General features: G+C 38.4%; 1 pseudogene; it reads left to right on the plus strand.

The window, feature by feature from the left end:
• The first annotated feature begins 31,216 nt into the window (after positions 1–31,216).
• LOC137235109 (beta-1,3-galactosyltransferase brn-like) lies at positions 31,217–32,195 on the plus strand (annotated as a pseudogene).
• Positions 32,196–72,089: the final 39,894 nt, after the last annotated feature.

A 72,089-nucleotide genomic window follows, 5' to 3' on the forward strand; every position in this document is an offset into this window, starting at 1 on the left:
ACATTTGTCGGAACCGGTCGGATCGGAACACTATAGCATATATCCTCCATACAACCGATTTTTCAGAAAAAGAGGATTTTTGTCATATCTTACTTAATTTAACAGATTGAAGCTTCAAACTTCACCATATAATTTCGTATATTGTACATATTGTAGCCTGAAAAAATTTATGAGATCAGTCATATATATAGTATATATCCCCCACTACCGATTGTTCAGATAAGAAACTTTTCGTAATTACTGCCCTATTTTAAGAGCTAAAGCTTCAAATTTCAACGAATGCTTACGCATATAGCATATATTATTTTCTGAAAAAATCATACAGATCGGTGGTATATATAGTATATATATGGTAGTATATATAGTATATATATATTGTATATATATATATGTTTTCGCAATTTTAGCCCCATTTTAACAGCTAGAAGCTTCAAATTTCACCGAATGCTTACGCATATAGCATATATTGTTGTATGAAAAAATCATAGCGATCGGTTGTATATATAGTACATATATCATACAACCGATTGTTCAGATAAGAAACTCTTCGCAACTTCTACCCCATTCTAACAGCTATAAGCTTCAAATTTCACCGATTGCTTACGTATATAGTATATATTGTTGTGGCAAAAAATCATAGAGATCGGTGATATATATAATATATATATGATGGTATATATAGTATATACATTTTTTTTGCGATTTCGGCCTCATTTTAACAGCTAGAAGCTTCAAATTTCACCAAATGCTTACGCATATAGCATGTATTGTTGTCTGAAAAAATCATAGAGATCGGTGGTATATATATTATATACTTCATATAAACTCTCATTTTTGCCCCTTTTTTACGGCTAGAAGCTTCAAAATTCATCAAATTTCATCAAATAGTTACGTTTACGTCATATATTTTTGAAATACGTGATTCGTAGTCATAGTTTTTACACGCAGACCACAAAAACCCTGAAACTTTGCATCCTAACACAAAGTATTTACATATTTATTATTTTATATTTATCATAAAAATCGTTTAGGTATGTACATCTGTTCACTATATATTTCTTATCTTATACATACGATTATTTGGATATTACGAACGGGATAAAACTATTGTTCAACCCCATTCATGAAAGGTATGAAGTCCCGTCCTTACTTGTTTAAAATTGAAATCAGTTTTTTCGTACGTTTGTCTTCTGTGTCTGTCTTGTTAATTGTATAAACATTATAATTTGAAAGTTTTTCTGTCCGAATACAGTTTCTTTTCACATACTTGACATCATCCGTGGTGTTTATGACTCTAATTATTGCGTTACTGGAATTAACAATGCACCTAGCTGTGAAAACAACTATTTCAATTTCCTGCGAGTCCACGAAAAGTGGCTCGGGTGAATCTCCTAAATCAAAAAGTCTGAATATTTCACATCTGGGAGGAATGATACAACTGTCGCGTTCTGTTCCGTGCAGGATTGGTATCGCGACTTTTTCATTACCTACCCAAAAGGAAATACTATTTCTTTCATAATTAATAATGTATTTGTTAATTTTAAGAAAATCTTTACCCAGTATGCCATCGGATGGAATATTAAAGTCATCATTTACTACATGTAAAGTATGTTTAATAGAAAAGTTTGAAAATTTTAAATTTGCGGTAATTTTACCTAAAGTGGAACTGAATTGGAAGTAAAACCGGTAATGTTGATAATGTCGTTTTTATTTTAGGAAATATTACTGTCTTAACATGATATCTTTATTAAAGAAATGTCTGCTTGAGTGTCTAGTAGGAAAGAACACAATTTTTGTGACTCGTTAAGTTGTAATTCTATGAAATCTGAATAATTTAAGTTTAAACAATAGATGCTTATTGGTGAGGGAAATTCGCTTACTCGGTTAGTTCGGCTTCCCTCAGTGTTCGCTCCTGAGGGGCACTGGCGCTTAAAGCGCGAACATTTGCGTTTCTGCCTCTACCGCTTGACGATCTAGAATTGTTACCTCTATTGTTACTATTTTTTGAATTAGAATTTGTATTTGAACGTGTATTACTATTGCTGCTATTCGGGTATCTATTTCCGTTATAATTTCGATATCTCTGATTATTGTTACCGTTACGGTTGCTGTTGTATGCAAATGAACTATTGTTTCTATATCCAGTATAGCCGCGATTTGGGTAAAAGCCACGGTAACTACCACGAGAATTTCTGAATGTATTTTTACCACGCGATCGAAAAGCTAAAACCTGACGCTCTGTTACTTCGTTGTTTTGTTCTACAATTAATTTCGCTACTACGTCTTTCGGATCAGTAAATGCCGTTGAGGCTAAAATGGTTTTGAATAATTGGATTTAGCGTTTAAAGGATACACGTTAACAGTTTGTTCGACTGCCATTTCATGAGCTTTCGCTTGAGTGATCCCTTCATTAATAAGAGACCGCTCAAGTGAGTCAGCTAAATCTTCAACTTTTTTGGCAAAATCTGTATAATTGTTATTGTTAACGTGCAATGCTGCAATTTTCCCTGCTGCAACTTTCGAGTTGTCTGGTTTGATCCTACTACGTAGAGCTACTTTAATTTCATTGACTGAAGTTACTTGCCTTGGTATTGCTTCACGGGCTTTACCCTGAAGTTTTGATTTTAAGAATGCTATAAAAATATTAGTTAAATTTTCAGTAGCGAACTCTTCAAGTAATTTAATTTTGTCTATAAAAGCCCCAAGTGCTAGAGGATCACCGCTGTAGTTTTCTCTAATAGAATTAGCACATGTGTTAATGAAAATTTTCTTTTCCTCAAGTATTGCCATGATTTGATCGTTAAGATCTGAAACTGAATTAGAAGAAGGCGGGGCAACGTGTGTACTAATTGGATCGTTAAGATCTGGGTTTACGTTAGAATAAGGGGTAACTAAGTTTGTACTATTTGAGTCGTTAAGATCTGATTTTAAAGTAGAAGAAGTTGAAGTTAATTTTGCACTATTTGAATCGTTAAGATTTGGGGCTAAATTAGAAGTTAAAATTTTACTGGAAGAATCTTCGAAGCCTGGAAAATCTGTTGACAAAGATAATCTATTTTCCTGGTTTGTGACTTCTTCGGTCGAAGATGAAGTTAAACTTTCGTAGCTTGAGGCTGAATTATCGGAATCGGATTCTGAGTCTGAAGATTTTTGCACTTGCTTACCACTTCTAAGGTACATATGTAGTTATCAGAATAGCAAAAAGAATTCAGTTCAAACTATGAAATTAACGAAGCACTTGTTTGAATGTCTGAATTTATATTTGAAGCTGAAATGTTTAGGAAAAAGAGAAAAAAAATTGTATAAAAGGGAACTAATTTACAGTCGCTAATGAAATATTTAACAATTTATTGGAAGAATTAATTGAAACTGCAGTATACTTGTATGAAAAATCTGTAAAAAGTAATTGAATTTAAAATGTCGCAAAAGTATATAGGTATGAATTGGTAAAAATCTCAAAAATGTGGTAATGACGGACGCACCTCTTTATTCAAAAAAATTTAATTGGTTTTTCACGGAACCACCGCCTATATCAAAAAAAAACCTTAGTTGGTTTTTCACGGAACCACCGCATGTATTAAAAAATGTTAATTGGATTTTAACGGAACCACCGCATATATCAAAAAAATTTAATTGGTTTTCCACAAACCACCGTTATATCAAAAATCCAAAATTTATATGTTACATGCTATTGAAACAATCCAAATATATTATATGAAAAGTGAACTCATTGCTTTTAATAGGAATATTAATGTTTTATTTACGTACATATATGTGTTTAAAGAAAAAGAAACCCGTAAGCAAAAAAAATTTTTAATACATACATATATATATATATATATACTTAATTGTCGCTGCTGCTAGTTTCCGTTACTGCTGCTGCTGCGCTGGCAGACCTAAATCGCTGCTGGTGTTGTTGCTGCTGCTGGTGGTGGTGACAAAATGGCGTTGTATTGGGTGGAGTGGTTTTTCACGTTCCGTTATGCGTGGCGTGGCGTGGTGTGATGTGAGTGCCGTTAAGTACAGGCCCACTGGTTTTACCAAAGTTACTAATTTAATTTGGTCGATTAGATTTAGAAATTGTAGTTTTGTTAAATTTGCTTTAGAAGTCAGTAGTTTTGTTAATTAGGTTTAGAAATTGTAGTTTTATTAAATTCTGTTTAGAAATTGTAGTTTTAATGAATTTGATTTATAAAATTGTTAAGTTTTGTTTTAGAAATTAAACTTTAATTAAATTTGGTTTAGAAATTGTAGTTTTATTAAATTTGATTTAGAAAATTGTAGTTTTAATGAATTTTATTTAGAAAATTGTTAAATTTGATTTAGAAATTGTAGTTCTATTAAATATGATTTAGAAAATTGTAGTTTTAATGAATTTGATTTAGAAAATTGTTAAATTTGGTTTAGAAATTGTATTTTAGTTTTATTTAATTTGATATTGAGAATTGTATTTTAGTTTTATTAAATTTGATGTTGAAAATTGTATTTTAGTTTTATTAAATTTGATATTATACACCATGCACTTTATCCTTGATTTCGCACACCACGCACTTTATCTTTACACCGCTAGCCAAAGACTGCGCTTTTCCGAAAAAAAAAATTTCCACTCACCACCAATCCTCCGTCAAAAAATTCGGTTGCCTGTCAAGGCTCCAGCCTCGCGGTCGCCATATCAGACAACTTCGGTTGTCTGCTGCTACTCACCTTCCAATATTCCTGGTTTGGTTGCCTACGCTGCTACGCCATGTGGCGTTAACTTCTTTGGTGATTAATTCCTCGAAGGGTGCCGCGTCCAGATGGTGGCCATTTATGTTTAATTAGCGAGAACTGCGAGGTGGTCTTTTATGCCAAACACCCATAAATAAAACTTGTTTTTAGTCAGGAAAATTTTATGTCTTTTTATTAACTTTTTAATAGTTTCGGGAAAAGACGGTTTGTTCGTCACACTGCCAAAATTATAATGATGGCAGTGAAACATGAAAATGCCGATGTCATTTTCATGTTTCACCCCACATATATCTTATTCTTTCTTGCATGCTACCTTATAATAGCTTATAACATATTATGGTGTCTTTTATTCTTTCTGCTTATGGTATTCACAATGACATCTTAGCTTTGGGAGCAACGGTGTTGCCAGATGTTACTGTGGCAAGGTGATATGGAGAATTTTACCCTTACACAATTCTACGGGTGGAATCTGCAGAATGGCATATAGTGCAGCCGCCGGGGTTGTTTTCAGGGCTCCCGTAATGCTAAGCATTGATAGTCTGCATACCCCTCTAATTTTTTGAGGTATGTTGTTTTTTGTGTGGCTTTCTACGAAACAAGAACTCCATAGTATTGAATAGGGCTTACAATCGCTGTAAAAACCCAACGAGAAAGAGAGGGTGATAAGCCCCACGTACACCCCAGCATTCTTTTACATGCATAAAGTGTCATTGAAGCCTTCTTCACCCTCTCCTCCACGTTGAGCTTCCATGACTGCTTACTGCCTAGGATGATTCCTAGTTATTTTGTGCAAGGTTTCTCCTGTAGGGTCACCCCCGTAACTTAGTCCTGGTCCAATTTGGGACCTTGTACCTCTTTGTAAACAATACCATTTCCTTCTTCTCCGCGTTGACTTTCAACCCGACATTTGATGCACAGGTATGAATATCCCAAAGCGCCCGATCCATCAAAGAGCTAATCGTTGGAAGGCACTTTCCACTTATGATAATTACAACGTCATCTGCGTAAGCCGCAAGTTTTATGGATCCCTCATCGAATCGCCTGAGCTGTTGGTTGATGACCAGCGTCCACAGCAGAGGTGATAGCACCCCTCTCTGCGACGTGCCCCTGTCCTCTGATTTCGTGGGCTTGTACAATCCCCATTGTGATGTAATCTTACTGCAATTTAACATGCAGCCTATCCATTTCGTCAATGCTGGATGTACTTTAATGTAATTAAGACCATCCATAATCGCCCATTTAGAAACAATGTCTAAGAAGACTCCTAGAGCATAACCCTCAAGGGTTAGGAGGAGTTCGCTGGACACCGCTTTACTGTGTTGGAGCTTTATCTGTAGGACTCGAAGCACCATTCGGCTGTTTGCCCCCCTCCAGTATCTTCGTCGTGACGTCGTCGCCCTCCCCTTGCCCTTTTGGTTTAGAGTATTCGAGGCCCCCTTCAGCCTCTCGTAACTGTTGTGCCACGTGTACCCCTGTGCGACTCGCAGCACCGTTTGGCTGTTGGTCCTCTTCTAACACCTTCGTGGTGACGTCGGCTACCTCCATCTGTTGTTTTTTTTTTTTTTCTTAGGCTTTTGAAGTCCATTTCGACTTCGCCTCCTTCTAGCGTGTTAGGATTTTTATCCTCGGGACTTCTTTTCCTGAGTCGCATATAAAATTTGCCTGCACCAAAGGACATTTTTCCAAGCTGCGTGTACAATATATCCTCCGCCTTCTTGTTTATATGGATGATGTAGAACTGACCTTCCTCCGTAGGCCGAGATACAGTAAATACCTTCCAATCCTGTGTTGGTATGTTCGGATTCTGATTCTGCAGAAGTCGCAGTGTATCCTCCGACTTCATCACGTATCGTGGGGATTTGCGCTTTATCCACCACCTCAAACCGTGCATTCGTGCCTTGTCTTTGGAGGTTTGGAACCACTTCCTCCAGCCACCGCAAGCTCGCGATGTTGTCGCGCGCTATCGTCTTCACACCATTATAACGCCGCCCTACTATGAGGCGAAATGGCGTAGATGGCAGTCTTAACAGCTCCGCCTCATAGTCGGGCGCTATGGAGTTCGGCTAAGCCCTCACACCAACGACAAGGTGCCTACCCTAGTGAGGGCCGTATCTACTATGATAAATATATAATCAATCCGCTATAAAAGTATGTTTAATCTTTATTTTGGGTAAACGTCAAAGCAAAGTCACAATTTGAAGTAAGTAAGGACCGCTAAGTGCGGGTGAAATCGAACATTATATACCCAGTTGTGTGTTCTCAAGGGCTTTTGATTTACGTCCTCCAAAGCTTTATAATTTTCTTCTACTAAATGTGGGCGGTGTCACACCCATTTTCCAAAATTTTTATTTTGCAGCATGAGGTCAACCATCCACAAAGTTTCACCACTTTATACGTCTTTGGTAATGAATTATCGAATTTTTTCCGCTTTACGAAATTTTCGATATCAAAAAAGTGGGCAAGGTTATTATCCGATTTATTTCATTTTAAATAGCGATCTGAGATGAGTGCCAAGGAATCTACATATGAGTATTTTAAAAGGAAGTGGGCCTTAATTCTATAGCTGGACGCCTTTTCAAGATATCGCCATAAAGTTGCACCAGGGGTGACCCTAGAATTTGTTTGTACGATATGGGTATCAAATTAAAGGTGTTAATGAGGGTTTTAAATGGGAGTGGCCCTTAGTTGTATATGTGAAGGCGTTTTCGAGATGTCGATCAAAATGTGGACCAGGGTGACGTAGAATATCATCTTCGCGTACCGCTAATTTATGTATATATGTAATACCACAAACAGTATTCCTGCCATGATTTCAAGGTCTTTTGATTTCGCCCTGCAGAACTTTTTCATTTTCTCCTACTTAATATGGTAGGTGTCAAACCCATTTTACAAAGTTTTTTCTAAAGTTATATTTTGCTTCTAAAAACCAATCTAATCACAATGCTTCATCCCTTTTTTCGTGTTTGGTATAGAATTATAGCATTTTTATCATTTTTCGAAATTTTCGATATTGAAAAAGTGGGCGTGGTCATAGTCGAATTTCTCCCATTTTTAATACCAAGATAAAGTGAGTTCAGGTAAGTACCTGAACTAAGTTAATAAAGATGTATCGATTTTTGCTCAGGTTATCGTGTTAAGGGCCGAGCGGAAGAACAGACGGTCGACTGTGTATAAAAACTGGGCGTGGCTTCAACCGATTTCACCCATTTTCACAGAAAACAGTTACCGTCACAGAAGCTATGCCCTTACCAAATTTTACAGGGATGTGTACATTTTTGTTTGACTTATGGCATTAAAAGTATTCGGGACAAATAAAATTAAAAATGGCGGAGCCACGCCCATTTTGAAATTTTCTTTTATTTTTGTATTTTGTTGCATCATATCATTACTGGAGATGAATGTTGACATAATTTATTTATATACTGTAAAGATAATAATTTTTTGTTAAAATTTGACTTTTTAAATTTTTTTTGATATCGTCATCGGATTTTGCAAATTTTTATTTGGCACACATATAGTGACAGGAGTAACGTTCCTACCAAATTTCATCATGATATCCTCAACGAATGCCAAATTACCGCTTGCAAAACTTTTAAATTACCTTCTTTTAAAAGGGGGCGGTGTCACGCCCATTGTCCAAAATTTTACATATTTTGTATTCTGCGTAATAAGGTCAACCCATCTACCATGCTTCATCGCTTTGCCAGTCTTTGGTAATGAATTATCCCACTTTTTCTGATACCGATACCGAAAAAGTGGGCGTGGTTATGGTCCGATTTCGTTCATTTTAAATAGCGATCTGAGATGAGTGCCCAGGAACTTACATACCAAATTTCATTAACATACCAGCTCTGCTCAGCTGAGTATAAAAAATTATTTCATCAATATCGTTTTCGGATCACGTTTTAACAACCTATTCCGCGTCATAAGGTCAACCCACCTACCAAGTTTCATCGCTTTATCAGTTTTTGGTAATGAATTATCGCACTTTTTCGTTTTTTCGAAATTTTCGATATCTAAAAAGTGGGCGTGGTTATTGTCCGATTTCGTTCATTTTAAATAGCGATTTGAGATGAGTGCCCAGGAACTTAGATACTAAATTTCATCAACATACCTCAAAATTTAATCAAGTTATCGTGTTAACGGACAGACGGACGGACATGGCTAAATGAATTTATTTTTTCGCCCAGATCATTTTGATATATAGAAGTTGTAACGATTGTGTCCACAGCAGAACAAATATAGCAACGATCGACACATAAAATTGCACATGTGTATACATAGATAACACTTTCAGCCTAAAAGTCGACTACGATTTATCTTGACGATGTTAGCCCATTAACGTTATTTGTTTTTATAATGTTAAATGTTCTTATTGTTGTTAAACTCAATTATCTATAAATGATGGTAGAGAGATCACTTTAAATTTAACTGATATATGTTAGTAATATGTAGACATTGTTAATATTACTAATTTTAGGGCTACGAAAATGTTCTCAATATCTCAATTTTACGATTGTACAAAACTGTAATCCTTTTCATTTCTATACATTTTGATATTTATAGACCTACTCAAATGTAATTTCGATCATTAGTATATCGACTATTAAAGAGTACACATCGCCCTAAAAATATTTGAAGCGTTTTACTTTTTTTTGGTTGCCGAGTTTGGTTTGACTTAGACACAAGTAGACAGTATTGACTCTTGGGGCTAGTTTTTCTAAGCACTGATGTACTAATGCAGGTAAGGAAGTCCCTCTTCACTGCAATTGGCGCCCAACTAAAATTTTAAAAACCAAATATTTTGTAACCAAACCTCGCGTATAATTAAAAAAAAATATATGTATGTATATAAAAAAATACAAATTTTAAAAATTACTGCGAGAAAGTCATTAAGACATTAGATATTTTTGACTCCTGCGGCTAATGATTATAACAAAAAAACATACGTTGGAAATCGGCAATAAACATACCAAAGCAGTTTATATGAGTTAACCGGGGATTGCGCGTATCGCTTTAAATGTGTGAAAACATTTATTTCAAGCAATTTTTAATTTCTCAATCCCGGGAGAAAAGGCTTTGAAGAGATTTACAAGGTATAATCGAAACAGCTGTCGCCTTGTCCGTCCTGATGTCACGTTGTTTAAATTTTTACCAAATTATTAAATAAATAATAAAATTAAAAATTGCTTGAAATAAATGTTTTCATACATTTAAAGTGATACGGGCAATCCCCGGTTAACTCATATAAGCAGACAACATTTGGTTAATTCGTTGTAGTTCTATAAATAGAACAAAAACAACAACAAATACTAAGTTTCTCTGAAAACCGCCTTACAAACATGCATAACTTCAACACATAGCTACATACGAATTATGTGATGTGTAAAGATAATATATGCGAAAGAAGGCAATTGGGAAAAACTTTACGACAACTAAGGCATGACTTAGCTGAATGCGTTTGTAACCATTTCAACTATCGTAGGAGTGCGGGTTCGACTCCCACTCCCGGGAGAAAAGGCTTTGAAGAGATTTACAAGGTATAATCGAAACAGCTGTCGCCTTGTCCGTCCTGATGTCACGTTTTTTAAATTTTTCCCAAATTATTAAATAAATTATAAAATTAAAAATTGCTTGAAAGAAATGTTTTCATACATTTAAAGCGATATGGGCAATCCCCGGTTAACTCATATAAGTAGACAACATTTGACTAATTCGTTGTAGTTCTATAAGTAGAACAAAAACAACAACAAATACCAAGTTTCTCTGAAAACCGCCTTACAAACATGCATAACTTCAACACATAACTACATACGAATTATGTGATGTGTAGAAGATAATATATGCGAAAGAAGGCAATTGGGAAAAACTTTACGACAACTAAGGCATAACGTAGCTGAATGCGTTTGTAACCATTTCAACTATCGTAGGAGTGTGGGTTCGACTCCTACTCCTGGGAGAAAAGGCTTTGAAGAGATTTACAAGGTATAATCGAAACAGCTGTCGCCTTGTCCGTCCTGATGTTAAATAAATAGAAAAATTAAAAATTGCTTGAAATAAATGTTTTCATACATTTAAAGCGATACGGGCAATCCCCGGTTACCTCATATAAGCAGACAACATTTGGTTAAATCGTTGTAGTTCTATAAATAGAACAAAAACAACAACAAATACCAAGTTTATCTGCAAACCGCCTTACAAACATGCATAACTTCAACACATAACTACATACGAATTATGTGATGTGTAGAAGATAATATATGCGAAAGAAGACAATTGGGAAAAACTTTACAACAACTAAGGCATGACGTAGCTGAATGCGTTTGTAACCATTTCAACTATCGTAGGAGCGCGGGTTCGACTCCCACTCCCGGGAGAAAAGGCTTTGAAGAGATTTACAAGGTATAATCGAAACAGCTGTCGCCTTGTCCGTCCTGACGTCACGTTTTTTAAATTTTTCCCAAATTATTAAATAAATTATAAAATTAAAAATTGCTTGAAATAAATGTTTTCATACATTTAAAGCGATACGGGCAATCCCCGGTTAACTCATATAAGTAGACAACATTTGACTAATTTGTTGTAGTTTTATAAGTAGACAAAAACAACAACAAATACCAAGTTTCTCTGAAAACCGCCTTACAAACATGCATAACTTCAACACATAACTACATACGAATTATGTGATGTATAGAAGATAATATATGCGAAAGAAGGCAATTGGGAAAAACTTTACGACAACTAAGGCATGACGTAGCTGAATGCGTTTGTAACCATTTCAACTATCGTAGGAGCGCGGGTTCGACTCCCACTCCCGGGAGAAAAGGCTTTGAAGAGATTTACAAGGTATAATCGAAACAGCTGTCGCCTTGTCCGTCCTGATGTCACGTTTTTTAAATTTTTCCCAAATTATTAAATAAATTATAAAATTAAAAATTGCTTGAAATAAATGTTTTCATACATTTAAAGCGATACGGGCAATCCCCGGTTAACTCATATAAGTAGACAACATTTGACTAATTTGTTGTAGTTTTATAAGTAGACAAAAACAACAAATACCAAGTTTCTCTGAAAACCGCCTTACAAACATGCATAACTTCAACACATAACTACATACGAATTATGTGATGTATAGAAGATAATATATGCGAAAGAAGGCAATTGGGAAAAACTTTACGACAACTAAGGCATGACGTAGCTGAATGCGTTTGTAACCATTTCAACTATCGTAGAAGTGCGGGTTCGACTCCCACTCCCGGGAGAAAAGGCTTTGAAGAGATTTACAAGGTATAATCGAAACAGCTGTCGCCTTGTCCGTCCTGATGTCACGTTGTATAAATTTTTAACAAATTATTTAATAAATACAAAAACAATATTCATCAGAAAGTTACTGTGGGTTTGGCATTGTATGCAGGCATCACCAAAGATTTTGGAATTGTTTTATAAGTGTTGTGAGACGTATTGTTAGTTTGGGTATTGAATTGGTTCAAAGGCTCTAAAACTGTGTTCGTTTGTTGGTTTTTTCACCGAATAAAAGATAAATAAACTTCGTTGCATACTTTTAGGCATAAGTGTTCCACTGCTAGATTTTTTTTTGATATTTTCGCCTGTATATTTTCCCAAATAGTTCGGCTAGAACTGACTTATCTGCCGTATATTGAATACAAAAAGGTGAATTCCACCTGGCATTAGACGTTCAATATATTTATGAATAGAAAAAGTTCGAGGCTAAACCCAGATTTGAAAGAAGGAGAAATGGAGACAGGAAGGAATGTGACCCCTAATGTTAACAGCAACACTAACGTGGAGACACAAAAACAATCTGTTGCGTCACTAAACAGAGCTCAAATCAAGCAAGCGCACTTGAAGTTCCCAGGGTAACTGATACCCACCGACAAGCGAGTATTAACGCAAATGTTAATACAAATGTTAACCGTGCAACACCACCCCCCCCCCTGCACCCTGTTAATTTAACAGACAATCAATTTAAGCAATTGCTAGGGAACTTTCACGCTAACCAGGATACTAGCCCTAGTAAGTGTAGCGTTCGTTTTAATGGCGGAAGGAACACCAGCGAGATCGAAGATTTCATAGCGACCATTTTAGTTTACAAAGATGCGGAGAATATTTCAGACCACCGAGCACTCGTTAGCTTACCACTTCTGTTAGAAGGCTACGCATCGTCATTGTGGCAGGGTGTAAAAGAGGAAGCGCAAACTTTTAATGATGCCATTGAATTGCTTCGGCAAAGCATTTTCTCCCCCGAAACCAGATTGGCGAATTTTTTCTGATATAAGCCAAGAAAAACAAAAGTTTTCCGAGCCCACTGGCTCATTTATATGCAGAAAACGCCAATTATTCGCACAGCTTTCAGAAAACTAAGCGAAAAAACTATGATAGACATGATATTTTCCCAATTACTTTTAAAAATACGTGAAAAAGTTGCCCGCGAAACTGTTCGAAATTTTAGCGAGTTGTTGGAAAAAGCTCGTGAGGTAGAGTTGCTTCTCGTGGAGAACAAAGATGCTTATAAAACCAACGAAGCAACCAGCAAAACTTCGCTCCGCTACTCGTATTGTAGAAAGAAAAATCACTCTTCTGAACATATGGAAAATGAGAAGAAGACGACAGGAAAAATGAAAGAAACGACTATTGTGGTTGTGGTGCACCAGGATACTACAGGTCGAATTGTCCAAAATGTAATCAGAAGGACCCGTTTCGTAGTCCTGAGAAACTGGACTTTAACGCCATACAAAGCACAGTTATAGGTCGAGACCTGCCAACAATCGACATAAATATTAAAGGTTTGAAAGGTGCAGCCTACTTGGACACAGCTGCTAGAACAAGCGTGGCAAGTCGTCAACTGTATGAAAAGCTGAAAAGTATAGGCGTTGAATTTCAGAAAGTCTTTGCCGAAATTAAATTAGCTGATGGCATTACTCGCCATGAAATGGTTTACTCCACGATCGTCCATATCGTAATTGGCAAACGATATAAACGTATACGCTTTATATGCTTGTCAAGCGCAGAAAACAATCGAACGCTTCTAGGCGTAGTTTTCTTGAGCAGGCAAATATAGTAATGGATTTATCACAGCGAACGTGGCATTTCAAGGATGACCCTAGTAGCATATTTGAATTTAAAATGCAAAAAGTACAGCCGACTGATTCTTTATCGTTAGCTAAAGCAGAGATTCGAACACATAAAGTTGAAACCAATAAAATTGATAGTTTTATGTCTTGGTTCGAAAACACAAATAATATTGCGGGGGTACCGAACATTAACTCCCAGTCGTCAAATGAATATTTGCCAAGAGGTATACTTGAAATTTTCGAGGGCAGTATTCCACCAGACTTTGATATACCGGAAGAAAAAAATGTATTTCCACCAATGAAAAAGCTGAAACCGAATAATAAAGCTGAAGGGAGAGTAAGCTGCTCGGTTGAAATAAATTCAATTAAAGTAAATCTGCGTCATAATTAAGGTGTACTTTTGAATGAAGATGAAAAAATGATTTTAAAAAAACGAATAAAAGATTATTCAAAAATTTTTGAAGAAACGGCAGTTCCAGTACCGCATTTTGCACATTATATAAAGACTACGGAACAAACGCCCATTTCTTCACAACCTTATCGTATGTCACCGGCAATGTAGCAAAAACTTAGATCGAACTAAACGACATGTTGAAGAAAGGTATAATTGAACAGAGTAAATCACCGTGTTCCTTTCCCGTTGTGTTAATTCCCAAAAAAGATGGAGGAGTCAGGTTTTGCGGTGATTATAGACGCTTGAATGCCATTACCACAACAGATACTTACCCTTTGCCTAGAATGGACGATTTATTACACGTCGGTAAGGCAACACCTTACATGTCTACTATCGATTTAAAAGCCGGATATTGGCAAATAAAAATGGCACCTGCAGATAAGCCGAAAACTGCATTTGCAACACCTTTTGGATTTTTTGTTTTCAACCGGATGCCGTTCGGTCTGAAAAGCGCATCGGCGACATTTCAGTGTTTGATCGACAAATTTAAGTCTGAATTGCTACATATCTTAATTTTAGCATATATCGACGATATTATCTTATGCTCCAATGATTTTGAGGCTCATATAAAAGACTTGCGACATACTTTTTCAAAACTTAATGAATATGGATTTCAGCTGAATAGAGAAGAATCACATGATAAAGTACCTTGGTCATATTTTGACTTCAGAAGGTCTTAAAGTTGATTGCGAAAAGCCAGATGCTATTCTCAGGCGCAATAACCCGAAAAATTTAAAGCAACTCGTATCGTTTCTTCAAACTTGTTCGTGGTATAGACGGTTCTTCCCACATTTCGCAGATGTAGCAAAACCATTATCCAAGCTAACGAAGAAAAACGCACAATGGAAATGGTTGTCAGAGAAACAAAGTGCGTTCGGTAATTTAAAAATACTGCTTTCATCTCCGCCAATAATACAAGTGGATAAAACCAAACCTTTCGTCTTAAAAACGGATGCCAGCGATTATGCGCTCGGAGCTGTTCTACTGCAGGGGGAGAATGAAGAAGAACACCCCATAGAATATGCGAGTCGCCTATTGCTTCCAGCAGAAAGGAACTATTATACGACAAGAAAGAGAAGCACTCGCGGTAGTTTGGGCTCTACAGAAATTTCGTGGCTATATAGAAGGAGCAGAAATTAAAGTTTTAACAGACCATCAGCCACTCAAATGGACATTGACATTAAAAACTCCTACAGGACGGCTTGCGAGATGGGCTCTACAACTCCATATGGATAATTTAAAACTAGAATATACGGCAGGAAAACAAAACGTTGTGGCGGATATGCTGCCACGTCCACCCTGTCCCCACGAAAACAGCACTACCTTTAAATCATTTGAAATCGATTTTCCTAGCAAAGGCGCTGAAGAGTTTAGAAAGGATCAGCTAAAAGATGATGATTTGAAAGAGATTATTCAATCATTTGAAAATGACGAGAACGTAACCCGACATACAAAAAGAGGATATATAATGATAAACGGTGTGCTTCATAGATTCTGCTCAGAAGAATACTCTGAAAACGGTCAACTTGTGGTACCAAAAAATCTACGGGGACAATTTTATTGAAGTATCATGCTGATCCAACGGCAGGACATTATGGTATTTATCGTATAAATAATCGGATAACTCCACACTATTTTTGGCCAGGTATGCGTACACAAATCGCACAGTATGTAAAGTCATGTACTGAATGCAAGAAATATAAACCTACAAATTTGAAACTACCTGGATTGCTCCAAACATTTTCGAGTAACCAGAGATTCGAAATCATTGCCTTGGATCTATTCGGCCCTTTACCTCCTACTGCGAAAGGTAACCGCTGGATCCTCGTCGTTGAAGACTTGTGTAGTCGTTGGGTGGAACTATTTGCATTGAAAGAAGCCACAGCAGAAGCTTGCGCTACAACTATGTTAAATGAAGTTATAACGAGGTTTGGTGTACCAAGGCGCATACATGCCGATAATGGAAATCAGTTCATATCAGCTGTATTGCAAAAATTAGCATATTGCCTAGGGATACAGCAAACATTTACTCCCCTGCACCATCCAGAAGCTAATCCTGTTGAACGAAAAAACAGGGACCTAAAAACTCAACTGTCAATATACGCCGGAAAAGATCATACTATTGGGACGGATGTTTACCATCAATACGGTTCGCCATGAGCACGGCTAAATGTGAAAGCACTGGTTTCTCAGCAGCATACCTTACGTTTGGAAGAGAGCTAAGAAGCCCACTCGAAGCACATTATGACTTGAAACTAGTAATTGATTCAGAAAACTTCGTGCCACAAATAACGCCACATTTAACGAAATTGGCTAACACACTAAAACTAGCAGTGGAAGCACAAGAAAAGCTTTAAGATAGAACTAACGATATGTTGATACTAACCGCCGATCACAACTATTATTTAATGTTGGAGATATGGTTCTCGCTAAAACCCACATAGACAGCAAAGCAAGTGAAAAAGTAACGTCGAAATTCGCCACACGTAGAGATGGGCCATATCGTATCATAGCCAAGAAAGGATCGAGCTGCTACGTTATTTCAACAAATGATAACCCAAATGACCCAATTGGAACGCATCATGCAACAGCACTGACTCCATATGAAAGTCCAAATGTAAACCCGAAATACATTCATAGAAAACGTGGTCATCCACAAACAACACATATACCTGAACACAATAACAACAAGCGTGGAAACACAACTGCCTATGCGATACAATAACAATGCATCCAATACCCACAGCAACAATGCAAATGTACCAACAAGAGTTCTGCGTCCACGTAAATGATACCGTTAATGCTGACTGCATCATCGAGACGATTTCTGCGTCAGAGGGGGATGATGTAACGATTGTGTCACCAGCAGAACACTTATAGCAACGATCGACACATAAAATTGTACATGTGTATACATAGATAACACTTTCAGCCTAAAAGTCGACTACAATTTATCTTGACGATGTTAACCCATTAACGTTATTTGTTTTTATAATGTTAAATGTTCTTAATGTTGTTAAACTCAATTATCTATAAATGATGGTAGAGAGATCACTTTAAATTTAACTGATATATGTTAGTAAGATGTAGATATTGTTAATAATACTAATTTTAGGGTTACGAAAATGTTCTCAATTTTACGATTGTACATAACTGTAATCCTTTTCATTTCTATACATTAAACTTATGATATTTATAGACCTCAAATATAATTTCGATCATTAGTATAGCGACTATTAAAGAGTACATATCGCCCTAAAAATATTTAAAGCGTTTTACTTTTTTTTTTTGTTGCCGAGTTTGGTTTGACTTAGACACAAGTAGACAGTGTTGACTCTTGTGACACGTCAGGAAGACCCTCTTCCCTACAAGGTCTATATCTATTTCGATTAGGTTATGCCGTTACGGGGTACCGTTATGCGAACAAAATTAATATACTCTGGAGCTCTGCTCAGCTGGGTATAAAAAATGATTGCATCAATATCGGTTTCGAAACTCGCTTTAACAGCCTTCTCAAGTCTTTTTTCTGTTTATTGAATTTGCCAAAAGATGAGACGGTATACCCTTTACCAATACGCAATACCATGCGGTCGTTTCTTAAACGATTCAAGATGCATAGCTTGGGTCTAGTAGTGGATCCAACTAACCAAAAAAGCTGGTAAGACAGGGGAAGCATGTCGAAGACAGTTCACGGACAAAGACATTTCTACGAGCAATCCTCAATTTGGAAACGTATTGTGAAGAAAGGTTCCACGAGGGGGAAGAGGCAGCAAATGGTTGAATCCGACTAGCTTGATTATAACAGGAAAAAGGGGAGGGTAAACACCCAAGACTACGAGGCAAGTTAGCCGAAATGACAAGAACCACATCTCTAGATCAAAAAGCAGAGATAAGAAGGAAGTCTGAGTACTGGAAAGACATGTACCTCAAAACTAGCAAAGCACAAAAAGGACGGAAATAATGGGAATGGAGCAAAAGATGAATTAGCTAAACGGAGTTAATGATCAGACTCCAGCTTACTCGATAATACTCACGTGTGCTTTGGACACAGAGTATATTAATTTTGATTGGATAACGGTTGGTTGTACAGGTATAAAGGAATCGAAATAGATATAGACTTCCATATATCAAAATCATCAGTGTCGAAAAAAAATTTGATTAGCCATGTTCGTCCGTCCGTCTGCCCGTTAACACGATAACTTGAACAAATATTGAGATATCTTCACCAAATTTGGTGCACAGGCTTATCTGGACTCAGAAAAGATTTGTATTGAAAACGAGCGAAATCGGATGATCACCACACCCACTTTTTATATATGTGACATTTTGGAAATCACAAAAACCTGATTATTTAGTAAATAATACACCTAGACTATTGAAATTCGACGTGCGAACTGATATTGGGACTCTTGATAAAAATTTGAAAAATTTTTTTAAATGGGCGTGGCACCGCCCACTTTTGATAAAATAAATTTTATAAATATTATTAATTAAATAAAAAATCGTTAAACCTATCGTAACAAAATTCGGCAGAGAGGTTGCCTTTACTATAAGGAATGCTTTGAAGAAAAATTAACGAAATCGGTTAAGGACCACGCCCACTTTTATATAAAAGATTTTTCAAAAGGTCGTGGACGAATAAAATAAGTTATATCTTTGCAAAAAAGAGTATTATATGAATGGTATTTCATTTCCCAAGTGGATTTATAACAATAAGAAGGAAAAAATTCAAATTTAAAAAAATGGGCGTGGCACCGCCCCTTTTATGACTAAGCAATTCTCTATGTTTCGGGAGCCATAACTCGAGGAAAAATTAACGTATAGTAAGGAAATTGTGTACATATATTTTCCTTATAGCAGAAAATATTTCTAGTAAAAATGGACGGGGTCGGTTAAAGACCACGGCAACTTAGATATAAAACAAGTTTAAAAGGGTCGTAGAATAGAACAATAAGTTATAACTTAGCAAAAAATAGTTTTGAATCGATGATATTTCACTATTAAGTTTAATTGTAAGAGGAAATGGGGAGACATTTGCCATGTGTTATGTAGAAAAGTAATTTATCTTTTTATTAATTAAAGTTCACGCTGAGTATATAATGTTCGGTTACACCCGAACTTATACACCTTTACTTGTTTTTTTTAATATGAATATTTGGTTAAATGTGAACGCATTTCTTTATCATTGATGAAAACCTTATTAAATCGATCACTATTGAAACCGCCCATAGCTACCATGATGGCATTTGAGCCGTTTATTTTGAAAGTGGCATAAGTCATTTCATGTCGTTTAGGTTCAGTGGTAATTTGTTTGTATCTCTCCTCGCCTCCAGTTTTTTAGAGTCCAATATCCAAAAGATGCAATTCTTATTATTATTTTATAATTGTAGAACCATCTATATATGCATTCATTAAAAAATTACAATGCATTTAAGACCATGAGTTGGAAATGACTTATGCCACTTTCAAAATAAACGGCTCATTTGTACTTCTGTTTTCAACTAATAACTCACTTTTCCTTTATAAATCACCTGAATATTGAGGAAATCAAATATTAAAAAATTATTGTTGTTAATATTATTAATTATTGAAGCCTTGAAATAAATAAGTATTAGATAAGAATTACTATTATATTTCACGTACCTATATATATTATATATATGTATTTCAGTGCACTTTTGAGGAAAAGCAAATGCTTCATTCAAGCACCTTAATATTGTATACCTATAGAACTAAGCCCACGCCTTTTAAAATTCTCATTAACATCTTTCAATTGATACCCATATCGTACAAACTAATTCTAGAGTCAGCCCTGGCACACCTTTATGGCGATATCCCTAAATGGTGTCCACCTATAGAACTATGGCCCACTCCCTGATAAAATACTCTTTAATACATTTCATTTGATACACATGTCATACAAACACATTCCAGGGTTATCCTCGGTTCATTTTCCTACATGGTTATTTTCCCTTATGTTGTCACCATAGCTCTCAACTGAGTATGTAATGTTCGGTTACGCCCGAACTTAACCTTCCTTACTTGTTTATTTTATATTTATCTTAAAAATCGATTAGATATGTTCAAATTTCACCAAATGCTTACGTGTATAGCATATATTGTTGTCTGAAAAAATCATAGAGACCGGCGGTATATATAGTATATATCTCATACAACCGACTGTTCAGATAAGAAACTTTGCGCAATTTCTGCCCCATTTTAACAGCTAGAAGCTTCAAATTTCACCAAATGCTTACGTATATAGCATACATTGTTGTCTGAAAAAATCATTGAGATCGGTGGTATATATAGTATATATCTCATACAACCGTTTGTTCAGATAAGAAACTTTGCCCAATTTTTGCCCCATTTTAACAGCTAGAAGCTTCAGATTTCACCGAATGCTTGCGTATATAGCATATATTGTTGTCTGAAAAAATCATAGAGATCGGTTGTATATATAGTATATATCTCATACAACCGATTTTTCAGATAAGAAACTTTTCGCAATTTCCACCCCATTTTAACAGCTATAAGCTTCAAATTTCACCGATTGCTTACGTATATAGTATATATTGTTGTGTAAAAAAATCATAGAGATCGGTGATATATATAATATATATATGATGATATTTATAGTACATATATATATAGTATATATGGGGTATTCCAACCCATTTCGACCAATTTTGAACCCGACCCCTTTAGAATTGGCTGAAAGTTTTTCTTATTTTTCTAGCTTACGAAAAACGTTTTTCAGAAGTTTTTCAAATTTTTCCATCCAACTCAAAAAAAGTTATGAATTTTTAAAAAAAACAGCGTTTTTGTTTTCAAAATGCTATAATTTTCAAAATTGACCGTTTGGGATCTTTTTTTTTTTTAAATATGTTTTTAAATGTACTTTTCGGAAAAAATTCAAAAAAATTTTTAAAGTTGTTTTTTTGTAATTTTTCAGTTTTTCGAGATTTTTCGAATTTCTCCCTTTTTTTTCTCATAAAAAACTTCAAACAATTCTGCAATCATCCCCACTAATCCCGGAGTGGGCCGAGAATTTTTTTTTTATTTAATTGAAAAAAAAAACTTTAAAATTTTTTTTGTAATTTTTCCGAAAAGTACATTTAAAAACATATTTAAAAAAAAATGATCCCAAACGGTCAATTTTTGAAAAACATAGCACTTTGAAAAAAACACCGTTTTCCAATTCAAAATAAGTTTTAAATATATTGAAAAAAACGGCGTTTTTTTCAAAATGCTATAACTTTTTCAAAAATTGACCGTTTGGGATCATTTTTTTTAAATATGTTTTTAAATGTACTTTTCGGAAAAAATACAAAAAAAATTTTAAAGTTTTTTTTTAATTAAATACAAAAAAAAAAAAATTCTCGGCCCACTCCGGGATTAGTGGGGATGATTGCAGAATTGATTGAAGTTTTTTATGAGAAAAAAAAAGGCGAAATTCGAAAAATCTCGAAAAACAGAAAAATTACAAAAAAAAAACTTAAAAAATTTTTTTGAATTTTTTCCGAAAAGTACATTTAAAAACATATTTAAAAAAAAAAAAGATCCCAAACGGTCAATTTTGAAAATTATAGCATTTTGAAAACAAAAACGCTGTTTTTTTAAAAATTCATAACTTTTTTTGAGTTGGATGGAAAAATTTGAAAAACTTCTGAAAAACGTTTTTCGTAAGCTAGAAAAATAAGAAAAACTTTCAGCCAATTCTAAAGGGGTCGGGTTCAAAATTGGTCGAAATGGTTTGGAATAGCCCATATATATTTATATATATATATACGTTTAAAAAAAGCATTTGCTTTTCGTCAGAACTGCACTAAAGTATTTTGTTTAGATGCTAAAATGGGCCTTTAAAATATGAGTCATTTTTATTGAGCCCATCGCATGTTCAGCCTAAGGGCTCATATTTGTAGGGCCCTGTTTCGGCATTTAAGCAAAACTTTTTTTCCTGGTACCGAGAAAACACAAAAAAAAAATATAAATAACAAGTAAGGAAATCTAAGTTCGGGTGAAACCGAACATTACATACCCAGCTGTACACTCTGAAATGCTGTTGTTTGTTTTTTGTGCTTAATAGTGTTACATGTCTGCGCAATAATATATATACATATATATGGTTCTATTCTGAACTAATTTTCGTTTAAAAGAAGTGTTCGGCCTGGGTGCGTCTGAAACCAGCAGTGGATAGGCGCACACGGGTCGATCTTGGATTGGATGGTTCGCTCAAAACAAATAAATAAGAACACAAAGAGGAATTTCCTCGTTATAATATAATATTTAATTTAGAGTGAAGGAAAATATACACTGTGGTTACAATATTACCTTGGTGTTTTAAGTGACGATGGTGATCCTTGCGATGTGTGCTGGTTGGCGGGCAATCGAGAAAGAGGCCGGTTGTCCCGTTGATGACAACCGCTAAGCCGCGAAAAAGTCCTGTGGTATTAAGGAGGGGAAAAAAGCCACACACACAACAACCTCCACATATACGTGCATGGGTGCTGACAACCTGCACACACACGTGCATGTGTATGAAACGCATGCATGTGCATGCATGCACACAAATGCGGCGTGAGTGTGGGTGCCTGGAAATATCATTAAAACGTTAGGGAGGGGCGCCGTCAATCAGGTAAAAGTTAGGCATTGGGCCTAAACATGCCGCCCCCCTTGCAGTACGCAACATCACAGTCCGCCAAGGATCACCGACCGTGAAGAAGAGAAGAAAAAAAAAATAAAAAAACTTATAACTAATTATATCTAACTAAACATAACGCCGGCCAGTCCGCCGGCTTGGCGGCACGCAAAATGGTTTGCGCAGTGTGCGAGCTTGGTTGCTGCTGCCTCGGTCATTCGCCTATTTTCCCGTTATGGTTTAAGGCCTGAGCCAGGTTTGCCTAGAGCTAGGGATTGCGAAAAGAAGTAAGAAGATATACGTGTTCATATTTCTTGCCTTTATTACAAATTAATTGGAAATGAACAAGCATAGAATTGTGTATGAAGAAAATTCAATAAAAAATAACTTATTGTAATGATACACGATTTTAAACGCACACCTCCATTGTGAATTCATACAAGTGGCGAATTTTTGATAAAACGTTCACGATAGTGAACAGCTTCGATCACCTGTTCAATCGCTGTTCGATTACTTAAATCATTAGCTAACAGTGGTTTTCAAACATTTTGTAGACGACTGGTATATTGCTTTATTTACATAATTTAAAATGCCTGCATGGCTGGTTACTCAAATTTAATCCATAAACTTGATTTCAGAAATGAGTATTAATATGTAGTCTGATTTTCTGTATACAAATTTAAAGGAAAAGCTGATTTGAAACAAATGTGCAATTCATGGCACTTCAATTTAATAACGGCTAATGAAACAAAACCTTTCTTCCATTCTCTGGCCATTCGCGACAACCGTTCTCCGTTTATTATTTGACAGGTAGGTACGGCAATGGAGGAAAAGAAAGATTTTTCGTTGGTATGAATTCACAATGCACATCCTTTGCAACAGTGTACAAAAAAAAATTCAATAAAAATAACAAAGTTTAAAAAATGCATGTGTTTCGGTCGTTACCGAACAGTTTGATGTTAGGCCTTGGTTGTGCCCGAGAGTACCCAACCGAAGATGGTATTCTGAGCTAGCACAGGGCCAAACGTGGTGGGCAGAATCCCTGGTAGCATTATTTCCGCATATACGTCTGTCCCTAGTACGAGGTGGATAGGGGCGGATGAATAAAATTGCGGATCCGCCAGACGGAGATGTGCATACGGGGATGCGATGGCGCTGTCGACGCTGGTCGTGGGGGCCATTCGCCGAAATTTGGACACGACCGCCGCATGGGTCACTGTGGTGGGGGAGCATCCATCGATTAATGCGCGAACGAGGTGTAGCCGCCCCCCTGCTTCTATTTTCACGACCGCGGTGGGGGTGATCGCTACCGTCGGTATCATGGTGGCGGTGGCAACGGAGTGCGGGGCTAGGAGCCCTTCCCCGAAGGTGGACGCTGTGGAGAGCTGCAACGAGCTGTATCGTTGGCTGCGATCTTGTGTCTGATGATGGGTGTGGTGTCGTTATTGCAGGCGAAGAGGCCTTGTCTCCGCTCTGCGGTCGCGCGGTTGTTGTCTTCGTTGAGGTTCCTTGGTTTGCCGGCGAAGAGACCGAGTCTCCGCTCGGCCGTCACGAATATGGCGCTGGACTGTCGATGTGTTGTGCTGGAGCCGCTTCCTTTCATGCTGCAAAAGCGGTCGAAACGATTTGGCTGCTGGTGTTATGTTCGGGCGAAGAGACCGAGTCTCCGCTCCGGTTAGGTGGATTTGAACTGGACGAAGAGGCCCAGTCTCCGTTCCAGCATCTGACGCATATAACGATATGGAGTCGTCAATCCGGGGTGATTCCAGCTCCTCCTCAACTTGTACACTCCATGGCTTGGAGCGGGCTTCGTGGAGTAGCTGTTCCTCTTCATCAATCGAGGAGATGTGAAGCATCGTGTGATGTTTTTCGCCGCATTTTTTACATCGGCCTTGGCTTGGGCACGCGTTAGAGCGGTGGTCTAGAGCCAAGCAATTTCCACAGCAGCTCCCGCGGATCGCTAAGTAAAGACGCTCCTCGGGTTTTTTGGCCCGAAAGATGGGGCACAGGCATATGGGATGTTGCTTAAAACAAGCGCGGCATTCCGACGTATAACGCATGACGTTCTTGGCAGCGTTTCGTTGCATATTGGCAAAGCGACCCATTTTCCTGAAAGAAATGCAATATGTTTGACTGGGTCGAGTCATTCTCGAAAATGCGGGGGCGAGTGGTCCCTAATTGTATTATTGAGATTTGGGAAACTTTATTAGCGCGCGCATAAGGGGAAACATCTGTCGCTGCATAAAAAAAATATTCATATGTGGCGCGCATTATGTTCATAGCCTCTTTCCCCGCACGTTATGTGCCTGGGTCTTTAGTGCCTTATTTTGTTTATTTTGTGTCACCCGGTAGCGTTTTAGTTAGACACGGGCACACTAATGCTGCAGGATAATTAGCATTTACGATTTTCGGTTGTTTTTGTTGTTGTTGTTGTAGCAATGCTCGCCCCACCTAATAGCCGCGACCGATCACAAAGTGTCATCAATATCCTCTAACGGGAGTCCAAGGAAACTTGCCGTTTCAACAGGGGTGGACCATAAGGAAAGGGGTGTTAGAGGCGTTAGTTCCACATTACAATTAAAGAGATGGTTGGTGTCATGTGGGGACACATTGCAAGCGGGGCATACATTTTGTATGTCGGGGTTGATTCTGGATAGGTAAGAGTTTAACCTGTTACAGTATCCAGAACGAAGTTGAGCAAGAGTGACCCGCGTTTCCCTGGGGAGTATGCGTTCCTCTTCTGCGAGTTCTGGATATTTTTCTTCAAGTACTGGATTCACCGGGCAATTCCCGACATAAAGGTCCGACGCCTGCCTATGGAGTTCGCCAAGGACCTGCTTGTGTTTTTTCGCTTCATACGGCTGGGTTCTCAGGTGCCGTATTTCCTCAAAATGCTTACGGAGATGACTCCTTAGGTCCCTAGGCGGTGCTGGTTCGTCAATCAGATGTCTGTTGGGATGCCCAGGTTTCTGGGTATTCAACAGAAACTGTCTGGTCAGCATCTCATTTCTCTCCCTGATGGGGAGTATTCTTGCCTCATTATGCAGGTGGTGTTCTGGGGACATAAGAAGACAGCCCGTGGCGATTCTGAGAGCAGTATTTTGGCAGGCCTGTAGTTTCTTCCAGTGGGTGGTTTTTAGGCTTGGCGACCATATGGGTGACGCGTAGCACGTAATCGACTGGCTAATTGCTTTGTATGTGGTCAAGAGCGTTTCTTTATCTTTTCCCCAGGTACTGCCAGCAAGGGATTTGAGGATTTTATTACGGCTCTGAATTCTTGGAACAATTGCGGTTGCGTGCGCACCAAAATGTAGATCCTGATCAAGCGTCACACCCAAGATTTTGGGGTGTAGGACAGTCGGTAGCGTAGTGCCATCGACGTGGATGTTCAATATGGTCGACATTTGGGACGTCCATGTTGTAAATAAGGTCGCGGAAGATTTAGTCGGTGACAATGCCAGGCTTCGCGAGGCGAAAAAACTGGAGAGATCAGGGAGATAGCGGTTTATTTTATTGCATAGCTCATCGATCTCTGAGCCTGGGCCTGTGGCCATTATTGTGCAGTCATCGGCGTAGGAAACGATTGTGACTCCTTCCGGTGGTGAAGGTAGCTTAGATATGTAGCAGTTAAACAAAAGCGGGGATAGGACACCACCCTGTGGCACCCCTTGTTTAATTCTCCTTTGTTTTGATGTTTCGTTTCTGAATTGCACCGATGCCTGCCGACCACCCAGATAATTTGCGGTCCACCTTTTAAGACATGGTGGAAGGGTAGACCCTTCCAGGTCTTGCAGTAACGAGCCATGGTTGACCGTATCAAAAGCTTTTGATAGGTCTAACGCTACGAGTACTCTTCTATGGTGGGGATATTGATTCAAACCGCAATTTATCTGGGTGCTAATGAGATTTAGCGCGGAGGTAGTGCTATGGAGTTTTCTGAAGCCATGCTGATGAGGGGCTAGCTGCAAATGTGCTTGGAAATAAGGGAGCAAAATGGCTTCAAGCGTCTTTGCCACTGGCGATAGGAGAGATATCGGACGATATGACTCACCTACGTTAGCTGGTTTCCCAGGCTTTAGTAGCGGGACCACCTTGGCCTTTTTTCATTTCTCGGGTATGACAAAGGTGGAAAGAGACAGGTTGAAGACATGCGCTAAATATTTGAAACCCTCTTTCCCTAGGTTTTTAAGCATCGGCATGGCTATGCCGTCTGGGCCCACTGCTTTGGATGGTTTAGCGCGACCAATGGCGCCCTCAACTTCTCTAGCGGTGATAGTAATTGGTGACGCGCTGAGTTTGTGTTTATGTGCGTGTCTATTGGCTCTCCGTCTATCTTTGTCGACCGTAGGATGCATTATATATTGTCGGCAGAAAGCGCTCGCGCATTTTTTCGCATCCGACAGCACCTTATCGCCAAAGGCGATGGAAACTTTGTCTTTGTACTTAGTCGGATTCGATAGGGACTTTACGGTGGACCAAACTTTACCTACACCGGCAGAGAGGTTACAACCTCTTAGGTGCTCTTCCCATTTCGCCCGCTTGTGTTCGTTCACAAGCAATCTGATGCGTTGGTTTATATCCTTTATTTGGGGGTCGCCTGGATCAAGCTGTCGTATAAGGTCGCGTTCCCTCGCTAAGCTCGCGGCCTCCGCCGGGAAGTGGGGCCGGATTTCGGGAATTCTCCCGGTGGGAATGAAATGTGCCAAGGCGGATTCAATGACCTTACGGAAGGTGCGCTCCCCTTGGCGGGCATCAGTCGGGATAGGGAGGGCAGCAAAGCTGCTGTCTGTTGCAGATTTATATTCTTCCCACTTTCCTTTTTTGAAGTTTATGAAAGTGCGTTTTTCGGTGATGATGAAGTCGGCGGTACGCTCGAACGAAATAAGTATGGGCAGGTGGTCGGATGCCAATGTTACCATCGGCTGCCAGTCGACACAGTTTACGAGTTCTGCGCTCACGATTGAGATATCTGGCGAGCTATGACAGCTTCCTACCATACGTGTGGGGACGTCTCCGTTTATTGTGCAGAACGTCGTTTCGTCTATTTGATCCGCCAACATCTCACCCCTACCGTCCGCCCGCAAGTTTGAATGCCATAGGTCGTGATGGGCATTGAAATCGCCTAAGATAATGCGATTGTTGCCAGTGAGTAAGGCCTCGATATTAGGGCGGTATCCACTGGGGCAACAGGTGACAGCAGGGATGTAGATGTTGATGATTTCTAGATTTGCATCGCCTGACCGGACAGATAGGCCTTGACGTTCTAAGCCATTGTCCCTGCGGTCGATGCCAGGATCAAATATATAATATTGCACAGAGTGGTGTATAATAAACGCGAGGCCGCCTCCATTTCCGCTCTCGCGGTCTTTCCTGTGGACATTATAACCAGGGCAGGTCTGCAATGCAGATCTTGCGGTGAGTTTAGTCTCTTGAATCGCAGCAATGCGGATGTTGTGCCGCTTCATGAAATCGACTATCTCCGTAATCTTCCCAGTTAGTCCATTACAGTTGAACTGCAGAATTCTGAAGCGCATGAGGGGTGACGCCGCCACTCTAGGGGTAAGTGACGGGTGACTACGCCTAGGTTGTGGAGGGCCAGGACGTAATTGCTGTTGTGGCATTGGGACTGGGCGCCCTTGGGCAACCATTGGGGTACCCGGATGATTTGGGTTTGCGACCTGGCAACATGGCGCGATGAAACCCGTCGAGTGGTTGCCGTCGCGGAGACCAGAACATCTAGGAAAGTGGCACCACCCAAGGCAGGAGCTGCATTGAGCGGATGTCGCAAACCTATATATTCTGTGCTGGCAGACGGTGCAAACGGAGGCAGGGACTAAGAGTCTGTTTCCCTGACCTGCACGATTGCTGCCAGAAAAGAGGGGGCAGGGGCTGATGCTCAGCATTGCTACCAGCTCTACTACGAAGGTAGTTCCGTTCACACATTCTGGTACAGAACCGGGTAGAAAGTGTATAGCGTGGGTTCTTTTGAGTCGTTGTTATTTGTGTTGTTGGTGCTAAAAACCAACAACTTCCCTGCCCGCCACAAAAAAAAAGTTTGGACAGCAAATTGTATGCTATGTAAAGAAAAAATAAAAAATCTTCGTTTTGGACGAAGAGAAAAATTTGTAGAATGAATCATTTTTTTTTTTTTTGTATTGCCCTTCACTTATTTCTTCAACTTTTCCCCAAGTACGCTTGTAGTCCTGTTTTATTGATGGCCTTTAGCAAAAGGCACGGTTCCAGAAGGGTAGTTGGCTCCGATACTGATTTGCCAGAAACGAGTTTTTGGGTACCCGTTTGCCTCTTTTTATGCATCCCTAATATAGTGTACATTTAAACTCGGCATGTATATGTACATACATTGGTATAAGTATATGGACAGTCAGTGCACGGACTTTACCGCATTGGTAGGTTTACTAACTTTTCTGGCCCATTTTCATTTTCTACTACTACTACCACCGAGGCCCAAAATCTACCAATATTTCAGTATCTTCGCACTGTAAACGTATACTGCGATAATTTTAAAGTATTGAATTGCCGAGCCCACCCAACTAACATTAGGAGGCGATACTGACCAAATCAGTCAATTTTGAAAAATTTCTGAAGAACTTAAACAGGAAATAAATTTTTGAATAGAGAAATATAGTAACTGAGTACGCGAATAATTTCTGCTCTATTTTTTCAGTTTTTTTTTTTTTGAATAATTTGAACGAAAATAAAAGGTTCTACGTAAACTATTACCTGCCGAGATCGGTTATTTTGTGGCAGTACTTTTGGTACTTTGGAATATTGTTGTTGTGATTAGACGTTTTGGTGCATGTTTGTTAGTATTTCACATTCACGATACAGGAGAAGAGTGTCGTATAGGCATAAGCTATGTACATAGGTATATACAAATGTGCATGTAATTTTGTCTTGTTTACGTTTTTAAAGATGTAATTTCCTTGAAAATGTGCGATATTTGTTTTACAATACATTATTAATTGTTTGTACACATCTGAACTGTAGCTGGTGTTTTCTTGGTAAAAACTACCAACTACTACTATTTTCATTTTTTCGTCTACTACCATTCTCTTTTTAGAATTCCGCTCACTGGTACCAGCATACCAACGGCAAAGACAAAAAAACGCACATTCATACATACCCGTGTATAGAATGTAAAATTCCTATGAATTGAAACAACGGGAAGTGTATCAAATGATTTTCCGTTCGTTCATTTCATTTTTTACTACGGCGTGGCGTACAACCTTTTCTTTAACTTTGGTGGCATCATAGTATCGTGCTCGGATGATTTCACTCTCTACCTGTGGAATCTTTCTTAAAAATGCACTATAATTTTAAGAAATGTATAACGAAATTATAGTACTATGCATAAAATAGACCAATAAAAAAAAGTGAACAGATATAAGTATAAATTTTATAAGGAATCATGAGCAGCCAAAAGTGGAAGAAAGTGTGAAAGACAAGATGACGTACAAAAGGGAGTGAGACACTGGCTAATATGTATATAGCCTTAAAACACAAAGTAGATTATAGACCCATTCTACAGCATACATTGGATTGTTACCACAATTGGAGATCGTTTACACTAGCCTGTGCATAAAACATTTCATTAGTTTATGAGGCATATTGAAAAGCAGCGTATTAGGCTAAATGTCTTACAAACAATTCACAAATTACACTAGTGGTATCAGAAAAGGCAAACAAATTTTGCTTTCCTACTGCCTAGCTGTTTACAAAACTGGATAGTGTTGGACTTTTAATAATTTTATTAGGCACAACAAACCTAAGATCTTGACAGCTCCTATATAGAACTGACCTTGGCCGCAAACTGCAACAGCCACAACAGTAAGGACAATTGTGTGGATTAGTGCAAAAATGTATCCTGCACCGGTGCGTTATCCCCCGGCGGGGGGGCCACCACCACAGGGTCCATTGAAATTTACTATCGTTGAAACACTTGAACGCATCAAGGAGGAATTAAATTTTCTACAAGCACAATATCATACATTGAAATTGGAGTGCGAAAAGCTTGCCAATGAAAAAAACCGAAATGCAGCGCCATTATGTCATGTACTACGAGATGTCATATGGCCTTAATGTTGAAATGCACAAAACAGTCGGAAAATCGTAGTCAGCATGCCGGTGTGGTTTTGGGTGATCAAGCGGATAATTTGCCACTGTACGTATGTATATGAATGTAGGTATGTATATTTGTAGATTCTTTAAACATTAATATATAACTATCGATATATATTATTTTTATATGGGTTCTCTCGTCCATATCTATTACCCTGTAAAATGGGATGTCATTCCGCAAGTTATTTGAAAAATATTGTTATTATTGGATTAGCTTTGTATGCCGTGGATTAAATTGGAATATGGCACGAGATAGATTAGGTTCGATATTCCTATTATCCCTCAGGAACGTCAGTTGATTGTAACTATTCATTTATAAATAATGCTGCAGACAAATGCTGTTCGGCGGCGCCCAAATTAACAATAATAGTAAAATCTGCTTTGGCAAATCTTGGTCATCGCAATGTCAGCCGTCGTACTTGGGGGTACGAACATCGGTTCTCTGATGTTCAAATCAGACGGATATTTTTGCTTGGGTCTAGCAATGATTTGTCAATACAACTTATCGTGGCTAACGAATCTTCAGATGAAAAGGACATAGTGCAGATAGACTTCTTGGACGTTTACTTTAACCTTACTATTAAAACCATTATGGGTATGCAGTGGGCCTTCAACTACTGCGCGAATAGTGAGTTTTTTTTTCTTTTTGTCGACGATGATTACTATGTATCGGCGAAAAATTTGCTAAAATTTCTAGTTAGTCCAAATTTGTATCCCAGATCCAACTCTAATACTTATGTTGCAGAAAGCGTAAAAGATGATCTATACGCTGGGTTTGTATTGCAGACAGCTCCTCATAGACACAAATTTAGTAAATGGTATGTACCACTCAGTGAATGCCCATTTAATTTATGGCCACCATATGACATAGCTGGGGCATTCCTTTTAAGTCGGAATGGTTGGTTGATGAAGCTTTACAAAACTGCGTTGCATTTAAAACAGTTTAGATTTGATGACGTTTTCTTGGGGATAGCTGCCTTGAAATCTGATATGAAATTAAAACACTGACTTCTTCTACTTTAACAGTCCCAAATATAAGGGGCCCCAAAGTTTTCAATTTGTTATTGCTTCGCACGGATTTCAAAATGACATGGAATTAGAAAAGATTTGTAATGAGTGCCGCTCAACTGGTTTCGCATAACGTAAATACTTGTAGTCGACATAACATTCCGTATTCCACGGAATATTCATTCTGTGTGTATTTTACAAAATTTGATAACGAAACCGTCAGATTTTAAAAAATTTTAAATAAAAAAACTAATTCCTTTATTACATTTGTTAACTCATTGAACACACGCCGAAATTATATGAAGGTATTAATAATAGATCTGATTGCTGTTTGTTTCGACAGGTACGGATCCCTTTTTCGTTCTTATTTGAAATTAAAATCCATAAATAGAGTTTTGGTCAAAGACACCGTCGATTGCACACGTTTGCGCTTTGTTCTTAAATTCGATTTACGAGTCCCTAATACACTACTTGATACAAGATGGTTAGGGAGAACAAAGCTGCTTGGAAAGCAACATTGCTGAACATGTTAAACATCTCGCCCTTCTCATATGGTTTCGTCATCTCTCAGGTCTACGATTCTGGTTCTATTTGCTCACTTGAAATCTTGGACATTAAACCAGAGGATTTGCGCGTCAAATTCCAAATGGGAGTTGCCAATTTAGCAGCTGTGAGTTTATAGATGGGTTATCCAACCATTGCGTCTGCACCGCACAGCATTGCCAATGGTTTCAAGAATCTTTTGGCAGCTGCTGCTTAAACCGAAGTGGAATTCAAAGAAGCTGCTACCATCAAAGAAGTTATCAGAGATCCCAGCAAATTTGCTGCTGCCGCAGCTGCATTTGTACCAGCGGCTGGCACGAGCGCTGCTGCCGAAAAGACGGAAGAAGAGTCGGAATCTAAAGAACACGACGACATGGGTTTTGGTCTATTCGACTAAGGGCTATGACAGGGCAGAAGCTTTAACATTTGGCAAAAAATTGTAATCCTCTAAAGAATGTGATTGTACCAATAGCGCAATTACTACTTTTCGTTTTAATTTTTTATGAGTTTACGTGCTATGGTCAACACACTGGTGGAGTCACTGCATTAAGATGCAGGGGATCGAAAGTTTGGACTCATTTTCAATTCAGCTTTCTAAACTTCTTTCTGGATATCTTTGTTGATTGAATAATGAGTTTTATGCCAATCTCACACAGACGCTTAATGAAATAATTATCAAAGTTTTCTACATTAAAGCCCTATCGAACTCAATCTTCGATACAAAATACAAATTCTCAACTGTCTCATTATTGATTTATTGAATGCCTAATCGAGTGAAACATCGGTTTTGCTTGGTGCTTTCGCCTTCAATGTAGCCAATTACAAGGAAAAAAATTATACGAACAATAGAACACCACGAACAAAAAAAACTTAGAATTTCATTTTTTCTGCAGTTGCTGGAAAAGAAGATACCTCCTTTTCGAAAAGAGGCACGTATTGGTTAGGTGCAACCTCTATGGGTAGCTGCGCATGGATTTTTATTTGATTGTATTTATAGTTAAGAAGGAAATGGTTGGTTTCCATTTTAACTATTTTTTAATAGCTATTTCAATACATACATTGATACATTTTTGTTGGCCTCGCGCCTTTGGCCGAGTGTGTAGGTGTTCTGTCATCCTCGCTCGGGGTGAGCGGGTGAAATTGGGTTGAATTGCTGTCCTCGCTCTGGGAGATCGGGTGAATTGTGGGTTGGTTTTTAAAAATTAAAATCTAGTGGGCCGAATGCCTTTCGGTTCTGTGGCAGATATCGAATCTGCGTTAGGTTATTGCTTGGCCTCGTTCCTTTGGCTGAGTGCATCTGCGTTCCGTGGCAGACCCTATGTCTGCGTTAGGGTTCTGGTGTCCTCGCTCGGGGTGAGTGAGTGAAGTGGGGTTTGGTTTTGAAAATTAAAAATAAGTGTTTTGTGGCAGATGGGGATCTGCATTAGGGTGGTTGATTGGCCTCGGTGGGCGAGCGCTAGGTTTTGAAATTTTAAAAATTTAAAAAAATTATGGGCCGAGTGCCTTGGTTTTCTGTGGCAGACCGAGGGTCTGCGTAAAGGCTTCTCTGGTATACTCATTATGGGATAACGAGTGAGTGGTATGGTGTCCTCGTTCGGGGGAGCGAGTCGGTTGTGGGATATTTTCTGGTGCCCTCGCTCTGGGTAAGCGAGTGAATTCGGGTTTGTTTTTGGGTCTCGATAGGGAAGTGGAGTTCGGAAGGGAGTGAGGGAGGGGAACGGAGGGTTTGTTACGAGGATCTATTGGCCTTCTCGCAATCCGTCTCCTCTAGGGAAGAAGGATCAGTTTGACCAAAGGTCGTCTGACTTGACCCTTTTCGGTAAAGAGGTCGACTACACGTACTCGGTTATCTTCTCCGGGGTGTACGTTGACGACTCTACCTAGCCTCCACTCGTTGGGAGATAAGTTGTCCTCTTTGAGGACAGCGAGATCTCCCACTTTTATATTTTCTTTGGGATGCTTCCACTTCACTCGTTTTTGAAGTTCGGATAGATATTCCACCTTCCATCGTTTGCAGAAAGTGTGATGGAGGGCTTTGGGTTTCTGCCATCGATTGATCATCGAGGCAGACTCTCACTGGCATCTGGTTCTGGTGGAGCCAGCAGGTGGCTGCCGGTTAGGAAATGTCCGGGGGTTAGTGGTTCCAGGTCCGTTGGGTCATTTTGAAAAACGGGTAAATTTGAAAAACGGTCGAGAATATCTACCTGATCTACCCTTGTCGTGGCATATGTTTGTGCCCTCTTCTCCTCAATGGAAGTTTTGTATTCGGTCTCTTGTGCTGGCCAGTGGGAATTGTCTTCTTGCAGCCAAGAAGGTCCCTGCCACCACAACGAATTGTTGACCAACTCTGATGCAAGTAGTCCTCTGCTTCCTAGATCCGCTGGATTAGATTCCGAGTCCACGTGAAGCCAGTCCTTTCTACCGACCATATCGATGATCTTAGTGATTCGGTGTGCGACGAAGGTTGACCAGGAACAGGGCGGCTTTCTTATCCATGTGAGTACGATGGTTGAATCCGTCCAGAGGTGAACTTTTGCTGGCCCCAAATGAATGTTTCGGAATATTGATTCCATGATTTCGAGCAGCACGGCGCCGCAAAGTTCTAAACGTGGTAGTGAAATGGTTTTCACTGGGGCTACTCGGGTTTTGGCTAGCAAGAGATCTGTGAAAATTTTATCGTCCCTTTTTACGCGCATGTAGATTGCTGCTGCATATGCATTTTCCAATGCATCGCAAAAACCATGTATTTCGATGTCGTCCTCGGGCGTAAAATTTACCCATCGCTGTATCCTAATGTTATCTATTTCGTTATAGTGTTGGGTGAAATTTTCCGACCGTTCTAAGGTAGTTGGGGAGACAGGTTCGTCCCACCCGGTGCCCTCTAACCAGATATGCTGCATTAGTATTTTTGCCACTATGACCATTGGTGCAAGCCAGCCTAAATGGTCGAAAAGTTTGGCTATAGCGGATAGGATTGCGCGTTTGGTGGTGTTCTCGCCATTCCCTAAAGCTCCTGCTGTGAAGTAAAACATGTCTGAGTGCGCGTTCAATCGTATTCCGAGTGCCTTCACCGAGCTAGCCTCTTCAAACGCCAGGAAGTCCTCGCGGAGCAAATCCGTTTTGGGGATGTCCTGAAGGATTTCCTCAAAATTTGATGTCCACTTGCGCAATGGAAAGCCAGCTGAGTGTAATGCTTCGCGAATCTCGTTTCTTGCTCTGATGGTTGACGCTATTGTATGCCCTCCAGGTAAAACGTCGTCGACATACATGCTTTCGCGTAATATACCCGATGCTATTGGGTGGGTATTTTCTACATCATCAGCCAATTGTAGAAGTGACCGAATCGCGAGGTAGGGGGCGTAGTTTACACCAAAGGTGACAGTCTTTAGTTCGTAAAGACTGATGGGTTCGTTGTGGGATGTTCGATGGACAATTCTTTGAAATTTGGCGTGATTATCGGTCACCCAAATCTGCATATACATCTTTTCTATGTCGCTATTAAAGACAAAGCGGTACAGTCTTCAACGTAGAATTAAAATAGGCAAGTCTGCTTGGAGTACTGGACCTGGGTGGAGTATGTCGTTTAGACTAATGCCATTTGCCGTCGGACTTAACGCGTTGAAGACGACGCGCACCTTGGTAGTGGTACTTTCCGCCTTTACAACGGCGTGGTGGGGCAGGAAATAATTATCCGAATCGTCGGATGGGATATTATTCTTAATTTTTCTCATATGTCCAAGTGTTTCGTATTCTGACAACACCCGAACATACTCTTTTCCTAAATCTTGGTTTTTCAGTAATCGCCCCTCATTTCTGAAGAATTGTGAACATGCGCGCTTTAGGGACGGTCCTAATTTAATATTCTCAGGGCAATCCTGCCTGAATGGTAGCGAAACTGTATACCTCCCATTTTCGTCACGTTTTGTCGTCTCCTTAAACAGTTGTTCACAACACCTTTCTTCTTCATTAAGCATTTTATTTTTGGGAACATTTTCTATCTCCCAGAAAGCTTTTAGTTGGTTGTCCAATGCAACCTCGTTATAAAATGACATGATGCTCTTCGTTGGACTCGGTGCTTCGATGCGACCGGTTAGTATCCAACCGAACACTGTCTCTTCGGCCAAAAGTTTATTTAGTACATTCTTTTTCAGACCGCTCAGTATAATTTGGGGATATATGTCTCCTTCAATTATGAGGTCTACGTCTTCGTTGATGTAGAACCTCTTGTCTGCCAACACCAAGTCTGGGAATGCCTGCATAGTCATGGCGTTGATATGGCAGGATGGAAGATTCCCAGTGAGTTTGGCTAGGACTAGAACGGGTGTAGTCAGGCTGAAGCAGGTATCCACTGGTGAACGTAATTCAATTTTGGGTGCCTCTTTCACCTGAGCTGACACCGCATTTGTGATGCCTGAAACTTGGGCATGCATTTTCCTCGCTGGCAAATTGATTCTGCGTTTCAGTCTTTCAGTTATAAAGGAACATTCAGACCCTGAATCAATTAATGGCCGCGCGGAGAAGTCGGTACCATTATGGTGAATGTGTACGCGAGCAGTTCCTGTGCTGGAATTCGTATAACAGGATGTCACATTTTTGTTCCCGTTCGAACCTGGCTTTTCTGATTCCTGTCTCGCTAATGCCTGTCTTGAAGTAGAGGGCCTATTATCGTAGGAGTTTTGGGGCGGGTTGTAGGTGGTGTTTTTCTGTAGGGTATCCGCATGCAGGAGCGTATGGTGACGAGAGTGGTACGTATTGCAGTTGTAGGAACTGGTGCATCTGGTCACTGTGTGTCCTGGGGATAGACAATTCAGACAACCACCTGTAGATTTTATGAATTTAATCCTTTCTTAACTCGCAAAAGCGTGAACAGTTTCGTAATCTGTGCTCTGCGGACTTGCACATTTTACACATTGCCTTTGACGTCGGTCTGGATACCTTTGTTTGAAAGGCACCAAGTCTTTTCTTAAGGGCTTCTGTTGATTGTCGCGACGCTTTTAGTTTTTGCACTTTCGAAGTGGCATTCCCTGTAAAACCAGACACTGTTTCAAGTGTCTGAAACCGATTAGACAGGAATTTATCCATATCCTTCCACTTGGATATGTCCATTTTATGATCTATACTTTGCTCCCATAGAGCCAACGTGCTCTCTGGTAGCTTGGTTGAGCAGAGATAAGTCAGGATTGCATCCCAATTGGAAGTGTCAATTTTGTGGCATTTGAGGGACGAAATACAATTATTTATATCATTTTGCAGCTTTTTTATTGAAATTCCACACTCACTTTCTACCTTTTTTAAGTTAAATAAAATTTGTAGTTGTGTGTTAACTAAGATACGCTTGTTTTCGTATCTTTCACACAAGTTTTTCCAGGCCATATCGAAACCTTCATTTGTGAGAGGGCATTTTTTTACGATATCTTTTGCTTCGCCCTGCGTTTTGTTGTTGAGATGGAATAACTTTTCCACCCCTTTCAAACTAGAATTGTTTATATATATTGCCGTGAACAGGTCGCGAAAAGTTGGCCAAGACAGATAATCCCCTTTAAAAACTTCCGCGTCGCAAGCCGGGAGGCGAATTTTATGCCCATGAGGTTCTTGCTCAGGGTTGACGTTCTTTTCATCCTTCTTGTATTTTTCTGCCTCAGCAGATATAGACGCTGAACATCGCACGTAGATTGCGTATGCTGCCTTTTGCTTCTTTCTGATCGCCATAACGTCATCCGCTGACACCTCATCAGATCCCAATAGCGAATCAAACGCAGACTTTACCTTCTTCCACAAAAGCCGCAACTCTTTCTGCTTTATTGCAAGGGTGTGTTTGCTATGGTCGCTCTCCGGAATAAGGCTGTAATCTTTATCAAACTCTGCGATTGATTCTGATAAATAGATGTAGGTTTCCATTGTTTTATTTACGTTTATTAACGACAACAGGCAAAAGGTTTAATTTACAGACTTTTTGTCTCAGCGGCAACAACAAAAAAAGGGGGACCACTCGCCACCTCCACAGATAATGGGTTTATTTTTGAAAAAGTGAAAAAATGCGTGCGATATTGCAAAACAAGCGCAAAAAAAAGTGTAAAAAGTGTTTAAAAAGTGAAGTGAGCACCGGATTAATCAATTAAATAGAACTTAATTTCGTGTTTGTGAAGTGCAAAAAAAAACAACAACAAAAACCTATTTAGTATGGTGCGGAAAGTGAGGTTAGGTTACCCTCTTCCTTGTGTTGTGTCTGGAAAACCTTACCACTGGTGGGGGGATAGACCAGATAATCACAAGGACTGAAATAAAGGCTAACAAACCGAGTGATTTAACCTTTGAAAATAGAAAAATAAATTGGTGCTCACTAAATCACTTCACTGTTTTCACTTTTTTTTCTTGATTTTAATTTTTTCGCGCACTACACGGGTTTCTTCTTTATTTTGCAAAAAAAAACAACACTCAAAAAAAAAGTGGCAAGAAATATAACACTTACTTCTTAGTTTGTCGTAAGAAAAGTTGATTGTGCTGTGCTGTGGTTGGCGAATATGCTGTGGCTCTGGTCACCTATGTACAATATAAAAACTCCAACTCTTTCCTTGTCAATTTTTGGCTGCTGTGATCTGCTGTGGCAAATAAATTTTTTGTAGGCAAAATCCTTCGGAAAATTGTCTAGTAGGCAAAATTGTGCTGCGTTATGGACTGTAATTTTAGTTCTTTTTTCGGTGCGAATACGCTTCTTCTTTAAGGTGCGAATACGCTCCAAAAGAAACGGTGAGTCAATCGTGCCCCCTATCAAATCATAAATAAATATCAGCGCTAAAATAGATCTTCTACTATCCAGAGGCTTTAGTCTTATAAGTAGACATCTAGAGTAGTAAGATGGTAAAGGATCCTGAAAACGTAATGACCGAAGCCCAAAACGCAAAAAGTGTTTCTGGATCATTTCAAGTCGCTGTATATCACAAGCGTGGTATGGTATCCAAACGAAGGAAGCATATTCCAGTTTAGACCGTACAAGCGATGTATATAGTAGCTTTAACGTATAGGGATCATGGAAGTCCGAGCTAAAGCGGCGAATGAACGCAAGCATTGAATATGACTTAGCAATAACACAGTTAAGTTGACTCTGAAAGAGAAATTTTGCATCGAAGACAATTCCAGTATCTAATATTTCATCAACAGTTTTCAAAACAGAAAGACCGATGTGATACGAGGTGTTAATACCATTACGGGATTTTGAAAATGAGATGTGAAAGCAATTATTAATATTTAAATGTAAGCAATTCCTACTACACGAATCTATTACTCTGTCAAAATCTGACTGCAGCCGTAGGGAATCTGCCTGATTTGTGACTGATGTAAAAATTTTCAAATCATCTGCGTACAACAAAAAATTCGAGTAAATGAAGCAATGACGTATGTCATTAATAAAAATTACGAATAGGAGAGGTCCTAGGACTCTTCCTTGAGGAACACCAGAGGTCGTGGTAAAAGAATGAGAACTGACACCATCAACCACAACAGTACAACTCCGATCCGCCAGGTAAGACTTCACCCATGATAGAATATTGGAGTGAAAACCCAGATCAGCAAGTTTTAAAAGTAGTAATTTATGGCTAACTTAATCGAAAGCCTTAGAAAAATCAGTGTATATGGTATCTACTTGTGCTCTATTATTAAAGACAGAGAGACAATATTCAGTAAAAACAGAAAGATTAGTCACAGTCGACCTACCGGACATAAAACCATGCTGGTTGGGTGAAATAATACTTTTTACCGCAAACGATATCTTTTCCTTAATTATAATCTCGAAAAGTTTCGATATTGTGGAAAGTTTTGATATTGGGCGGTAGTTAGCAATATTGCTCTTATTGCCACTTTTGAAAATAGGAGTAATGGAAGTTACTTTCCAGGCATTAATAAAATCTCCCCGCTTTAGAGATTTATTGAAAATTAATAAAATCGGATAAGCAATTGCAACAGTATTTTTAAGCAAAAATGAACACAGTCCATCCACATCAGATTGTTTTGAGGACTTTAACACCGAAATTCCCCGAATAATATCATCAAGTGATATGGAAAGTTCACCAAAATTTATTTGAGTATTAACATCAGTATTCTCAACCACATCAGGCAAAACAGTATCAGACACAGTTAGAGCTGAAGAAATCTGCAAAAAGATTGACGGCATCAGTAAGAGAGTATGCAGAGGTTTCGTTATAAAAACCATGAGATGGGATGCTAGAGCATGACTTTTTAGCTCTAACGTAGTGTCAGAAAGATTTCGGATTCGACTTAATTTCGCATTCAAATTTCTCAACATATTTTTTATGAAGCCGATTTCTTAGGGATTTAAATTGCTTTGAATAATATACATATTTTTCCTTAAAAGCAGGCGAGTTAGACAATTTGTACTTTTTAAAGAATTTGTTTCGTAAATTCTTAAGTTTTTTTAACTCCTTCGTATACCAAGGAATTTTATGGCAATTTTTCCGCATTCGAGGGATCAAACTACTATAAATTTGGTTGACTTTACCTTTGAAAATATCAAAGCACTCACTGACACCAATACCTGAGAATATACTATCCCAATCAATTATGCTTATTTTGGAGTTGATAGCATCATAATCACAGTTTCTAAAATTATAGTTTCCTGAGTTCATATCTAATCGAATTTTTTTAAACTCACAAAATTCTAATTCCAAAACTAATGGAACATGATGTAATCCAGGGCAAGAGAGAGGGTCAAGACATTCGGAGAGTAAAAAAATCATGTTATCACTAATAAAAATTAGATCCAACGTCCTAGACAAGTTATTAATAAAGGTGTTTACCTGGGCAAGATTCGCGTTCAATAAGTTATCAACGACATATGTTTCAGAAAAACTATTAACGTTATTCGGATACAAAACTAAACTATCATCCACGGCTGCCCAGCCTACATTCCCTAAGTTGAAATCACCTAAAATACAAACATTATTCTCATGTCGCTTAGATACTAAATCTACAATATTATCTACATGCGCCATGTACACATGATCTTCACTTCCTGGCGGAATGTATGAGGCACATACAAAGAGAGGCAAAGAGCCATATATGCAAACACATAGTTGATCCAACAGTGAGTCTCCATTCTGCAGCGATATAATTGACGAACCATATTTCCTTTGAACGGCGATTAAAATTCCACCACCCCGAGTAGCGCCAGTTTTTATCGAGTCGCGGTCTTTGCGATAGACATTGTAGAGGTTTGGATCAAAAAAATCGGAGTCATAAAATGCAATATTAAACCAGGTTTCCACAAAAACTTTAGCATCGTAGTTCAAATCTGAAGTGATAGTTCTATAGGTGGACGCCATTTAGGGATATCGCCATAAAGGTGGACCAGGGCTGACTCCAGAATTTGTTTGTACGATATGGGTATCAATTGAAAGATGTTAATGAGAATTTTAAAAGGCGAGGGCTTAGTTCTATAGGTGGATGCCTTTTCGAGATATCGCATATAAAGGTGGATCAGGTTTCACTCTAGAATTTGTGTGTACGATATCGGTATCAAATGAAAGGTGTTAATGAGTATTTTAAAAGGGAGTGATCCTTAGTTCCATAGGTGGACGCCGTGTCGAGATATCGCCATAAAGGTGGACCAGGGCTGACTCTAGAATTTGTTTGTACGATATGGGTATCAATTGAAAGATGTTAATGAGAATTTTAAAAGGCGTGGGCTTAGTTCTATAGGTGGACGCCTTTTCGAGATATCGCACATAAAGGTGGATCAGGGTTCACTCTAGAATTTGTTTGTACGATATGGGTATCAAATGAAAGGTGTTAATGAGTATTTTAAAAGGGAGTGGGCCCTAGTTCTATAGGTGGACGCCTTTTCGAGATATCGCCATAAAGGTGGGCCAGGGGTGACTCTAAAATGTGTTTGTACAATATGGGTATCAAATTAAAGGTATTAATGAGGGTTTTAAAAGGGAGTGATGGTAGATGTATAGGTGGTCGCCTTTTCGAGATATTGCCATAAAGGTGGACCAGAGGTGACTCTAGACTTTGTTTATGCGATATGGGTATACAATTTAAAGGTATTAATGAGGGTTTTAAAAGGGAGTGGTGGTAGTTGTATATGTGAAGGCGTTTTCCAGATATCGACCAAAATGTGGACCAGGGTGACCCAGAACATCATATGTTGGATACCGCTAATTTATTTATATATGTAATACCACGAACAGTATTCCTGCCAAGATTTCAAGGGTTTTTTATTTCGCCCTGCAGAACTTTTTCATTTTCTTCTACTTAATATGGTAGGTGTCACACCTATTTTACAAATTTTTTTTCTAAATTTATATTTTGCGTCAACAAACCAATCCAATTACCATGTTTCATCCCTTTTTTCGTATTTGGTATAGAATTATGGGATTTTTCTTATTTTTCGTAATTTTCGATATCGAAAAAATGGGCTTGGTCATAGTCGGATTTCGGCAATTTTTTATACCAATACAAAGTGAGTTCAGATAAGTACGTGAACTGAGTTTAGTAAAGATATATCGATTTTTTCTCAAGTTATCGTGTCAACGGCCGAGCGGAAGTACAGATGATCGACTGTGTATAAAAACTGGGCGTGGCTTCAACCGATTTCGCCCTTCTTCACAAAAATAAGTTATCGTCCTAGAATCTAAGCCCCTACCAAATTTCACAAGGATTGGTAAATTTTTCGACTTATGGCACTAAAAGTATCCTAGACAAATTAAATGAAAAAGGGTGGAGCCACGCCCTTTTCGAAATTTTCTTTTACTTTTGTATTTTGTTGCACCATATCATTACTGGAGTTGAATGTTGACATAATTTACTTATATAGTGTAAAAATATTAAATTTTTTGTTAAAATTTGACTTAAAAAAAATTTTTTTTAAAGTGGGCGTGGTCGTTCTCCGATTTTCTAATTTTTATTAAGCATACATATAGTAATAAGGAGTAACGTTTCTGCCAAATTTCATCATGATATCTTCAACGACTGCCAAATTACAGCTTACAAAATTTTAAATTACCTTCTTTTATAAATGAGCGGTGCCACTCCCATTGTCCAAAATTTTACTAATTTTTTATTCTGCGTCATAAGATCAACTCACCAACCAAGCTTCATCGCTTTATCCGTCTTTCGTAATGAATTATCGCACTTTTTCAGTTTTTCTAAATTTTCGATATCGAAAAAGTAGGCGTGGTTATGGTCCGATATCGTTCATTTTAAATAGCGATCTGAGATGAGTGCTCAGGAACCTACGTACCAAATTTCATCAAGATACCTCAAAATTTACTCAAGTTATCGTGTTAACGGGCGGACGGACGGACATGGCTCAATCCAAATTTTTTTTCGATCATGATGATTTTGATATATGGAAGTCTATATATATCTCGATTCCTTTATACCTATACAACCAACCATTATCCAATCAAAGTTAATATACTCTGTGAGCTCTGCTCAACTGAGTATAAAAATAGGTAGGTACTTTGCGTGAGGATGCAAAGCTTCACTTCTTTTGTGGTCTGCATGTAAAAACTATGACTGCGAATCACGTATTTCAAAAATATATGACGTAAACGCAACTATTTGATGCATTTTGAAGCTTCTAGCCGTAAAAAAGGGGCAAAAATGACAGTTTATGTGGGGTATATAATATATATACCACCGATCTCTATGATTTTTTCAGACAACAATATATGCTATATACGTAAGCATTTGGTGAAATTTGAAGCTGTTAAGACGGGGCAGAAATTGCGCAAAGTTTCTTATCTCAACAATCGGTTGTATGAGATAGATACTATATATACAACCGATCTCTATGATTTTTTTCAGACAACAATATATACTATATACCAATCTATATAAGCAATCGTTGAAATTTGAAGCCTCTAGCTCTTAAAATAGGGCAGTAATTACGAAAAGTTTCTTATCTCAACAGTCGGTTGTGGGGGATATATACTATATATACGACCGATCTCATCAATTTTTTCAGACAACAATATGTGCAATATACGAAAGTATGTGATGAAGTTTGAAGCTTCTATCTGTTAAATTGAGGAAGATATGGCAAAAATCCTCTTTTTCTGAAAAATCGGTTGTATGGAGGATATATGTTATAGTGGTCCAATCTGGCCGGTTCCGACAAATGTCTAATCGGACACCCAAATACACCCGCTCACAAATTTTTGTCAAGATATCTCAAACATTTAGGGATTAGTTTGCATACAAACAGACAGGCGGACAGACGTACATGGCTAAATCAACTCAGTTCTTCATCCTGATTATTTCGGTATACTTAATGGTGGGTCTAACTAGTTTCATTTAAGGACTTACAATTTTGGGTTTCGTGACGAAATTAATATACCATTTTATTTTCGTGAAAGGTATAAAGGAAGGTAGGTACTTTGCCTGAGGATGCAAAGTTTCACGCTTTTTGTGGTCTGCATGTAAAAACTATGACTACGAATCACTTATTTCAAAAATATATAACGTGAACGAAACTATTTGATGAAATTTGATGAATTTTGAAGCTTCAAGCCATAAAAAAGGGGCAAAAAAGGCAGCGATCTCTATGATTTTTTCAGAGAACAATATATGCGATATACGTAAGCATTTAGTGAAATTTGAAGCTTCTAGCTGTTAAAACGGGGCAGAAATTGCGCAAAGTTTCTTATCTGAACAATTGGTTGTATGAGATATATACTGTGTATACCACCGATCTCAATGATTTTTTCTGACATCAATATATGCTATATACGTAAGCATTTGGTGAAATTTGAAGCTTCCAGCTGTTAAAATGGGGCTGAAATTGCAAAAAAATATATATATGGGGTATTCCATCCCATTTCGACCAATTTTGAACCCGACCCCTTTAGAATTGGCTGAAAGTTTTTCTTCTTTTTCTAGCTTACGAACGACGTTTTTCAGAAGTTTTTCAAATTTTTTCATCCAACTCAAAGAAAGTTATGAAAATTTAAAAAAACACCGTTTTCGTTTTCAAAATGCTATAACTTTTTCAAAAATTAATTGGTCGAAATGGGATGGAATACCCCATATATACTATATATATATGTACTATAAATATCATCATATATATATTATATATATCGCCGATCTCTATGATTTTTTTACACAACAATATATACTATATACGTAAGCAATCGGTGAAATTTGAAGCTTATAGCTGTTAAAATGGGGTAGAAATTGCGAAAAGTTTCTTATCTGAAAAATCGATTGTATGAGATATATACTATATATACAACCGATCTCTATGATTTTTCAGACAACAATATATGCTATATGCGCAAGCATTCGGTGAAATTTGAAGCTTCTAGCTGTTAAAATGGGGCTGAAATTGCGAAAATATATATACTATAATACTATAAATATATACTATAATACTATATATATATATACTATATATACCACCGATCTTTATGATTTTTTCAGACAACAATATATGCTATATACGTAAGCATTCGTTGAAATTTGAAGCCTCTAGCTCTTAAAATAGGGCAGTAATTACGAAAAGTTTCTTATCTGAACAATCGGTCGTGGGGGATATATACTATATATACGACCGATTTCATCAATTTTTTCAGACAACAATATGTGCAATATACGAATGTATATGATGAAGTTTGAAGCTTCAATCTGTTAAAGTGAGGAAGATATCACAAAAATCCTCCTTTTCTGAAAACTCGGTTGTATGGAGGATATATGCCGGCCGGATCCGACAAATGTCTAATCGGACACCCAAATACACCCGCTCACAGAATTTTATCAAGATATCTCAAAAATTGAGGGACTAGTTTGCATACAAACAGACAGACGGACAGACGGACATGGCTAAATCAACTCAGCTCTTCATCCTGATTATTTCGGTATACTTAATGGTGGGTCTATCTATTTTCCTTTAAGGACATACAATTTTGGGTTTCGTGACGAAATTAAATATACCATTTCATTTTCATGAAAGGTATAAGAATCAAATACATCAACATGCTCATAGTAAATTAATTGACCTTTGCTTAGATTATGCCGACATTTTCGCTCTAGGCACGGACAAAATGACTTTAAACAACTTCTATGAGCAAAAATTAAGATTGAAAGACAACGAGCCGGTATATGGTAAAAACTATTGATTGCCATACTCTCAACGTGAACAAATAAATCGTCAAGTAAATAAACTGTTAGACAACGATTTGATTGAACCCAGTTACTCCAATTACAATAGTCCTTTGATTGTAGACCCAAAGAAGGATACTAATGGTCAAAAAGCTTATCGTATGTGCGAAGATTTTCGCGCAGTAAACAAAAAACTCATCGCTGATAAATTTCCACTAGCTAGAGTTGACGATATTTTAGACAATCTTGGCAGGGCAAAGTATTTTTCCACATTAAATCTTTTTTCGGGATTTCATCAAATCCCCTTGCATCCTGACTCACAATACATTACTTCTTTCAGCACTGACCGAGGTACATTTAGATGGAAAGTGCCTCCATTCGGCTTAAATATAGCAGCAAATTCATTCTCACGAATGATGACAATAGCTTTTTCGGGTATACCACCCAACGACGCATTTTTGTACGTCGACGATATTATCGTCATAAGTTGTAGTGAAGCACACCATATTAAAAATCTTTCTAAAGTTTTCAATACTTGTAGGTCTTTCAATCTCAAGCTTAACCCAAATAAATGCAACTTTTTACGACCAGAAGTTACATTTTTATGTCACAAATATTCAGCCAAAAGTTTGTTGCCAGACGACTCCAAAATAAACGTAATCAAAAAGTATACAAAACCGACTGACAAAGACGCGGTACGACGATTCGTCGCGTTTGCAAAGAATTATAATTATAAACCGTCTGTTATACCTAATTTTGCGTCTCTGGCAGCGCCCCTAAATCGATTAAGCAGAAAAAGAGTTGAATTTGTATGGGATTTTGCGTGTAAAAGAGCTTTTTTATCTTTGAAAGCAGTGTTACTTTCACCAAAATTACTTCAATATCCAGATTTTACTAAACAATTCATTATTACCGCTGATGCTTCAACAACTGGATGTGGCGCTATTTTGAGTCAAGAACAGCAAGGTAGTGATTTACCAATTTGTTTCGCTTCTAAAGCATTTAATAAAGCAGAACACAAAAAACCAATTATAGAATTGGAGCTCTTAGCTATCTATTTCGCAATAAAGCAGTTTCGACCATACGTTTATTGCACAAATTTCATCGTAAAGTCGGACCATAGACCTCTAGTATACCTATTCAATATGAAAGACCCCTCTTCAAAACTTTCGAGAATCAGGCTAGAATTAGCAGAATACAACTTTACTATAGTTTATATAAAGGGTAAATCAAACGTTGCCGCTGATGCACTATCGCGCATTACAATGGATGAGATCAAAGAAGCTAACAAACAAATTTTAGCAGTACAGACAAGATCAATGACAAAACGACAAAACGACAATAACCTTCATAGGAAAAAAGACAAAAACGACGAAGAACAACTTACTTTACATGTCTACGACAAATTTTCATTTAATTTTTCAAAAAAGATTCCACGGATAAGATATGAAATTACGTACGATAAAAATAATAAAACAACAAGTTTAAGAATTTTTGCGCATATTAAACATAAAAAACTCGAGTTACTTAGTTTTGAGCTTCTTAATGAAATAAGGACTTTCGAGAAATTACTTTCGAGGCTTGAATCAGAAGCCGGCAAATCAAAATTAAGCAGATTGAATGGCCTAAAACGATATTTTGTTCGAACATCATACTTTTACAAATTACAAAGATATTGGAAATAAGATTTTAAAATCATTAGAAATTATACTAACAGATCCAATGGAGACAGTGACAGATGAAGATACAAAACTAAAGCTAATGAAAATTTACCATAACGATCCCATTTCTGGTGGACATTACGCAAAACTACGAACAAAACTTTATTGGAGAGATATGACTCGTGATATATCGAAATATATCAAAATTAAAACAAGGTTAAACCTAAAACAAGGTTAAACCTAAAACAAAAGAAAAACTTGTTTTAACACCAACTCCTTGTAAACCATTCGATATACTATACTATAGTAATTGACACAATAGGACCCATACCTGAGTACAAATATGGTAGCAAATTCGCACTTACCATGATTTGCGACATGACTAAATACCTGGTAACAGTCGCTGTGCCAGACAAATCGGCAAAAACAATCGCTTCATCAATTTTTGAAGGATTCGGTTTAACATACGGCACAATGAATGCCATAAAATCAGATTTAGGTACAGAATTTAAAAATGAATTTTTCGAAGAACTAACAAAACTTTTAAATATTAAACATAATATTTCAACTGCATACCAGCACGCAACTGTTGGTACAATTGAACGTAATCATAGAGTTTTTAATGAATACTTACATGCATATTTGAAAGATACTTTTTCTAATAAATAAAAATAAGTTACAAATCAAAAATCTATAAGACAAAACGGAGATAAAGTACTTTGTTTTTTTTTTCCTTATTGATGGCGTATTTTAAAAATAATACAATGTTTTCTCGAAAAAAATACATTTTGTATGAGAAGATAGCTTAACATGTATGCATATTTGCTTCGTACGCTGTCAACTGCGTTAAGTACACTAGTTTACATTTAAATTATTTTAGCACATACTAACAAGTGTGTTGTGCCAGCTTAAATATACTGGCGCCGAATTATTTTAACATACTTATTTACTGTGTTTTTTTTTTTTTATATATAAAATTACATATATTTGTATTTTACAGGCTAAAGTTATAATCTAGTAACAAAAGGCTTGTAAATTTCCTCTTGAATTGCAAATACAGAAAGAACCACATCATAAACACGAAAATATTTATTAAGGTCCGTTTATTATAGTTACAATTAACGAACCTAACGTAACTATTTTCGATGAAGTTAAAAACAAAGAAAAAGTAGTACATAAAAATCGCCTAAGTAAAGGAAATTAACATTACTCTAATACCTTGATTAAACCTTAAATTGTACAATTACGAAATCGATAGATGAATTGATTGAATGCGTTTTTCAAAATATTCTTCAGAATTACAGAAATCATGATTGGTTGCGAGAACGCGCCATTTTAGCATCGAAGAACATTCATATCAATGCCATTAAATTTCAAATTCAAGCAAAACTCCCAGGTGTAGTCACGATATATAAATCAATTGACAGTGCTATGAATCAAAATGAGGCAATGAATTATCCAATTAAATTTTTAAATTCATTAGAACCGGCTGGTATGCCACCGCATTGTTTGAATCTGAAAGAGGGTTCTTTGATTATATTATTGCGAAATATTAATCCACCAAAACTGTGTAATGGCACCAGATTGGCAGTGAAAAATTTATTGCCAAATTTGATTGAAGCTACGATCTTAACTGGTAAATCAAAAGGAGGAGTTTGTTTAATACCGCGTATCCCTATGATTCAAACTGATATGCCATTTGAATTCAAACGATTACAATATCCTGTGCGTTTATCGTTTGCGATGTCGATCAACAAAGCCCAACGGCAAACACTTAACGTTTGTGGTGTGAATTTGGAGGAATCATATTTTTCACATGGCCAACTTTATGTTGCCTATTCCAGAGTAGGTACCCCCAGCCGTTTGTTTATTCATGCTCAAAATGAAAAAAACAAAAAATATTGTTTATACAAATGTTTTGGATTAAGTTTTAAAATAGCTAGCAAATAACAAAACATCTTTTCTTTTGTAATACATGAGTTTGATTTAAAATTTCACTTTATACGTAGCGAAGCACGTACCGGGCCGCTAGTATAGTACATATATATTTTCGCAATTTCAGCCCCATTTTAATATCTGGAAGCTTCAAATTTCAACAAATGCTTACGCATATAGCATATATTGTTGTCTGAAAAATCATAGAGATCCGCGGTATATATAGTATATATCTCATACAACCGATTGTTCAGATAAGAACCTTTTCGCAATTTCTACCCCATTTTAACAGCAATAAGCTTCAAATTTCACCAGTTGCTTACGTATATAACATATATTGTTGTGTGAAGAAATCATAGAGATCGGTGATATATATAATATATATATGATGGTATATATAGTATACTAGAACACCCGGCAGATATTGTCCTGCCCTAAACTTGGTCTATCTGCATATATTTTAATAAGCTTTTTCCGTCTGACTCTGCCCTCCCCCTCTTTGCTTTTTCCTAATCCTTTTATTCACTCCCCCCTCCTTCTTTTTCGCTACATCTATCTCCATTTTCGTCTCATTCTATCTCTTTCTCAATCTCCTTCTCTCTTTCTCTTCTCTCAATTTCTTCTAATTCTTCTGCACCCCTTATTGCCTGTCCCAGAGGGTCATATGTATTTTATTCCAGTCCCAGTCCCACTGCGAGTCTCAGTCCCAGTCCTAGTCCTAATCCCAGTCCCAGTCCGTCTCTGGATAATATATTACTCTGTACTAAAGCACTCATTAGCAGCTTTAATTTGATACCCATATCGTAAAAACACATTCTAGAGTAGCCCCTGGTCCACCTTTATGGCGATATCTCGAAAAGGTGTCCAGCTTTAGAACTAAGGCCCACTCCATTTTAAAATACTCTTTAATACCTTTCATTTGATACCCATGCCATACAAACACATTGCAGGGTTACCCTAGCTTCATTTTCCTACATCATGATTTTCCCTTATTTGACAAAGGACGAAGGAATATCGTTCCAAAAAACGTCACCCTTCGTCTGCAATTTGGTCGATATTTCCCAAAGGTATGTGATATGGAATTAAAAACCACTTAAAGCATCTACGAAACCCTACGAAACCATGGCAGCTAAGCTCTCAGCTGAGTATGTTATGTTCGGTTACACCCGAACTTAGCCTTCCTTACCTGTTTTATTTATTTATATATATCTACAGGACATAGTCCCCACAGAGAGGTAAAATACATCAAAACAAAGTAAAATAATAATAATTACAAAATACAAGGAGTTGATTAAGAAAAAAATGTGACGACTTTAAATACTAATTACAAAAATATACTGTATACTTATTAAATCATTCAAGTTAAATGTCTAACAGACGCAAAGAGGTATAGGGGGTTACTCCTTACATATTTAACGTAGTAAGCAGGTACTTTTTAATTCTGAAAATCGGGTCGCAAGCATCTAAATTTTTGTAGTGATTATTGAAATCATCACAAATGCCACGAAGTGGGTCATGCTCGTCATGCTGTCGAAGCTCGATCTGCATGTAATTATATGCAGTTGTTGAAAATATCTAGACGGTCTGACTGGCACATTTAACTTAATTTCGCCAAGCAAAAATTGGCTAGCTATCATCCCTCTTAAGAGTTTTACTATAAATGGGAGCTTTATAATAAAGAAAATCTACTTAACTTGTTGCGCGCATGCAGTTTTGTGATAAATGATTCAACCAGTATAGAATCCCAATTAGACATAGTAAACAATGCAATTCTGCAATGTATGACAGGATTAACATTTGAAAAAGTAGTGAAAGTAAGACTTATGAATAAGTGGTATGATCATGAACTTACACAATTAAATAAACTTTAATATAATCTCTTAAATGAGCCTAGGAAAATAGGAAATTGGGACAATTATAAAGAAATAAACAAAAGATACAAAAAACTTATCAAAAAGAAAAAGGCGAAATATATGGAAAACAAAATCTTAATTAGCAAAAATAATAGCAAAGAAATGTGGAAAAATCTAAAGCAAACCATAAACCTGAAAAAAGATCATCAAGAAATAAACAAAATTCAAATATTAGATAAGCAAATCGAAGAAAAGATCGAAATTGCGAATGAGCTCAATAACTTTTTCGTAAACAGTGTTCTAGAAATAAACCAAAGTATCGAACATTTTGATTTAAATTTAACCGTATCTGATAGCAGTTCGACATTCAAATTTAATAAAGTTGTAGCAGATGACATTGTCAAAATAGTTCGGCTATTCAAGAACAAAATTGGTGGCAAAAATCTTTTATCAGAAGGAGTTTTAAAAGATTCAATAGAGTATACAGCTTATTTTATGCAAAAATTATAAATGAAAGCATGGAAACGGGCATTGTACCACAAAGATGGAAAACGTCGACCATTATACCAGTAAAAAAATAAAAAATACGTATAAACCTGAAGAATTGCGACCTATAAATACACTACCATGTGATGAAAAAATTATGGAAACAGTTATAAAAAATAAGTTAGAAAATTACTTGGAAGACAATAAATTAATAATAAGTGAACAATCGGTATTTAGAAGAAAACACTCATGTGAAACGGCACTGAATATAGTGATCTCTAACTGGAAGGAAGATCTAAATAACAAAAAAGACACTGTTTGCGTTTTCCTGGATCTGAAAAGGGCATTCGAAACAGTGGACCGAGACATTTTGCTCCAGAAAATGAAAGTCATGGGAATTCAGGGTATAGAATTAAAGTGGTTCCAAAATTACTTGACTGGCAGAAAACAAAAAGCCATAATCGGTGATGAAGTATCGAACGAAATTTCGGTCCCATTAGGGTTACCGCAAGGTTCTGTATTGGCTCCTTTATTATTTTTGATTTATATTAATGATATTGTTAAAGCTGTAAATTACTGTAACATAAAACTGTTTGCGGATGATGCTCTGGTTAGAATAAGTGAAAGTAATTTAACAACTGCATTGACAAAAATGCAGTGTGACTTAGATAGTTTATATAAATGGCTATGTGGTAACAGACTTAAACTTAACGTGAGTAAAACAAAATATATGGTTATTAGCCGAAAAATCGAATGCGAAGTTGCGAGTATTCAGCTCAGTGTGAAAGATGAAATGTTAGAGCAAATAAAATCAATAAAATATCTTGGGATTGTAATTGACAACAAACTCAAATTTGATGAACATATTCGATACACTGTAGGAAAGATAGCTAAACAAGTCGGTTTTATGCAAAGAACCTGTAAATTTATAAATAGAGAGTTTAAGGATATTGTATACAAAACATTGATTGAATCTAATTTTAAATATTGCCCATCAGTCCTATTCATTATACCAGATATAAAAATAGATAGACTTCAGATATTGCAAAATAGGTGTATGAGATTTGTGTTACGGGAAAAGTCAGATGCGTCGATAAGCGACATGCTAATAAAACTAAAATGGCTAAGTGTCAAACAAGTTATTTTTTATTATACTATGAAAATGATCTTCAATATACGAAAGGGAAATGTACCTGAATACTTAACAAATAATGTTGTATATATAAACGAAACCCATAATTTTAATACCCGTAGAAAAAATGATTTTAAACTGCCACTCTATAGAACTGAAGTGGTCAAACAAAACATTTTCCATAAAGGATTTAAAAACTTTAATGAATCGCCTAATGAAATAAAAAATTGTGAAGAAATTTATGTATTTAAAAGCAGGCTATATGAACATTGTAAAACCTTACCTATAAGATAAGTTCTACAATGTGATTTAATAAATATTGTTCAAACTAGGCTTACGCTGTAATAAATAAATAAATAAATAAATAAAATAAATAAATAAGACATTAAGCATCTCCTACGGCTCTGTAATGTAGGCCACTGTAATAGTTTTAACTGGCTGCAGTACGGCGGAAGATTCCTTGACGTGTCACATGGCAAGTGTTTCAAAGCAAAAAGTAAAAACTGTTTTTGGACCGATTCCAGTTTATCGCAGTGGATCTGATAACGTGGGATTCAGATTATCGAAGCATGTTCCAATATTGGCCTCAACAATGATGTAAACAGAGTTTTAGTAACCTACGGATCATTAAATTGCTCAGACCACGTTTTCACGAACGCCAAAGTGCTTTTGGTCCTATTAACGCAAGTTTGTAAATCTAATATATAAAATTCTTCTGTCACGGTTTTAGAGGCTGAACTCCTCCGAAACGGCTGAACCGATTCTCATGAAATTTTGTGAGCATATTGGGAAGGTCTGAGATCCGGCCAACGTCTACCTTTTTTTTCGCTAGGTGTCTAGGGTCTTGAGATCGAAACGTGTACCCGGGTACCCCTAGAATGTGTTTATACGATATGGATATCAAATGGAAGCTGTTGATGAGTGCTATAGTACAGGATAATTTTCATACCCCTGGGTGACTAGGGTCTCGAGATATAGGTCAAAACGTGGACCCGGATATCCCTAGAATGTGTTTATACAATATGAATGTCAAATGAAAGCTGTTGATGAGTGCTATAGTACAGGTTAATTTTCATACAACTGGGAGGCTAGGGTCTCGAGATATAGCCCAAAACGTGGACCCGGGTACCCCTAGAATGTGCTTATACAATATGGATATCAAATAAAAGCTGTAGATGAGTGCTATAGTACAGGATAATTTTTATATAACTGAGAGGCTAGGGTCTCGAAATATAGCCCAAAACGTGGACCCGGGTACGCCTAGAAAGTGTTTATACAATATGGATATCAAATGAAAGCTGTCGATGAGTGCTATAGTACAAGATAATTTCCTACAACTGGGAGGCTAAGGTCTCGAGATATAGCCCAAAACGTGGACCCGGGTACCCCTAGAAAGTGTTTATACAATATGGATATCAAATGAAAGCTGTCGATGAGTGCTATAGTACAGGATAATTTTCATACAACTGGGAGGCTAGGGTGTCGAGATATAGTCCAAAACGTTGACCCGGGTACCCCTAGAATGTGTTTATACAATTTGGATATCAAATGAAAGCTGTTGATGAGTGCCATAGTTCAGGATAGCTTTCAAAGAACTGGGAGGCTAGGGTCTCGAGATATAGCCCAAAACGTGGACCCGGGTACCCCTAGAATGTGTTTATACAATATGGAAATCAAATGAAAGCTGTTGATGAGTGCTATAGTACAGAATAATTTTTATACAACTGGGAGGCTAGGGTCTCAAGATATAGCCCAAAACGTGGACCCGGGTACCCCTAGAAAGTGTTTATACAATATGGATATCAAATGTTTGCTGTTGATGAGTGCTATAGTTCAGGATAATTTTCATACAACTGGGAGGCTAGGGTCTCGAGATATAGCCCAAAACGTGGCCCCGGATACCTCTAGAATGTGTTTATACAATATGGATATCAAATGAAAGCTTTTGATGAGTGCTATAGTACAGGATAATTTTCATACAACTGGGAGGATAGAGTCTCGAGATATAGCCCAAAACGCGGACCCGGATACACCTAGAATGTGTTTTTACATTATGGGTATCAAATTGAAGCTCTTAATGTATGCTTTAGTACAGAGTAAGTTTTACACCGCTGGGTGACTACGGTCTCGAGGTGTAGGCCAAAACATGGACCCGGATACACGTAGAATGTGTTTTTATATTATGGGTATCAAATTGATGCTGTTGATGTGTGCTATAATACAGAGTAAGTTTTGCACCGCTGAGTGACTAAAGTCTCGAAATATAGGCCAAAACATGGACCCAGATACCGCTAGAATATGTGTGTATTATGGATATCAAATGAAAGCTGTTTCTGAGAGCTCTGAAGTTCATTGTGATATTTGATTTAGTCGCATCAACTTGGCAAAACTGATAAATATGCATGCGAAGCCGAAATAAAGACATGAATTAATAATACCCACATACATATTTGCATACGTCCTATTCGATTTGCCTGAAATTTCGTATATAAATTTGCCCATATTAGTATTTACGATGCTTTTTTCCGGGAAGTATAATAGAGACGGACTGGGACTGGGATTAGGACTAGGACTGGGACTGAGACTGAGACTCGGAGTGGGACTGGGACTGAGACTCGGAATGGGGCTGGAACAAAATAAATGACACCCTCTGGGACTGGCAATAAGAGATGAAGAAGAAGGAGAAAAACTTCAGAGAGGAGAAAAGAGAGAAGGATACTGAGAAAGAGATAGAATGAGACGAAGATGGAGATGAATCGAAAAAGACGGAGGGAGGAGTGAATAAAGAGATTAGGAAAAAGTGTAGAGGGGAAGGGCAGATTTAGACGGAAAAATCTTATTAAAATGTATGCAGATAGGCCAAATTTAGGGCAGAACAACGTCTGCCGGCTCTGCTAGTGTAATCTAAAATCAAGCTTAGGGTCCATTGTAACACCTAGGTCAGTGAAGTTGTTGAGTTAATAACATAATCTCCAATCATATACTCATCGGATTTAAAGATTTTCCGTGTAAAACACATGAACTTACACTTCGGAAGATTTGGTGAGATGAGGTTTACATTACACCATACAACTAGGCTGTACAGATCCGACTGAAGAAGTGCTCTATCCTCTGGTGAGCGGATATGTATTATAAGTTTCACTTCATCCGCATACATCAACGGCTTACAGAGCTTCAAAATACTTGGTAGGTCATCACTGAACAGTACGAATAACACTGGCCCAAGATGGCTATCTTGTGGAACACCAGATGTTACATTGATGAATTTCGACCAACAGTTGTTAAAAATAACTTTTTGTTTACGTTTATTCAAAAAAGAACATGTTTCTGTTTGGGTGGTGAGGAGCGGCGGCAAGCAGGTATGCTTGCGGCCTCAGGCTAGCTCGTCGTCTTGGGCGGGATATTGCACCACCGACCTCATCCGCAGCCACATGAACAAGAAGGGTTCATACCTGCATGTGTTGTAAAAGAAGGGAAAGCTAAAAAAGATGGAAACATACGTGAGGGGCAAAGTTGAGAGGGGGGAAAATATGAAGGCCTGTCCTGTCAGGTGGAGTCTACCCTGCCTCTGCAGTGCAACTTGCACCGCAACGTAGGCACTGTGCTGACTCCTATCTACTTGCAGTGGACACAAGTCTGACCCTTGATCTGTCCGTCCGTCAATAAGTCATTTCCCTATCACTCACCTTCACCTTACCTTGCCGCGCACAAGCGCAGCACCTACACCAAATATTGTCAACCTAGCCCTGCATAATAAATATATTCAAATTTCATCCAAACATAATTCTTATAATTTATTTACAAAGTTCTTGGTTTACAAATTAGCAACTAACACCCTACTACTAGTTCAATAATTTCTAAAAAAAAACTTTAAACTCAAAGTTTAATGCAAAATAATTTGACAAGGATTTCAAAAGGCTTAACTACTAGGATCAACTTCTAAAGTATCTACATAATCGAAATAAAATAAAACAAGTAAGGAAGGCTAAGTTCGGGTGTAACCGAACATTACATACTCAGTTGAGCTATGGAGACAAAATAAGGAAAATCACCATGTAGGAAAATGAACCTAGGGTAACCCTGGAATGTGGTTGTATGACATGTGTATCAAATGGAAGGTATTAAAGAGTATTTTAAGAGAGAGTAGGCCATAGTTCTATGGATGGACGCCATTTAGGGATATCGCCATAAAGGTGGACCAGGGCTGACTCTAGAATTTGTTTGTACGATATGGGTATCAAATGAAAGGTGTTACTGAGCATTTTAAGAGGGAGTGGACCTTAGGTCTATCGGTGGACGCCTTTTCGAGATATCGCCATTAAGGTGGACCAGGGGTGACTCTAGAATGTGTTTGTACGATATGGGTATAAAATTAAAGGTGGTAATGAGTATTTTAAAAGGGAATGGGCTTTAGTTCTGTAGGTGAACGCCTTTTCGAGAAATCGCCATAAAGGTGGACCAGGGGTGACTCTAGAATATGTTTGTACGATATGGGTATCAAATGAAAGGTGTTACTGAGCATTTTAAGAGGGAGTGGGCATTAGGTCTATAGGTGGACGCCTTTTCGAGATATCGCCATTAGGGTGGGCCAGGGGTGACTCTAAAATGTTTGTACGATATGGGTATCAAACGAAAAGTGTTACTGAGAATTTTAAGAGGGAGTGGGCATTAGGTCTATAGGTGGACGCCTTTTCGAAATGTCGCCATTAGGGTGGGCCAGGGGTGACTCTAAAATGTTTGTACGATATGGGTATCAAACGAAAAGTGTTACTGAGAATTTTAAGAGGGAGTGGGCATTAGGTCTATAGGTGGACGCCTTTTCGAAATGTCGCCATTAGGGTGGGCCAGGGGTGACTCTAAAATGTGTTTGTATGATATGGGTATCAAATGAAAGATGGTAATGAGTATTTTAAAAGGGAGTAATCCTTAGTTCTATAGGTGGACGCCTTTTCGATATATCGCCATAAAGGTGGACCAAGGGTGACTCTAGAATGTTTGTACGATATGGGTATCAAACGAAAGGTGTGTAACGACAGCTCTTGTACAAACTACGCCACTGTGCTTCCTGTAACGACAGCCCTTGTACAAACTACGCCCCTGTGCTTCCATGATCACTCAAAGTTATTCTCACAAGTAAACATAACTACAAATAGCAAACAGCCTCTACATTACGTGCATATGTGTGTGTGGGTATCTTACCTAACATTGTGGTCGACAGCTTGGCAGCCGTCGATGGTCTTCGAGTGATTTTTTTTTACGGAAATAATTCCACCGCAAAGCCAAAACGGTAGTGGCAACAGGACAAAGAAAATAAGGAAAGTCCATAAAAGGGCCACCATTCCATTCCTGACGGTCACAAATCGTAAGGCAAAGTGTCGAGCGGACGTCTTATTTCGCGAAGTGAAAGTGAAGAAAAATAAATAAAGTGGTGTTGTATTTTATTTTTTTTGTGTGGCGAACTCACAACTGTGCAGTTTAAACTGCCAAATAAAATTTATTAAAACCTTTGGGCCCCAACCTAACCAGGTTACAATACCTGCCGCTACCATTTTCATCACCACTATCAACGGTAAGTCACCCATGTCCACTCCAAAGCCACTCAACCCACATCCGTCGATTTAATTCCAAGTTCCTACAACATTCCTAAATTCTATCTAAAGTTTGTATTTTTTTTGTTTCTTTCAACGCACCATAGGTGCGAGGCACCAAAAACCGCTGACCGTCACCACACCCATCCACAAATATACAGAGAGACAATACACTACGCCGAACACAAGGGCAACTCATATTCCATCTCATAAAACACCACAACCAGACTCCAAATAAAGGGATCCACCAAGTCCCGAACAACACCACAACGTCGTACACACATTCACCTCCACACGCAGTTACGGCCAGCCACCTAAGCCCAGATTATAACCAAAACCCGTAAGTCCATAGCCAACCACACCGATATATGTGAAGAAAGTTATCAACAGCACACACATAATACACGTCCACGCACGTACGCATACACAACAACAATCACGCAGATAAGTATCAACACCACAAAATCACAGACACCGCAACCAGCCACCTAAATACAGAGACGCCACTCATTCAAATCCATTCACGAACCAAATTCGCGGCAACCAATACCGCCACCCACAACAGGCACCCCAGCAATAGCCCCGCAACCTCTACAAACAGAAACGTCGTTCACGATACACATAAGAACACACACCATCGACATCCCTCACACCACCAGACAGTACTTCACATCACATCGCATGACCATACATCACATCACGTCGGCATTTATCATATGTCATCGCATCACATTACTCAGTCACGTCATATAAAACAAGTCGCCACGGTAAGTTATAGCCATCCAATCCCTAGTGTAGATTGGTGTGTCACAAGGCGAAATCAACAGGCGTAGTAGGGAGCAGACTGTTAAAAAAAAAAAAAAAAAAAAAAAAAAAGAGAGCGTGCTCGCCACCACTAAGAAATCGCCGCAACAACACTAGTATCAGTACCAACCTAAAGGAAGTAAAGCACGGCGGCGACCGATAAGAGTTCTAAACATTTTTGTATTTAAGCTTAAATAATTTTTTTTCTCTAACTTTGATCATTGTCTTAATTTTTCTCGAATACGTATGTACGCATTTTCGTGGTTGAAATTTATACAAAGTATCTTTATCCCCAGATTCCTTGTTATACGTACATAATAGTTTTCATCACCACTTACCCAATAATCTTCACACGTGCTGCACTTAGACACACCACTTTATTTTGGCAAGGCACTTTAGCCTACAAAATTTTAATTTACGCAATTGCCTTATTTCTCACAGAAATTTTCTGTTTTCATAATTTACAACTTTTTCTTTTTCTTTATTTCGCAAAACTTTCCCTATATTTAAACACTTCTTACTTTCTTAATCCGCTTTTTTTTATCACGTGAAAACCAGCTTTTCTTTCCTTTGGTCGTTGTTGCTATTCCTCACCAAAAAAAAAAAAAAGGAGAAGGGGTACACGTTTCTTGAAAACGTTTGTTGTTACGCATACCTTCTTCCCTTTTTAGGTGGCTGATATATTATGATGCACGTTCACTATTCACTATAAATTTTCACCTTTTTTATTATTTCTGATTTTTCAAAAAAAAAAAAAAAACAACACGATCACTGCGAGAAAAGGTGCGTACGTATTTTCATTCATTCAGACCGGAACTGAGGGTTCCATGTGGTCAGTCAAAGAGAACACTAAGAACATTGGAAACGAATAGGAATTTTTCTCCTTCTTTTCTTTTCAGCTCGCATCACTTCAGCCTTGGTACCTGGACTGCAGATGAGCGCGGTGCGTCAAAGTAAAAATCGGTAACATACACAACACATTTATTTGATGTTCTCTCTTTAACATTTATAAACATTTGTGTTTTTAAAACTCATGCACATTGAGGGTTTTACAAATCAATTTGCCTGAGGTAGAGATTTAGGCATTTTGTGGAAAGGGTGTTCCCTTAGAGAGTCTTGTTTTTTTTTACATTTTTCTGAGTTGAAGTAAGGATTTTGTCCTCTTGATATTATTTGATTAGAAGTTTAACTGTATTTTCATCTATTCACAATTCCTCATTTTTCTTTGAATTACTTGTGTAGGTGATATCTTGAGGGAAAAAGGTGATCGTACGATGAGTTATAGTGAGCTAATTTTAGTTTGGATAAATTATTCCTCCCTTCCGTTATATAATCTGGATTTTTTTATTTGAATTCCAATTTTTTTTGGTTAAGGCCAAGTTTATTTGATTAGTCTTAGCATTGTTACTAATGAAGATTCCTAGTACATAAGGAGATACCAGAATTGTAAAAATAATTTAGTTAATTCCCTTTTCTGTATCATTTTCTTGATTTTATAAAACAAAAATTAGAGTCTAAGATACCTCTTCATGTAATTTGATTCTTCTCTTGAATTTTGAATTTTTATCTTTCTCTTGACTTTGTAAAACAAAAACTAGAGCCTAAGCTACCTTTTCATTCAATTTGAATTATTTTGAATCTCCATAATAAAACCTGTTTTCGTACCTACATATGGAATGTGAAAAAAAAAAAAAATGAGTTGCTAACTTGATTAGATTGGTGTGGATGTTGCACTAGTGCAACGAGAGGGGAAGTAGGTTGCACGGACCTTTGACTATATCGACATGGACTAGACTAGGACTCTTTCAGACGGACTAGTGTCAGGTTTTGGGGGCACTGTAAGTAGATAGGAGTCAGCACAGTGCCCATGGTTCAGCGCAAGCGGCGCTGAAGAGGGAGGGTAGACTCCACCTGACAGGACAGGCCTTCATCTTTTTCCCCCTCTTAACTTAGCCCCTCACGTTTATTTCTATCTTTTTCAGCTTTTTCTCTCCTTTCTATACGCATGCAGGTATGAACCCTCTTTTTGTTCAAGTGGCTGCGGGTGAGGTCGGTGGTGCAATACCCCGCCCAAGACGACGAGCTAGCCTGGGCCCGCAAGCATACCTGCTTGCCGCCGCTCCTCGCCATCCAAACAGTCAGCCACGTAACAATGGCGCCCAACGGAAATAGCCCGATCGTTATTTAGTTTCCCACTCTATTTCTATTCCCTATGTACTATCTCTTCAGCTATTTTCTTTTCTTTCGGACAGTTTAGGAGTTTTTAGCTAACAGCTTTTTGTATTAATATGAGGAGTTTTGTGGCTAATTAATAACTGTGGGTGGGTGCTGGTCAAGACTTCAGAGTTCCTCCTGAGAGGTTCAACGCTTCTAGAAGTGGTATCCGTAGTCCGGATCAGCACAGTACAAGGTATGGTAAATATTGCATTTTTGGTTTCAGGTGACAACAAGCTGTTCAAGCTGCCACATGTGCGGTCCGGCACTGCCCAATGTGTGAGGCTTATAGCATGTTGCCACAAAGGGGATAATTTTGCAGTCACTGAGAATGGTGGTAGCCACGTGCTAAGCCAAGGTACAGGTCGTGATGTACCACAATCCTTAGTGAGTAAGAGACTAGATGACTTAGACCATGGACGGCGGACGAACAGACACTCGACAGCGTACCTACGATGACCTCGCGGAAGTGCAACACCACGAACACACCGATTAAAAAAAAAAAAAAAAACAAAAAAAACAACAAAAAAAAAAAAAATTTTTTTTTGTACAGAAAAGTACATTTCATTGTTGAGGGTAGTCGTATTCCTATTAGTTTTACATATTGAATTCTAACACTATGAATACTTGTTAAAGCCATTTTTTTCTGAATTTACACCTTAGTAAGTAAGTACTCTATACAAATTTAAATATTTTTGAATTGTACCTATATTCCTTCTAATCTTTAGTTACCACGTATGTACATACATAGTTATATATAATACCGAATTCACTAAAAAACAAAGTTAAACATTTTTGTATTGTCAATTTAATTTTTTTTATTGTCGATTTCCGATTTTGAATTTCCTTTTTTTTTTTCTTGATTTTTACGGGTTAATGCTTTTGGGTTTATAATATCCCCTGGGAAGTCTTGTCAATTGTTGCAGGCTAGTCGTTGGTGGCTTATCTACGTTATTGGTGGGTGTGCGTATGGAAAACCGTGATAGCACGGAACGAGTTGTTGGTGGACTGGGACTTTTTGCTACAAATAGGCGGATTACGCGTGCAGCGGCACGTGCTTTGGAAAACCAAGTAGTAGGCTCTATTCTTACCCAGATTGATACCGGGGTCCCGCATACCGTCGACTTTGTGCCAACCGACCTTTTTAATAGGTGTACGTCCCGAATATTCAGCTCGCTAAGGGAAGAGACAACACATCAACCGGGTGTGGTAGTTAGCGAGCAACTGTCCATTCACCAGTCAAACACAACTTTAAGCTTTTATAGGAAGGTGGACCAGCTAGAGATGTCAGAGCTTGATCAACAAGGTGCTGCAGCAAACGATGACCCCGCGCTGAATGAGCGACCCGTCGGCTCTGGTGCGGAGCAACCAAAGACCCAGGAAAGGGCGCGAACTTCCACTGCGAGCAGCGTTGACCTACTGACAGAGCTAATGGCTACGATTGCACAACAAAATGATATGATGGCGCAATGCATGATCGAGGTGCACAACATGGGAACCAACATCGCGAACCTTAGCAACAGGGTCGCGGAGATAGAAACCTCTGCTCAAGCATTGAATCATCGTCCCGCTGTATCATCGACCCCAGATGCTGGGAATCAACGAGGAGACGCTGGCATTACCCATTCTAATACCCATTCTAATACCCCTTCTAATAACACCCAAGCTAGGGATCGAACGCAACCAAATGAGCCACCAAAGCGCAAGAAAGTTGACTTAGAAAAGTGGCATATAAAATTCGACGGCACGAGCAAAGGTATGACGGTGGAGAGTTTCATTTTCAGGATAGAGAAGATGAGAGAACAGTACGAGATCTCCCACTATCAGCTGTTTACGGATTTCCATTGTCTCGTATCGGGCTCCGCGTTGAAATGGTACTGGCAAGTACTCGAAGACCACTCGGATGACCCAGACTTTGGATACTCCGGGTTGAGAGCCGAGCTGCTGTGCCATTTCAAAACTGCGGAGTCCGATTATGAGATAATCCGGGAAATAATGGAACGAAAGCAGCTACCGCAGGAAGGGTTTGATGAATTTTACGGAGAGGTCCATAACCTCACGTTTCGTTTACAAAAGAAGATTCCAGAGAAAGAATTAGTGGGAATACTTAAAGGAAACTTGAAACCTTACCTGGCAAATTTGACATTCGCGTCGAAGATGGATACCTTGGCAGAATTGAAGACGGAATGTAAGCGTGCAGAACGGGTCATGAAAGAAAATCGTAACAGAGCGAAAACCGTGAATGAATTGGCATTCCCAGAAATCCCACTAGTAGACAAAGCATTAAATCCAAAGCCAATAGAAGCAATCGGTAACCCTGTTAGGAACAAACCCTCATATCAGCCACAGATGAGCATGCCTAGCTCAAAAGGCGCATCCCCAGTACATGCCTCCACGTCACAGAACGGCCCAAAATCCACCATCAGCGCGTTTTGTCCGTCACCATTCCATTTGATGCTGTGTTTTTCTTGTGGGATGCCTGTGGATTATTTCGTCAAAAACCCCTCCGAAGCGAAGAAGGAACCGCGTTGCAAGTCATCTTTCCACAACATGGTGTGTTTCGCATGCGGGGGTGACATGTCCTTTTGCGTCTTCAAACCTGAAAAGGGAAACTGTGCTCTGGCGGAGATAGCCGGGAACTCCTGCCAGGGCAAGGAGCCCCCGGTCAACAACAACCATACCAATTGCTGAAAAGGGAGAGAAATAAAAATGATTTTTGTGGTAGGAATGATAAGAAATGCGATGAGACCAAACGGGAAATGAAAAGTTTACATCAGCGAAAACTTGAATATGAGGCAGCTAGGAAAAGAATATTTTGCGAGTCCCTAGAAGGGAGGAAGGGTAGGAATTTTAGGAAAATTCAGAAAATGAGAGGGAAGATGAAAGCTTATAAGAGAATCCTTAATAAAATAATTTCAACGATAGTGACAGTAAAAGGCGATAATAGATTCTTTGCACAGACAAAAATAGGCGGCAAAGATACTTTAGCATTATTAGACTCGGGAGCAGGCGCTAGCTGCTTAGGCAAGAACGCAAATACATTTTTGGTAGGGAAAGAAAAGCAGGTGATACAGATATCAGGTCAGAACATTAGAACGGCGAATGGGAACGAAACCCCAGTAATAGGAGTGATTACATTGCCGGTCGAATGGGATGATATGACAAAAGAGCTAGAGTTTTTAATAGTACCAGGGCTGCAACAGGAAGTCTACTTACGCATCGACTTTTGGAAGACTTTCAACCTTAACCTAGTCAATCGGGGATCGATAAAGCCCTCAATGGATAGTGCCCTCGCAGAGCTCGTACCCGCCGAGGGCGACCTATCGTTCGACGCGGTTCAACACGATCTCTCACCCACAGAAACCCAGGCCTTAGACAAAGTGAAAGCGCAGTTTCCGTCGTTCGCTGTACTGGGTCTAGGCAAAACCGATTTGGAAGAACACGTAATTGAAGTCGTAAATGAAAATCTCCCAGTGAAACAGCGTCATTACCCCATATCTCCTGCAATACAAAAGTTAGTTTACCAAGAGCTCGACAGAATGCTGAGTATGGGAGTAATCGAAGAAAGTAATAGCAGTTGGAACTCACCTGTTTCACTGGTAATTAAGGGAACCAAGAATCGGCTATGCTTGGACGCTTAGAAAGTGAACGAACGGACTGTGAAAGATGCATATCCGCTCCCGCATATCGATGGGATCTTGAGTCGTCTCCAGAATACGCGATACATCTCAGCCATCGATTTGAAAGATGCCTTCTGGCAAATCCCTTTGGAGAGGAAGTCCAGAGAAAAGACAGCCTTTACGGTGCCTGATAGGCCGTTATACCATTTTACGGTAATGCCGTTTGGTCTGTGTAATGCGGCACAGTGGATGTGTAGGCTTATGGATAAAGTCATACCCGCTACGTTACGTGAGTCCGTCTTTGTGTATTTAGATGACCTCTTGGTGTGTTCAGAAAGTTTTTCGTCTCATTTGTGTTTACTTGAAAAGGTCGCTCGTTGCTTAAGGGAAGCGAAGCTAACAATCAATGTGGAAAAAAGTAAATTTTGCTACAAAGAGGTCCGCTACCTTGGTTATGTAGTGGGCGACGGTTGCATAAGAACGGATGCAAATAAGGTGGCAGCTATTAGGGATTTCCCGGAACCAAAAACCCCCAAGCAACTCCGACGGTTCCTGGGTATGTCAGGCTGGTACCGACGATTTATCCAGGATTACGCGACGATAGCAGCTCCGCTGCACGACTGCCTCACCAAGGACAAGATCAAGAAATTTAACATGACAGACGAAGCGAGAAAGTCCTTCGACAGACTAAAACAGAGCCTCATATCGGCACCCGTACTGACGCACCCGGACTTTGACCGACGATTCTACATTCAATGTGATGCACCTACGCATGGCATCGGTGGAGTCTTGTTCCAGCTGGATGACGAAAGAAATGAACGTCCCATAGCATACGTGTCCGCGAAACTAAATAAGGCCCAAAGGAATTATAGCATCACGGAGCTTGAATGTTATGCTGCCGTAGTAAGTGTGAAGAGGTTTAGGCCCTACGTCGAGGGTCTGCCATTCACTGTCATTACTGATCACGCAAGCCTTAAATGGCTAATGAATCAAAAGGATCTGTCTGGCAGACTCGCGAGGTGGAGCCTAAAGTTGCAAGCATTCGACTTTGAAATACAGCATCGCAAAGGAGCACAAAATATTGTTCCAGATACCCTTTCGAGAATACACATGGATGAACTTGACTGCAACGACAGATGTTTAGACGTATCATTAGATGCACCAGGCTTCACGTCAGAAGAATATACAGAACTCATAAAGACGGTTACGGAAAACAAGGACAGATTACCTGACATCTGTGTGTCGGACGGATACGTCTATAAACGAACGCAATTTGACAGGGAGGGGGGGCTTCAGCAGGACCAGCTCTGGAAACTCTGGGTACCGTCGGAAATGCGGCAGGGGTTGGTGGCAGCATCGCATAGCTCGCCTTCTGCAGGTCACGGTGGCATCCACAAAACGCTAACGCGTATACGAGAAAAATATTACTGGCCAGGGATGGTTGCCGACGTGCAATCCTATTTGAAAGGGTGCGAAATATGTAAGGGAAATAAGACACAGAATGTTTTCCACCGACCAACGATGGGAAAACAGCATATAACCGAGCGACCGTTTCAACGTCTGTTTATTGATTTCATGGGACCCTACCCGCGTACTTGTGATGGAAATGTCTTTGTGTTTGTGTGTCTTGACATTTTTTCGAAATTTGTGTTGCTACAGCCCATGAGAAATGCGACATCAGCCGCAGTTGTAAAGTTCCTAGAAAAACAGGTATTCCACATTTTCGGCGTACCAGAGTTCATCCATTCAGATAATGGCAAGCAGTTCATCTCTGAAGTTTTCAACACTTTCCTTCATAGATACGGAGTAAAGCAAGTCAAAACTGCGTTCTACTCCCCACAAGGAAATGCCGCTGAACGTGTTAACCGTTCAGTGCTCCAAATTGTCCGCTCTTATATAAACGACAATCACAAAAATTGGGACAAACACATAAGTGATGCCGCGTTCGCACTACGTAGCGGAGTGCATTCTGCAATAGACTGTTCACCTTACTTTGCCACATTTGGCATACCAATGGTGCAACACGGGACATCGTACGAGATATATAGGAAGCTTGGAACAATAAAGTATGCCGATTACTCGATTGATTCAAAAGAGCACAGAATGCAATTGTTGCGGAATAAAATTATGCAAGAACTAAAACTTGCCCATGAGAAGAGTGCAAAAGCTTACAACACAAGGAGTCGAGATGTCAAGTTCCAGGTAGGACAGCTAGTATACAGAAGAAACTTCAAGCAAAGCTCGCAACCGGACAACTACAACGCAAAACTAGCTCAAAAACAAATTAGGTGCATCATCCTCAAAGTCATAGGCAACTCGATGTATGAACTGGGCGACACAAACGGGAAAAAGATAGGGATTTATAACGCCAAAGATATCTTTGCGGCGTAAATGGTCAGATGCTGTGCTTGTCACATGTTACTGTGCCTCGTCCTGTTAAGTGTCGTTATTAATGTCGTGGAATGTTCGTACATGGTCCTCCTGTGTCGTAGTGATGTATCCTACCTTGACTACCATGATTAGGTTAGGTAAATACTAAAATTCTTTTTGACTTGACCATAGTTAATGATTATTTACGTACGTTTTTTTACTTGACTATAGCGGTAGGCACCCCTCTGTGATAGTTTTTGTTATTAATATGCAACTATTAACAATAACTGTTATATAGCTTTTTAAGACATCCATCGGTGATATTTACACTCAAGTTTATTGACTGGAGACAGTATTCGGGACTGTAAAGAACGCGTGAAGACAGTAAACTGTGATATAGATGTATAGATGTAGCAGAAAAATGTAATACCATAAGTGTTGTACATCGTAAGGTCCTTGTGAAAAGTTTAGTGTAGACATGTCCCTATGTAAATAGAATGAAATCCAAAAGATATATGCCCGGCATCTGATCGTGGGTCGAGGCCACACGTTGAGCGGAACACTGGGAAGAGAACAGGTCGCGTTATTGAATTTCTTTACGTACACGCTCCATATTGCAGGCAACATCGGCGGATACGAGCCTGTAACGACAGCCCTTGTACAAACTACGCCACTGTGCTTCCTGTAACGACAGCCCTTGTACAAACTACGCCCCTGTGCTTCCATGATCACTCAAAGTTATTCTCACAAGTAAACATAACTACAAATAGCAAACAGCCTCTACATTACGTGCATATGTGTGTGTGGGTATCTTACCTAACATTGTGGTCGACAGCTTGGAAGCCGTCGATGGTCTTCGAGTGATTTTTTTTTACGGAAATAATTCCACCGCAAAGCCAAAACGGTAGTGGCAACAGGACAAAGAAAATAAGGAAAGTCCATAAAAGGGCCACCATTCCATTCCTGACGGTCACAAATCGTAAGGCAAAGTGTCGAGCGGACGTCTTATTTCGCGAAGTGAAAGTGAAGAAAAATAAATAAAGTGGTGTTGTATTTTATTTTTTTTGTGTGGCGAACTCACAACTGTGCAGTTTAAACTGCCAAATAAAATTTATTAAAACCTTTGGGCCCCAACCTAACCAGGTTACAATACCTGCCGCTACCATTTTCATCACCACTATCAACGGTAAGTCACCCATGTCCACTCCAAAGCCACTCAACCCACATCCGTTGATTTAATTCCAAGTTCCTACAACATTCCTAAATTCTATCTAAAGTTTGTATTTTTTTTGTTTCTTTCAACGCACCATAGGTGCGAGGCACCAAAAACCGCTGACCGTCACCACACCCATCCACAAATATACAGAGAGACAATACACTACGCCGAACACAAGGGCAACTCATATTCCATCTCATAAAACACCACAACCAGACTCCAAATAAAGGGATCCACCAAGTCCCGAACAACACCACAACGTCGTACACACATTCACCTCCACACGCAGTTACGGCCAGCCACCTAAGCCCAGATTATAACCAAAACCCGTAAGTCCATAGCCAACCACACCGATATATGTGAAGAAAGTTATCAACAGCACACACATAATACACGTCCACGCACGTACGCATACACAACAACAATCACGCAGATAAGTATCAACACCACAAAATCACAGACACCGCAACCAGCCACCTAAATACAGAGACGCCACTCATTCAAATCCATTCACGAACCAAATTCGCGGCAACCAATACCGCCACCCACAACAGGCACCCCAGCAATAGCCCCGCAACCTCTACAAACAGAAACGTCGTTAACGATACACATAAGAACACACACCATCGACATCCCTCACACCACCAGACAGTACTTCACATCACATCGCATGACCATACATCACATCACGTCGGCATTTATCATATGTCATCGCATCACATTACTCAGTCACGTCATATAAAACAAGTCGCCACGGTAAGTTATAGCCATCCAATCCCTAGTGTAGATTGGTGTGTCACAAGGCGAAATCAACAGGCGTAGTCGGGAGCAGACTGTTAAAAAAAAAAAAAAAAAAAAAAAAAAAGAGAGCGTGCTCGCCACCACTAAGAAATCGCCGCAACAACACTAGTATCAGTACCAACCTAAAGGAAGTAAAGCACGGCGGCGACCGATAAGAGTTCTAAACATTTTTGTATTTAAGCTTAAATAATTTTTTTTCACTAACTTTGATCATTGTCTTAATTTTTCTCGAATACGTATGTACCCATTTTCGTGGTTGAAATTTATACAAAGTATCTTTATCCCCAGATTCCTTGTTATACGTACATAATAGTTTTCATCACCACTTACCCAATAATCTTCACACGTGCTGCACTTAGACACACCACTTTATTTTGGCAAGGCACTTTAGCCTACAAAATTTTAATTTACGCAATTGCCTTATTTCTCACAGAAATTTTCTGTTTTCATAATTTACAACTTTTTCTTTTTCTTTATTTCGCAAAACTTTCCCTATATTTAAACACTTCTTACTTTCTTAATCCGCTTTTTTTTATCACGTGAAAACCAGCTTTTCTTTCCTTTGGTCGTTGTTGCTATTCCTCACCAAAAAAAAAAAAAAAGGAGAAGGGGTACACGTTTCTTGAAAACGTTTGTTGTTACGCATACCTTCTTCCCTTTTTAGGTGGCTGATATATTATGATGCACGTTCACTATTCACTATAAATTTTCATCTTTTTTATTATTTCTGATTTTTCAAAAAAAAAAAAAAAACAACACGATCACTGCGAGAAAAGGTGCGTACGTATTTTCATTCATTCAGACCGGAACTGAGGGTTCCATGTGGTCAGTCAAAGAGAACACTAAGAACATTGGAAACGAATAGGAATTTTTCTCCTTCTTTTCTTTTCAGCTCGCATCACTTCAGCCTTGGTACCTGGACTGCAGATGAGCGCGGTGCGTCAAAGTAAAAATCGGTAACATACACAACACATTTATTTGATGTTCTCTCTTTAACATTTATAAACATTTGTGTTTTTAAAACTCATGCACATTGAGGGTTTTACAAATCAATTTGCCTGAGGTAGAGATTTAGGCATTTTGTGGAAAGGGTGTTCCCTTAGAGAGTCTTGTTTTTTTTTTACATTTTTCTGAGTTGAAGTAAGGATTTTGTCCTCTTGATATTATTTGATTAGAAGTTTAACTGTATTTTCATCTATTCACAATTCCTCATTTTTCTTTGAATTACTTGTGTAGGTGATATCTTGAGGGAAAAAGGTGATCGTACGATGAGTTATAGTGAGCTAATTTTAGTTTGGATAAATTATTCCTCCCTTCCGTTATATAATCTGAATTTTTTTATTTGAATTCCAATTTTTTTTGATTAAGGCCAAGTTTATTTGATTAGTCTTAGCATTGTTACTAATGAAGATTCCTAGTACATAAGGAGATACCAGAATTGTAAAAATAATTTAGTTAATTCCCTTTTCTGTATCATTTTCTTGATTTTATAAAACAAAAATTTGAGTCTAAGATACCTCTTCATGTAATTTGATTCTTCTCTTGAATTTTGAATTTTTATCTTTCTCTTGACTTTGTAAAACAAAAACTAGAGCCTAAGCTACCTTTTCATTCAATTTGAATTATTTTGAATCTCCATAATAAAACCTGTTTTCGTACCTACATATGGAATGTGAAAAAAAA

This window comes from Eurosta solidaginis, chromosome X (genome assembly GCF_040869045.1).
Source record: "Eurosta solidaginis isolate ZX-2024a chromosome X, ASM4086904v1, whole genome shotgun sequence".
NCBI classification, from domain to species: Eukaryota; Metazoa; Arthropoda; class Insecta; order Diptera; family Tephritidae; genus Eurosta; species Eurosta solidaginis.